General features: G+C 35.7%; 4 protein-coding genes across 5 annotated transcripts; 2 read left to right on the top strand and 2 right to left on the bottom strand.

Moving 5' to 3' along the window:
* The first annotated feature begins 8698 nt into the window (after positions 1-8698).
* On the top strand, positions 8699-10158 carry LOC137746141 (probable membrane-associated kinase regulator 4). Its single transcript, XM_068486222.1, has one exon. The coding sequence runs from the start codon at positions 8863-8865 to the stop codon at positions 9967-9969; it is 1107 nt and encodes a 368-aa protein (XP_068342323.1). The 5' UTR covers positions 8699-8862; the 3' UTR covers positions 9970-10158.
* A 12639-nt stretch (positions 10159-22797) lies between these two features.
* Positions 22798-25874, bottom strand: LOC137745675 (ankyrin repeat-containing protein At5g02620-like). 2 transcript variants are annotated; one of them, XM_068485673.1, is made up of 4 exons: positions 25674-25874; positions 24758-25306; positions 24068-24477; positions 22798-23867 (listed from the first exon to the last, which is right to left on the bottom strand). In XM_068485673.1, exons 2-4 carry the CDS (start codon positions 25089-25091, stop codon positions 22956-22958), a joined length of 1656 nt encoding a protein of 551 aa, XP_068341774.1. In that variant the 5' UTR covers positions 25092-25306; positions 25674-25874; the 3' UTR covers positions 22798-22955. The 2 variants fall into 2 exon arrangements, with proteins under 2 accessions (XP_068341774.1, XP_068341773.1); XM_068485672.1 differs by having other exon boundaries at positions 24758-25177.
* Positions 25875-33031: 7157 nt separating this feature from the next.
* Positions 33032-36024, bottom strand: LOC137744341 (ankyrin repeat-containing protein ITN1-like). The gene is made up of 4 exons (XM_068484178.1): positions 35991-36024; positions 35132-35686; positions 34386-34795; positions 33032-34285 (listed from the first exon to the last, which is right to left on the bottom strand). The coding sequence occupies exons 1-4, from the start codon at positions 36022-36024 to the stop codon at positions 33455-33457; spliced, it is 1830 nt and encodes a 609-aa protein (XP_068340279.1). The 3' UTR covers positions 33032-33454.
* Positions 36025-39057: 3033 nt separating this feature from the next.
* Positions 39058-42085, top strand: LOC137745548 (probable pectate lyase 4). Its single transcript, XM_068485505.1, has 5 exons — positions 39058-39512; positions 39956-40307; positions 40391-40601; positions 40716-40784; positions 41634-42085. Exons 1-5 carry the CDS (start codon positions 39233-39235, stop codon positions 41868-41870), a joined length of 1149 nt encoding a protein of 382 aa, XP_068341606.1. The 5' UTR covers positions 39058-39232; the 3' UTR covers positions 41871-42085.
* The last annotated feature ends 15628 nt before the right edge of the window (positions 42086-57713 follow it).

Here is a 57713-nt window from a genome sequence, read left to right as displayed (position 1 = left end):
TTGTCAAGTTTTAGAAGCTATGCTACCTTTCCCTGTGCTGTAGTATAGAATCTCTTTGGTAAACCCGGTTTATATTTCATTCTCCAAGACTTCAACCCCTGTAAAACACAAAGAGAAGTGGTTGCAAGAAGACGAACCTTGCCTGACAAGGTTGTAATCTTGCCCGAGTCTGTACTTACATAAAGTAGATGTGTTGTTTATGCGTCTTTCATTGGATCTTATGTCATTTTCAACTTCCTTCATTCAAGTATCATCTATAATTAATCTTGTCAAACTAATTAATCTTGCTTCTTTACTGTTAGCCTAAACTGGTAACCAAAGAAATAACTTGATGGATCTTGGACTCCCTTTAATTGGACATATGATGTTATGAGTAAAGTCCTTATTTACAAGGCAAGAAAAAGAACTTTATACAAACTTAACCCATCTGTGAACAATCCAATCGAACTAAGAAGTCAAAGTAACTTGTGGCACAAGTAATCAATCCATTTAATAACTAAAAAGAACAATTTGTTATACAAAGATAACAGGTGCACACTCAAACCCATATTAGTTTTGATTGTGAGCCTCAAGGCCTAACAAAAGCCCCACAAAAGGCATCATTCAAACTAATAACAAACTCATATTGCAGTACACCAAACAACAAACCTTGCCCGACAGACAAGACCCAGGGAAGTTGTGCAAGGGACAAATCTAGCCCAAACATTGCCTTCTTGCAAATTAGAAGGAACTTACACCAAGTGGTTGGTTCATTGGGTGAGATTTTTCAAATTCCTCGCTCAATGCCCTTCCCTTAGGTTTGACTTGTTGCTTGTTTAGAAAAACATAATGTGACAGTATTCTAAGCCAATAACATACACCATTTTTAACTTTACTACGTGAAATAACACTGCATGATTTGTTTGGAATACCGCCACATCAAATTCTGAATGTAGGTAAGTCTTTCTGGCTTGTGGGGGGTTAAACCTACTCTTCAGCTCCAAAAGTGCTTGATCAAACTTGAGCTTCGGCCTTGACCGGAACTTTTTCTCTCTAATTATATAAAGTTCATATTCATAATTCATAATGTGTCCGCTAACCAATTATGCTCGAAACATGAAAACTATGAGAAAAAGTCCACCATTTTGTCATTACAATGGGGCCAGAGAAGGTTAAATTGTTAGAGAATAACGTTTCACATTGAAAATATAATAAAATAATATACAATTTGTATATGAAAGGCTCACTTTTAATATCATTGAGATTTTTTATGATAAAATTCAACATTTAAGAATATGTAGCTTAGCGAAGACAACATCAGTGATATTCATGATGTACCCGACTGAAACAATGAAATCAACCAGTTACTATGGAGATCATGCAGACTCCTACAATCACATTAGCTACAAGAAATGTGATGAATCACGTGCTTAGTAGCAGTAATCAAGCATCACGTGACCTCTTGGTCAAGTATTAAGTGAGATAATGTGGGGTCTGCGACTGTCTCGTGTAGGCACGTGGTGGCTACCCTTACTGGCAGTGAGCTTTTACCTTTTCGTTCCTTTCAATGGCCACGGCATGCAGGACCTCGTAGGAAAATGTAACAGAAGCAAAAAAGGTTAGTTATAAAAAAAAAGCTCTTGGGGAAAATATAGAATCAATTCATAATTCATAAAGCAATTCAAAGACACTCACTAAAAAATAACATGAAAGTCGTGGGAGGTTAGATTCGAGTCAACTATTGCATGTGTGTCGGGCCAAAACAACAAAACTAATACATGTATGCTTTAATCAACACAAATTTTTAGTGGATAGAATGTTGAATTTTTATCTATGCGTTTCAAATTCAAAACTCTTCATTCTCTAAATTAATATAAAAATTTCGGACTTTCTTCATTCTTTTAATAATAGTAAAATTTAAAAAAGAAAATCAACACAAATTCCTCAAGATGATTGATTGTTTCTAACTTTTAATTCAAATGATTAAACTTAAAACCTAGTCGGTGCTGAGAGTACCAATTTCATATAATAGAATTAATAGATTTTGCATATGTTTATAAATAGTTGAATTACTTCTCATGTTACTCATTGATTTTATGATGAAACTTTAACTTATCATTAACAAATATTAGAATTATTAAACAATTCAAGGCTACAAACCTGAATTCAAGTTCTAGACAGTGATTATATACCATACATAATTATCCACATCAACAAATAAGATAAAAAATGTAGAAAAATAAGTTGTTCTCGATTGAATAAGCGTCATGTTCAAAAAATATTTACCAATATCTAAGTCAAAATGTGTTATAATGCTAAAAGATAGAGAGGTCAAGACCAAATAATGAAGATAAAACATATTGGTATCCATGCAAAGACTTTTCTACTGAAGTTTTTGTTTTTATATTTTTACTTAAGAGTAACTACTTGTTAGTTAATACTTACAAGATGATGAGGAGGTTAAAATCTACAACATTTTGACTAGGTCAGATAACGACATCCAAGTATGATAGCCCATCATAGTTGTGCAGACAGAGAATATTTTTTTATTTTTCCCTTTTTCAGAAAAATAATAAAGATAAAAGATAAATCTCCCACTGATTATATTGTGAGAGTGCAGAAAACCAGATTTGGAGAAACAGGTTGTCCACACAAAAATAAAATAAAATAAAAATAACGAAAAACTTGTTTTTGAAAGAAAATGTTAGATAGACTATATTTTCAAATTATTTTTTGTAGACTATTGGCGGTTGTATTTTTTTTTTTTTAATCATTTACTATGGAGTTGAACTATTGATCACCGTATCATGTGATCTTTAAAAAAAATGTCTAAAATTTTGATCTCTCATCACCTGTTTTCGAATTCAAATCTTGGTTTGTAGAGAGGTTAGTAATTATTGCAGAGCAAAGCATGTTTCTCAATTAAGAAAAAGGAAGAAAAACAGTAGTTAGTAAACTAAACCAAATTAATATTTTAAAAAAATTATTGTTTCCCTTGGATCTCATATTCCACATGGCCATTGTCATAGAACATAAACAATGCATTAAAAAAAGGGTTCAATATTCGAGGAAAATTCAAAACTGTCACAACTAATCTGAGAAAAAGGAAGGACAGACTTAAGAGATAGAGGTATTTATCAATTTCCCCCCTGAACTTGTGATCATTGGCCAATTTTCCTCCTCAACTTTAATTTTGGCCAATTTTCCCCTTCAACTCTCATAATTAGTCAATTTCCCCCCTCAACTTTAATTTGGCCAATTTCCCTCATCAACTCTCAAAATTAGTCAATTTGCACTCTACTGTTATTTATTTATTTTTTTAATTTTCCATCTATTCTTTTCTTAATTTTCAATCTTTCTAATAACTTCCAACAAAGTACTAAAATTAATATAAACTCACCTGCATAATATAGGGTAAAATGTACAAAAACATAATACAATTAGTATGTGATATGCGTTGATTATAAGAAAAAGTTATAAATCGGGTTTAAAGCATGTAGAAGAAGAAATAATAACAAAAAGAAATAATAATCCTAAACTCATGGATCAGACCTATTTCAATAAAATGGGTTATTCTTAATAAGAAGTCGAAAATTATGAATGGACTAGCCATTTTTTCATTAAAGCTCGATTCTCCGCAATTTACTTGAACTTAGCTTTCACTTTTATAAAGAAAATTGTATTCACATACAAAAATTTACACATCAATCATTGTCGTTATCAATTTTGTATAGTCAAAAATCAAATAAAATTACTCCATACTGATTTATCATGACTAATAATACTATCTATGATAAATTGTAAAATTCTAAATTTTAATCTATTTGTAATAGGATAAAGATATAGGAACATGATTAACATACATCTTATTTAGTTTCTTACACACACTTGTTTAATTATGATCAAATTAAAAAATTAACAGTAGGGTGTAAATTGACTAATTATAAGAGTTGAGGGGGGAAATTGGCTAAATTAAAGTTGAGGGGGGAAATTGGCCAAAATTAAAGTTGAGGGGGAAATTGGCTAATGGTCACAAGTTCAGGGGGGGAATTGATGAATACCTCTAAGAGATAAGCAGAAGTAACCCATCATTTAGAATCGAAAATGATTCTCACGGAATCCTTTTTCCGGAAATTCTAAGAATTTCGTAATCGTGATCGTTAATTGTATGTTATGCGGTAAAAAATTATTTAAAATTTAAAATTTAAAATTAAATATAAATAATATCTAACGAAAATTGATCGTATGATATACAATAAATGATCACGATCACGAAATTCCTAAAATTTTTCATAAAAGAATCCGGCAAGAATTCTTCGAATAAAGATTTGGCGATGATAATTTTCCATTTAGAATTTCCACATAGATATTTTCTGATTTTGGCAATCTGAGATTCTGATCTGGTTCTCAGTGTACTTTCATTTTCTTAACACTGTTCAAAAGATGGATGGGATGTTTTATACATTGAAACTCTCAATAAAAACAGGAGACTTTCTTCTCCTCTGCTCTGTCAACATCTTGTACTACTTGTGGTGGTCGGAAAGCAGTCTAAGAACGTTTGAAAATCCAAGTTCAAGGTATTTTCAAGGGTGGAGTGGATGTAGACTATGAAAACGAACATGCATGAGGGTTTTGTTTGTTCAAGAATTGTCATCCACTAATCGCGCTCGACAGTCCTTGCATTTACAGGATGGGGATGGGGATTGTTTGCCCTCCACTTACCATCTCCTTCTTATCCTCTTTTATTTAAACAATCACGGTTAAGTCACGTTAGTATTTTATATTCATATTGTTTTTTGTCTTATTATTTTTTTATAAAAAAATCAATATAAAATATTAACGTGGTTTAACCGTGACCTCTCAAATATGAGAGGATGAGAAGAAGATGGTGAGTAGAGGGCAAACAATCCACATCCGCATTTATATGTCTTGATTGGACATCTTGAACTCATTAGAAGCAAGCTCCCTAGGGAATATTTGAGACTAGGCTTGTTTGGGATTGATTTTGTTATACCACGTCTCGAACATTTATTATTTATTTATATTATAGCTTTTGGGAAAAACGATTTCATGAGTGTTTTGGTTTAAATTTCACTTTGGTGTTTGGAGGTTGGTACATAATAAATGGATAGAGCTTAATCCAACCAGCATTTAGGAGAAAACTGTTCACGAATCGAAGTTGAAACGAAGAAGTTACAAGCATAAAAAAAAAAAAAAGAAAAAAAAAGAGGGGCAATTTAGTCTTTTGCCAGTTACTATAAAGAGGAATTTGCCCTTTTTGGAAACTTAAAACCTACCAGAGTTGAAAACTTCGCAAAACAGGAAAGCCAACCCAGAATCCAGATAGCACAACCTGCGACCCCACTAACCCGTTTTACTTTGCAATTTTCCGATCCAAACTTCGACCATCCCCAACAGAATTGATCGACGCCACCACTACAAAGTCCTTTTTGTGGCAAAATTGGTTGTCTTCTGTCCACTTTTGGACTTCGTTTCATATATAAAAGTTGTTTGGTTTCTACATGCATATAAAACTTGGTAGAATTTGGAGTTAGTCAGAAATTTTGATTTTCGTCATTGGAAACCACCACACATGGCAGCAAGTGGGAAATTCTGGTGATTTGGATTTTGGACAGCTAGATATTCTTAGCCCATATTCAAGTTCCGTTGGTTAAAACTCGATTCCAAGGTTCGATTATTCAATTTTTGAAATAATTGTACCGTCGTTCAATTTTCGTAATTAACGACAGTCCGACCGTTGGATCGTCGTTCAATATTGTCAGCATGTTATTTATTGATTGTCGGAATTTTGAGAACTTATGGAACAAAAATATGATGTTCGGATCTTCCGGAGTTTAGAATTTAGGATTGTTGACCCTAACAGGGCCTACTTTGGCAATGGTTGAATTTTTAGTCAACGAGCTCCGAATTAATTTGGTGTATTTTATTCTGCGTTGATCGTGTCTAAGTGTTTCTATCTTCGTGCTAGTTGGTAGTAGTCTGGACTTCAGGTGAGTGACTTTAATATTATTTGATAAGCAGTTCACCAATGAAAATCCCCATGTTGATATCCTTTGTGGATTTGACATGAAATTGTAAATGTGTTATTACCCAGACATTGATCTGTTTTGTAAAATGATATATATATATATATATATATATATATATATAGATATGTATGTATGTTTTGAATGATTGCAAACTCAGAAGGCTAACAGAGAACTGGTATTGTTGTATACTTTCTTTCTGGTTCTATAAATATGTTTGAAACCCTAGGCTTCATACTTTCTTTCTGGTTTCATGAGTTGATCTGAAACCCATGTGAATACCTTCATTCTAGGTATGCCAGGAGTATGTGTATAATCCAGCTTCCCATCTTGTGTTTTAGTTCAATCCAATTTAATGAGTGCGTTTGGAATGCAGAACATTGTGATTTGCGCTAGCCTACTAGCCCTGTTATTTATTTTATATGTGTGTGTGTGTGTGTGTGTGAAGATTCCAGAGTGCGTCTAGAATGTGGAACATTGTTATTTTATTTATAAGTTTGGAATCCAGCTTCCCATCTTGTGTATCAATTGTACCTGATTTCATAAGTGGAATGCAGAATGTTGTGATTTACGCTAGCCTACTAACCTTGTTATTTTGTTATAAATATGCGAAAAGATTTCATGAGTGCATCTGGAATAGTGAACGTTGTTATTTTATTATATAAGTTTGGAATCCAACTTCCCATCTTGTGTATCAATTCTATCTGATTCCATGAGTGCGTCTAGAATGCAGAGCGTTGTGATTTGTGCTAGCCTGCAAACCTTGTTGCTTTATTATATATGCCTATGTGGATCAATCATGAAAAGAAGATTGAATGCCTGTGTGGAATCAACCGAGATTTGTAAGTAAGATAAAGATTACTCTTATATATGCAAAGAATTGTGAAATGTTTTATAATTGAGATTGATTGACCTTATATTCAAATATGTTGTACTATTGTCACTCACACGAGCTTCACAACTTATCTGGATTTTTGTTTTGCCCGATGCACAATTTTCATGGTGTAGGATTGTTTCTTGCAGAGTCCATGTATTAGTTACAAAAGAGGATTTCAAGGAGCGTAGATAGTGTGTGCAATGCACTCAAGAGTAGGGGTTTTTACTCTTTATTGTAATTTTGTTTCCGCTAAATATCTTATGTATATTATGTATCAGTTCCAGTTGACTCAATGTATTATTGTTTTGCTATTTTCAGTTGTCATGTGTCGATCCTTGGCATATCTCTAGATCAAAGTGTGACAGTTTGTGCTTCTCTAATCTAGAATCATTTTTAATTTTCAATCATAAGTTTTTATTATTGTCGAAAATTGTTTTTAGCTATTTAAAAATAAATCTTAAACAAGACTTGAAAGTGCTTCTGTAAACCCAAAATGCACCTACATGAAAAAAGAAGACAACCAAATACGCTTTTCACACTATTCGACAAAAACAGCTTTCTTAAAAAATCTGTTCCATAGGGCTCCAAAGCATGTTTGAGATTGTTTTTGAAATGATTACTGTATTTGGTAGAAAAATTGAGAAGTTTCAAACAACTGGAGAAGTACATGTTAGTTACATCTTAATGAAACATTTCCAAGTGATTTTTCATTAAACACTTCGATTTTTAATATAAATTTCAGCATTTTTATTATAACAATCTCAAATGTGAATCACCTCAATAAAACTCTATAATTTCATCAAATTGTCACCCAAAAACTAATCGCATTATACTAAAATACCACTACTTGGTATAGCTTTCATGTATTTTTATCTATTAAAATTGCACCGTAAAATATAAACCCGGTTACCATCTATATTATAATACAAATTAATTATATCAGACAAATGTGTCAAGTACCGATGATCATTTTACATAACTCTGTTAGAACTTTTTTCCTTTTAAACTCTGAAGTTTTGACAACTTCGAACTGAAGTTCTAACAGAACTACAAAAAGAGAAAAGAAAAAAATAATAGAGTTTTAACGAAAAGCTCACAGTATTATTTATTTTAACGAAAAACTATATTTTTACACTAAAAAGTCAAACCTGATACTATTCACTTTACCCTTTATTTTGTCCTTATCATTAAAACTCAAAGTTTTCAAACTCTTTTTATAAGTTTTCCTTAAAAAAAGAAGAAGAGAGAATACTCCACAATGTGACAAGTCTAGAAATCAGCCCTCGTACATTTTTACTTCAAGAATTAAAATTCTAATTTAACTAAAGTTCAAGAACCAATACTTCAATTTTCTATCGATACTATATATACGTTCTAACGAGACACTCATAAAACTACGATTAGAATCTATTGAAGTTCAAAATCTAGGCCATATAAGCTACAAGTTGGATGTCCTGTAGCCCTAGATATACGAACAATAATATATATTGGTCAGTTTGTGTGGCTACTCAGCTTGGAATAATGGTTAATAATTTTTTCCCTTCTGCTGGAAGCATTCAGGAATCAAGATAGACATGCAAAGAAAAAAGAAATAGAATTTTTTATTTATTCCAAGAGACGTTAGTGAAATTTTTCATAAACTCTCTACCACTTCATCTTTTTAATACAATATTTTATAATGTTAGAGAATTGATGTTAGACTGTAAGATAATTGAGCTCTATGGAAATTCTCACTTTAATAGAGGATTGTCATTTATCTTATTTCAATTATACATGCATTATTCAAACTTTTCAACATCTTTACTTTAAAGGGTGCTCTGCCTCTTCCCTCAACAAGCTCTCCTCCCCATAAGCTAAGCATCTTCACACACACACACACACATACACAGAGAGAGAATCCAGAGAGAGAAACTAGAGAGAGAGAGAGAGAGAGAGAGAGAGAGAGAAGGGTCGCATGAGATGGCCAGAAGCCAAGCTTCAGGTGATCAAAGTGCGGATGAAGACTACATAGACATAGAAGTGAGCTCTTCCTCCAACTTCTTGTGCTATTCCATCAGCTCTCCACCACAAACCAGAGAGTTTGAGTTCCAAATGTCCACACTTTCTCAAGACAAAGAAACCACAACATCCCCAGCTGATGAACTCTTCTACAAAGGTAAGCTCCTCCCTCTCCACCTCCCACCTCGCCTGCAAATGGTCCAAAAGATCCTCCAAACCTCCAACAACAAAACCCAGGAAGCCATTGGTGAAAGCTTCACCAAAAGGGAAAGCTCCAACACCCCCTTGGATCAATCCTGCAATATCTCCTCCTCAGAGTCCTGCAGGGTCAGCAGTGAGCTCAACTCAGATGAGTACATCTCCGAATGGACGGCTGACATGTGTGTGAATTTCATTGGTGGTCACAATGATCATCCAAAGAAATCTTGGTCCACAAAGCTGAAGCAGATCAAGCAGTCCTCATTGGGTCAAAAACTCAAGGCTTCAAGGGCCTATGTGAAGTCCCTGTTCACAAAACCCACCTGTGCAGACGACTACAACTCATGTGCCAAACCAGCGAGCAATGCAGAAGCAGAAGCAGAAAATGGCTCAAAAGTCACAGACGTTTGCTCCAACAAGTACATGAAAGTGGCCAAGAAAACCCCATTTGGAAGAATCGACAATGGCAGGTTCCAAATATCATCCACCACTCTGATGAAAAGCATTGAGAAAGAAATGGCTGAGGAAAACGCAAACACCCACAGAAAATCTTTCTCTGGGGCAATCCAACATACACCTGCTCTGCAATCTCTGTGTTCCCCCACATCTTCCTCCGTTTCTTCGTCTTCCTCGTCTTCTTTCTCCTTCAGCTCAAGTGGGTTCTCAGATTTGCAGCTGCTGAAGCGAAGTACGAGTGCAAATTCAGAACTTGAGAGCTCGATAGAAGGAGCAATTGCTCACTGCAAACAGTCCCAGCAGCTGTTCAGTTCAAGAATGCAGTTTGTTGGGGTCAAGAGATCTCACCAGGCCTCATCCAATAACGCCGTGAGAGAAACACACATGAATAATTTGATTGCGTTGTATGATTGAGATTTTGAGAAATTGAAAGGGGTTTTTTTCTGTCAATCTCTCTTTTGAATTTTTGGGGTTCAATTACTGATTTATGCAGTGTGATTGATGTATAGGCATTTGTATTTGCACGTTTTTCCAGCACTGTTAGAGCAGAGACTTTCTTGTTCTTGGCGTTGTTAACTGTTCAAATCAAAAAGTTTAGCGCAACTTTCTGTGGTTCCCCAACTTTTTTTACTACTTGAGAAGTTTTGTAGTTGTAACTGAGTTGATTTCCGCGATCCTTTGTTTGATTCTTTTTGTTACTTTTTGGATGACACATTATTGTGGTTGGAAAAGAACTTTAACGAAAAACTCTCGGCACTGTTCATGTTAACGAAAAATCATATTTTTACATTAAAAAGTAATTCTGATATTATTTACTTTACCTTTTAATTTGTTATTATCGTTAAAACTCAAAGTTTTTAAACCTTTTTTATTAGTTTTCCTTAGTGGAAAAGGATCCGGATCCTTTTCCTAAAGATCCCGTAATCATGACCATTCATCATACATCGGTTAATTTTCGTTAAGTACTATTCATATTTAATTTTAAATTTTGAAATGATTTGTGACTGCATGATGTACGATGAACGATCACGATTATGAGATCCCTAGGATCCCCATAAAAAGGACCTGACCAGGATTCTTTTCCATTGTTATTATTAAGTGTGAGTGTGACTATTCACTTGCTACTTTTTTTTTGAAGGCAAGGTTTTAAGTTACTCTAATTTATGAGCAGAGGAATCGAATTTGAGCGTAAGAGGAGAGTATAGATTTGCATCAATGTTGATAGATTTTGTACCAATAAATGTATCCATAACACGTCAAAATGTTTTACTGCTCAAAAGTATGGACCAATGTTATTGACCTTTGTCAATAAGAGCAACTTACTTGATACAAGTATATCGTCACGTACTATCTTGTGCACATATACATGTGAAAAAAAAATTTCAAATGCATTGTTAGCTCAAGAGTCAAGACGCCACAATAGCAATGTACTTATGATATGTAAATTTGTTTACAACAATCCGTCATTTAATAAAAGTGGACATTATATTCAAAGAAGAAAATTTGAAATAATTTTGGCAGGAGTAGAAATGATGAGAAGAAAATGAAAATGTATTTAACACAATCAGTAAAAAAGGAGAGAACCCAAATTATTATGGAAAACTTTTTTTCTGTTAAAGTGAGTCAAACTTTTCTAGTGGTTTTAGAGTAAAACTAACCCAGTGTCTTTGTTGACAGGAATATTTTTGCTAATCACTTTCTTCATTGATAATAATGTTCATCCTCTTTGAAATTCTGCATGTTAAATAAACATAAATCTCAAAATCAGCTTTTAGGCTTTATGTCCTTCATCATCCTACCTTTGAATGAGGATCCTCTTTAGATCCTCTTTGTAAGGATCTTGGGATCCTCAAATCGTATCTGTTCATTGTATATCGTGCGGCCAATTTTCATTAGATACTATTTATGTTTAATTTTAAATAAAAATATTTAAAATAATTTATGACCGCATAATGTACGATGAATAGATACGATTTGAAGATTTTCAGAATCCTCATAAAAATAATCCAAAAAAAATCATCACAAAAAATATTCGGAAAGGATCCTCACAAAGAGGATTTCTTTATTTTCACCCAAAAGCACTGTGGGAGTGTGGGGTGATATCGTTCTACTGTAGTCTGTACTGCATCAAAGTTAGGAGCAGATAATCCATTTAGCTTTCATCTGTCAATCATTATTAGTAAGGTGAAATTCATAAACAATAAATGGTCTCATAAGCCTATATTTTTAAGTATTTTAACCGTAAAATCTTAACTTCTTTATGTCAAACAAAAAATCTAATAATTAAGAATTTAGAGTATCTTACATTTCGAAGCACATAAAAAACCTAATTTATATGATTTGAAAAATATAATCTTCCTAGAATTTTCCTTAAAAGATTTTTTTGTTGGTTTTTGGTTGTCAAAAGGTCTTGCATTATGGTTTTACACACCCTTTGTTAATTTCTGTTTTTTTATCTTCTTCAATTCATCCGATCCGATAGTTGAAAATTAGAAGCGTGTGTGAGAAGTAAAAAGGGATGTGTGGATATCACATCCCTTGCTAAAAATAGGTTGTATCAAGTCGAGTTTGATAAAAAAATAAAATACATCATATTGTTTTTACTATACATCAATGTGTACAATACATTACTCAAATGGATGTTTCAGTTTCAATATTTTAGATAAAACTATGTTCAGTTTAAATATTTTAGATAAAACTATCATATTTGACGGCTTAAATATTAAGGACCAACCCAAAAATGAGTTTTAAAGAACCACCATATTAATTTGATTACTTTCATGTTAACATGATAACACCACAAATAATTGTAGGCACAAAGATGTTCCCTGTCTTCCTCTCCACAGATGCATGTTACATGCATCAGGAATGTATTAAATTAAACCAAAAAAATCTATAAAAAATGTGAAGGGAATGTCACTCCAAAATTATTTTCAAAATTCCAAAGAACTAAAGAAGAATTGAAAATGGCATTTTCTGGCCAAGAACATTTTAGTATTTCCATCTCCCTTTCTTTTGATTTTGACTAAACATTCATTTGAAAAACTGTCTCCTAGATTTTTGACATGACCATAGGTAGAAAACTCATTTGTAGAGCACTAGGAAATACATGCATACATACAATGCAAGCACATATAAACTCAGTTCCCCACCATAACACTTACATGTTTGTTTGTGGTAAGGGGAGATTCTTACCTATCTCGGTTGTATATTTTTATATGTATCTTTTATTACGTGATCTTCTCTCTTATCACGTAATGAGAGAGATATAAATAAGAGAATACAACTAATTATATCTTATCATATAATGACAAATGACTTGCTCCCTCTTTTTTTCTTTTTTTGATACTGTGATGTTTTATGTTACTCTAATTCACAAGCAAAGGAATCAAATCGAATTTGAGTATAAGAGGAATCGAATTTTAGTATAAATTTTTTTGCACCAAAAATGTATCAACGTTGATGATTTTGTCCCAATAAATGTATCCATAACATGTCAAAGTGTTTTACTACTCAAAAGTTATGGACTAATGTTATTGACCCCTGTCAACAAGAGCAACTTACTTGGCATAAGTATACCGTCACGTACTATCCTATGCACATATACATATGAAAAAATTTCAAATGCATTATTGGCTCAGGATTTGGGACGGCACAATAGTGATGTACATATGATATGTAAGTTTGTTTACAACAATCCGTTATTTAATAAAAGTAGACATTATATTCGAAGAAGAAAATATGAAGTAATTTTCGGAGGAGTAGAAATAATGAGAGAAAATGAAAATGTATTTAACACAATCAGTAAAAAAGGAGGGAACCCAAATTATTATGGAAACCTATTTTGTGTGAAAGTGAGTCAAACTTTTCAAGTGGTTTAGGGTACGGTAAAACTAGCCTAGGCTTTTGGTTGAGAGCAATATTTTTGCTCAAAACTCTCATTAATGATTAATGTTCACTATTTTATTTATTAACGTTAAATGAATTTGAATTTTGTATGTATTGAAAATTTACAAATATCAAAATTTAAACTTATTAACGATGATAAATATAATAATGAGCATTATCATCATTTTAAAGTGATGAGCAAAAGTGCAAGATTTATTTCAATGACTACTTCAAATTTCAGGCTTTATGTCCTTCATCATCTTCACCCAAAAGCACTGTGGGTGTGGAGCGAAATTGTTCTACTGTAGTCTGCAGTGCATCAAAGTTAGGAGCAGAAAGTGCAACCTCTGTCACACTAGATTTCAATGACTATTTCAAATTTCAGGCTTTATGTCCTTCTTCATCTTATACTTTCACCCAAAAGCGCTGTGGGTGTGGAGCGATATTGTTCTACTGTAGTCTGTAGTGCATCAAAGTTAGGAGCAGATAATCCAATCTTTCATCCGTCGATCATTATTAGTAAGGTGAATTTCATAAACAATGGATGGCCTCATAATCCCAAATTTCAGATATTTTAACTGTCAAATTTTAACTACTGTATTTTAAACGAAATATCTAGTAATTAAAATTTTAGAATATCTTATATTTCGAAGCACATAAAAAAATCTTAATTTATATGATTTATAAAATATAATCTAAAAATATTGTCTCTTTAAAGTTTTTCTTAAAAGATTTTTTGAGGGCTTTTTGTTGCTGGAAGGTTTTACGTGATGGTTTTTGAATTGCTGAAAATAGGTTGCGTCAAGTTGGGTTCGACCAAAAAAAAAAAAAAAAAAGATACATAATATCGTTTTTACTAAGCATCAATGTATACTTACTTAAATGGATGGTTTAGTTTAAATATTTTAGATAAAACTATCATATTTGACGGCTTAAATGTTAAGGACCAAACAAAATTTTCACAGAAAGGGTTAGGGTTTAGGATTACCAACCAAAAATGAGTTTTAAAGAACCACCATATTAATTTGATTACTTTCATGTTAACATGATAACATCACAAATAATTGTAGCTACAAAGATGTTCCCTGTCTTCCTCTGCAGAATAGCCACAGAGGCATGTTACATGTATCAGAAATGTATTAAATTAAACCAAAAAACATCTATAAAAAAAATGTGAAAGGAATGTCACACCAAAATTATTTTCAAAATTCCAAAGAACTAAAGAAGGATTGAAAATGGCATTTTCTGGCCAAGAACATTTTAGTATTTCCATTTCTCTTTCTTTTGATTTTGACTAAACATTCATTTGAGAAACTGTCTGCAAGATTTTTGACATGACCAGATGTAGAAAACTCATTTGTAGAGCACTACGAAACACATACATACAATGCAAGCACATATAACAAGAAACTCAAACCATCTCTAGCCAAATGAGGGCCAGATGGCTCGTTTTAGCCCTCTCTGGCCCTCCAAGAAATTAATATTTTAATGAACAGTGCATGACCATATTTCTTACCATCTCCAACCGAGGGCCAAAGGGCCATAGGGATCGTTTTAGCCCTGTCACAAAAAAGGGTCTCCAACCAAGGACCAAAGGGCCATAGGGCCAAACATAATTTATTATTTAAATTTAAAAACTACAACAACTTAAATTTAAAAACTACAAAAACTTCAATTTAAAAACTACAACTTATATTTAAAAACTACAAATTAAATTTAAAAATTACAACAACTTAAATTTATAGGAAAACAATGAGAATTTTTTAATATTTTTTTACAAATTTTGGCCTAAAAAAATTCAAATTCAACGGCTAGCTGACGTCAGCTAGCCGTTGGATTTGAATTTTTTTTGCTATAAATAGGATGGATATTGAGCTATAATTCACACACCTTTGAATTCAATCTCTTTCAATTCAAGTTTACAATGAATTCCAACTTTTGATCCTCTTCGAATTCCAACTGGGGGTCCTCATACAAATCCAAATTGGAAGAAAAATGGGTGCATATGAGATGAGAAGATGAGGAGTCTGATGAAGAAGATGAAGCATGGCGCAACACACAATATGTGGCAACCATGGCTGCGGCTATGGTGTGTCAGCCAACTAAGGAACAACCTCAATGGGGTGGCTCGGTTGCTGGTCGCTCTTACAAACCACGAAACAGAGCGATGATGCATGCCAATCTGATGAACAACTACTTCAACCTCAACTCGGTGTACACAGAAGATGATTTCAGATGTCGCTGCCGGATGAGGCGTCACATCTTCAAGCGTTTACTTCATGATGTCCAGCAAGTCACTTTCAACAGAAGCTGGACATAGCAAGTTGTCCTGGTTTCTCACCTTATCAAAAGGTTACTGTTGCACTATGAATGATGGCCTATGACACCCTAGCTGATTCGATGGATGAAGTCCATGGTATATCTGAATCTACATGCCTTGATACTCTTGCTGAATTCAGTAACACAATTGTTTAGCTTTACAAAGAGGAGTACCTCAACGAGCCAAATCAAGAAGATCTTGCTGATTCGGGCCGTTTTTGGCCCTCTGGCCCTCTGGACCCTTCAGTTGGAGATGGTCTTCGTTCCCCACCATAACATTTATATGTTTGGCAAAGAGATTCTTAACTTTCTTTGTTGTATATATTTTTTAGGAGAAATTAGGTTCTCATCCGTCTTTCTTCTATTTTATTGATTAAAACTTTATTTCTTTGCAATTTTTGATCAAGGTCTTTAGGTTTTAATGAATGTCATTATTTCAATATACAACATAATTACATTAAATTTCTAAAATATTCATTTAGTGTTGGAAAAATTACATATGGTATATTTATATTTGGGAGACTTTGGATGCGATCCTTAGCTATGAATATTATTGGATTGAAACCTTGTCGGTTTTTAATTTTTGATTGAGGTCCCTGAAATCAATGTGATAATTTATTTATATGTACGTTACTATATTTTTAAGGGAAAATTAGGTTCACATCCTTCTTTTTGTTACTCCATTGATTAAAATCCTATTCATTTTGAATTTTTGATCAAGGTCCTTGGGTATTAATAACATCATTAATTATTTGAATAATAAAATATTTTTATTTTTAAATATATTCCTTTAGTGTTAAAAATGTTACAATTAGTATATTTATATTTATGGCTAAATTTTTTATCATATATTTTTATTTTTAGTTTGTACCTATTTTTAATTTGCAAATATTTTTTAATTTGTACCAATTTTCTTTTCATTTTTAATTTGTACCCATATATTAGTTTCTTTTTGTGCCCATATTTTTTAAAGTTTTATTTGTGTTTGTACCCATGTATATAACGTCACGTGACATTGTATATTTAATCAATGATAGAAAAATTACATATGGTATATTTATGTTTTATGCCTAAACTTTGTATCATATATTTATATTTTTAGTTTGTACCCACTTTTAATTTGCAACATTTTTTTTTTTAATTTGTAGTATTTTCTTTTTAGTTTTATTTTGTACCCATGTATTAATTTCTTTTGGAGCCTATATTTTAAAAAATTCATTTGTACTCATAATTTTTAATCTTTTATCTGTACCCTAATTTATTTATAATGCACCCATTCTTCTTTATTAATGTACCACTTTGTTATATGTGAAATGTACCAATTTTTTTAAACACTATGGATACATTCTTTTGCCATTTATTATTTCTTATTTTTACATAGTTTTATCCATTTTATTCAATCAAAATGTTTGAATTTTTTTTATTGTAACCATTTCTAATAGTATTATAATGAGGGATTTTAAATTTATAGGATTATAAATCTCATAAAATGTCAAACAATTAATGTCAAAACTATAAAAATAAAAATATTAATAGTAGTATAATGAGGTGTACAAAGTCAAGGGACCTTGATCGAACTTTGAATACTATTAAGGTTTTAATCAAAGAATATTAAGGATTAAGGACTGCATCCAAAGTATCCATTTTAAATTAAAAAAAATAGAAATTTTAGTTGTTTATATAAATGAGATTTTAAATAAAAAACCATAATTTGTGGGATTAAAAATATTAAAATATAAATACACTATTGTGTGTGTTTATGTCACATCCCGGCCCAGGGCGGATCACTTCCTGGGCCCGCTCCATCACTGTAGCACGATATTATCCGCTTTACGCTTACCATTCCCTCACGATTTTGTTTTTGGGAACTCACGAACAACTTCCCAGTGGGTCACCCATCATGGGATTGCTCTAGTCCCCTTCTCGCTTAACTTCGGAGTTCCAATGGAACCCAAAGCCAGTGAGGTCCCAAAAAGCCTTGCGCAAGGTAGGGATGAGAATATACATTTAAGGATCACTCCCCTGGGCGATGTGGGATGTCACAATCCACCCCCCTTAGGGGCCCGACGTCCTCGTCGACACACCACGCCCAGGGTTAGGCTCTGATACCAAATGACACATCCCGGCCCGAGGCGAATCACTTTCTGGGCCCGTTCCACCACCATAGCATGATATTGTCCGCTTTGGGCTTACCATTCCCTCACAGTTTTATTTTTGGGAACTCACGAGCAACTTCCTAGTGGGTCACCCATCATGGGATTGCTCTAGCCTCCTTCTCGCTTAACTTCGGAATTCCAATGGAACCCAAAGCCAGTGAGCTCCCAAAAGGCCTTGCACAAGGTAGGGATGGGAATATACATTTAAGGATCACTCCCCTGGGCGATGTGGGATGTCCACATTGCCTAGGGGAGTGATCCTTAAATGTATATTCCCATCCCTACTTAGCACGAGGCATTTTGGGAGCTCACTGGCTTCAGGTTCCGTAGGAACTCCGAAGTTAAGCGAGAAGGGGGCTAGAGCAATCCCATGATGGGTGATCCATTGAGAAGTTGCTTGTGAGTTCCCAAAAACAAAACCGTGAGGGAATGGTAAGCCCAAAGTAGACAATATCGTGCTACGGTGGAGTCGAGCCCGGGAAGTGGTCTCGCCCGGGCCGGGACATGACAATTTGGTATCAGAGCCTAACCCTAGCTGTGTGTGTGCCGACGAGGATGTCGGGCCCCTAAGGGGGGTGGATTGTGACATCCCACATCGCCCATGGGAGTGATTCTTATATGTATATTCCCATCTCTACCTAACAAGAGGCCTTTTGGGAGCTCACTGGCTTCGGGTTCTGTAGGAACTCCGAAGTTAAGCGAGAAGGGGGTTAAAGCAATCCCATGATGGGTGACCCACTGGGAAATTGCTCGTGAGTTCCCAAAAACAAAACTGTGAGGGAATGGTAAGCCCAAAGCGGACAATATCGTGCTACGGTGGTGGAGCGGGGCCGGGAAATGATCGGCCCCGGCCTGGGATGTGACAGTTTATATATATATTCTTCATGGGTACATTCTTCAAAATCACAAAAAAAAAAAAAAAAAAAAAAAAGATATTAGGCTTAAGAACATTAGTAAATTTCTTCGATTAAACTTGACATGGATACATTTTAAAATCAAAGAACAAAAGAATGTACCCATATAAGTTTAAAAATGGATTAAAAAAATTGAATAGATTTTATATAAAAAAAATGGTACATTCTACATATAACAAAATAAAAAGTTTTACATGAATAAGTACATATAATTAGCATGGGTACATTTAGCAAAAATAAAAAGTACAAATAAAAAAAATATGGGTACAAATACAAATAAACTTAAAAAAATATGGGCACAAAAAGAAATTAATATATGGGTACAAATTAAAACTAAAAAGAAAATTGGTATAAATTAAAAAAGAATTACAAATTAAAAATGGGCACAAACTAAAACTAAAACTAAAAATATATGATAAAAAATTTAGTCATAAATATTATGGCTAAACTAAAAATCCTATTCCTTGATCAAAAATTGAAAAGGAATAGGATTTTAATCAATGAAATAGAAAAAGAAAGATGAGAACCTAATTTCTCCTTTATATTTTATGGCTAAACTTTGTATCATATATTTATATTTTTAGTTTGTACCCACTTTTTGTCACATCCCGACCCGGGCGGATCACATCCCAGGCCCGACTCTACCGTAGCACGATATTGTCCGCTTTGGGCTTACCATTCCCTCACAGCTTTATTTTTGGGAACTCACGAGCAATTTCCTAGTGGGTCACCCATCATGGGATTGCTCTAGCCCCCTTCTTACTTAACTTCGCAGTTCCTACGGAACCAGAAGCCGGTAAGCTCCCAAAAGGCCTCGTGCTAGGTAGGGATGAGAATATACATTTAAAGATCACTCCCCTGGGCGATGTGGGATGTCACAATCCACCCCCGTTAGGGGCCCGACGTCCTCGTCGGCACACACGTGGCCAGGGTTAGGCTCTGATACCAATTTGTCACATCTCAGCCTGGGACAGATCACTTCCCAGGCCCGCTCCACCACCATAGCATTATATTGTCCGCTTTGGGCTTTCCATTCCCTCACAGCTTTATTTTTGGGAACTCACGAGCAACTTCCCAGTGGGTCACCCATCATGGGATTGCTCTAGCCCCCTTCTCGCTTAACTTCGCAGTTCCCACGGAACCCGAAGCCAGTGAGCTCCCAAAAGGCCTCGTGCTAGGTAGGGATGAGAATATACATTTAAATATCACTCCCCTGGGCGATGTGGGATGTCACACTTTTAATTTGCAATTTTTTTTTTAATTTGTACTATTTTCTTTTTAGTTTTAATTTGTACCCATATATTAATTTCTTTTTGTGCCCATATTTTTTAAAATTTCGTTTGTACTAAAAAATTTTTAATCTTTTTTTGTACCCTAATTTATTTATAATGTACCCATTCTTTTTTATTAATGTGCCACTTTACTATATGTGAAATGTACCAATTTTTGTGTGTAAAATATACCAATTTTTTTAACACTATGGATACATTATGTTTTCAACACTATGGATACATTCTTTTGCCATTTATTATTTAATATTGTTACATATTTTTTTTTCCATTTATTCAATCAAAATGTTTGAATTTTTATTGTAGCCATTTCTAATAGTATTATAATAAGGATTTTTAAATTTATAGCATTATAAATCTCATAAAATATCAAACAATTAATGTCAAAAGGATAAAAATATAAATACTAATAGTAATATAATGAGGTGTACAAAGTCAAGAAACTTTGAATACCATTAGTCAAAGAGTGTTAGGGACTAGAGACCGCATCCAAAGTATCCCATTTTTTTATGTATTTTTTGTTACATAATATGTCTCTTTTAATACCTGACGAGATCACTGAATGAGAAATATACACAAGAGAATACAACCGGTTCCAAGATGGAATTTCTCTCCAAGACAATGTCAGAAGGATAGGTCGTGTGTTCCTTATACATAACACAAATTTGAAATTTGAAGAGATCAGAGCTCTAAGAATCACACAAAGGAATTTAGTCAAGTACTAATTTTTCTTTCAATCTTTCTCCTCATAAATAATTTATTTCTGGAACATCCCAATGGAATTTGATAGTAACGGATCCGAAAATTCTACGGTGTTAGATAATATCTTATAACGTGATACTTTTAACCGCTGAATCTAAGTCGTCATATCTTTAACTAGAGATCTAACTGTCAAATACTCTATACATGTTATGTATGTGGCAATAATGGGAGCTGTGAGCAAGTGGAGCATGTCTGCATGTGGTGTCTGTCAGCTTGGAGAGCGGTTCAACCGTTCAAGGCATCAAAAACACACTATTATTCCACTTCCAAATTGAGAGATATTTAAACGTTTTCTGCAAGTTTCTCATCTGCTTCTGCTTTTATTCTGGTCTTCTGCATGATTCCTCTTTTAACATGACCACCTACAAAATGAGGACAGCATAAAGGCTTCTTTTTATCCTCTTGTGTTTACCCTTTTTAAGAGAAAAAAAGGACCAAAGATAAGGAGGCCCTCCTCATTTCCCTAAAGGGTTTTCTTTAATTATTTGTTTATTTGTTTTCATACAATGATTTCTGCAATCGTATTTTTCTCCATGCACTCTATTATTCTCGTACGATCTTTAGATTGAACAAATAAAAAAAAAATCAACAGAATAGAGAGAGATACTAAGGTCTCGTTTGGCAGTTCGGATTGTACTGATTATTTCAATCGAATAGAATAAATAATCATTGTATAATACTGACTAAATTAATCGGACGTTTGGTGCAGTATCGGATAATGACCATATTATTTATACTTTGTTTGGTACAATACTAGATATGAATTCAATGTAATTATCTAGAAATCCAAATACTTTTCAAATCCTATCTTCAAAATAAAAACCCCCCAAATTAGAACAAAACCTAATTTCCAAAAAAATAAAAAATAAAAAATAAAATAAAAAAATTGCACAGATGAAATCTTTGGGTTCCCAGCAAATCCTATTATCGATTCCCAGCAAAACCTATCATCTTTCCCAGTTTGAAATATTTCCCAGCACAACCTAATTTTTAAATCCTATCATCGATCCGTCACCACCTTCAATTTCCTTCAAAAGCCCAGATGAAAACAAAGACGATTGCTCGAGCAGTGCAACTGTGGCCATACACAATCCAACCAGTTGATGTAGTGGATCGTGTTCGAATGCAAAGACGTGGCAGAGAGACATTCTGCGGAACAACATCCATCTTGGCCGTTTATTCTTCATCTAATGGCTGTTATGAAAGCACGACAGATGAAGCATAAAAGACCAACACAGCCCATACGTGACAAGATTAAACAGAAAATAAAATTTCATTTCTCTCTTACTCGATCATTACTCGACTCTTTTGTATCATTCATTTACTCGATGTATATCTCCTCTATCTCTAACACAAAAATAAAAATAAAGTTGGTACAAAGTTTCACAACCGCAGTCGTATGATGAATGACGCCAGTGTACATCAAACCCATGTATCAGTGGTACATTAGTCATATACATAGTTGACACAGTGTGAGAGAGTCTGTTCACTCCACATTCTACCAACAGGATCCTCTCCAGATCTTTTGGTGAGGATCTGGAGATTTGTAAATCGTGTACGTTTATCGTACATCGTGCGATCAATTTTTGTCAAGTACTGTTTGTATTTAATTTTAAATAAAAATATTTAAAATGATTTCTAACTGCACGATATACGATGAACGAATATAATTCACGGATCTTCAGAATCCTCACAAAGAGGATCCAGCAAGGATCCGGATTCCACATTCTAGTCATTTTGGCACTAAGTTGTGCTCTAAAATATTTGAGAGAAATTCGAGTTTCTCAACGAAATCATGAGGCAATCTTGTCAATGAAAACCTAGCTAGTGACTGAGCCACTACATTACATGTTCTTGCTACATCCAACTCAAAAACTACATGACAGACCTCAAAAAAGCTAGTGGTCATGGGCATTTGATACAAAATTATAAGCACATCTCATTGGGAAAACGACTCTAGTGAGTTCGGCCACTGTTTGAGAATACTTCAGAGTACATTACATCATATATATACATAAGGGCCCAAAAATGGAATTTGGAGCCAGGCAATTTATAAGTAAGATCAATTCATGTCAAATTGCATAAACTTTCTTACTCTTATACTCAGTGTTCAAAAGCTCTGAATCCGAAATCACCGAGAAAGAGGGTGAGTGAGAGTGCGAGCACGAGAGTGAGTGTGAGTGTGTGCTCATCGATGATCTCCGAAGGCTGCGACGACGTTTAGAAGCTTCAACGTGCTGCACAACCATCCAATAACACATTGTTCCAAATGTCATTCCCATGATCACTGTCCCTATAGCTGTCACTCCAATAGCCAGCCATTTCTCTTCTTTTCCAACAATTATATATGACAGTGCAAGAAATGAAACCGAAATCATCACACAAGCCATCCACATGAGCTTGTTTATGACTGACATCATCTTCTCTTTTGCCTCCCTCTCTACGACAACAATAGAAGTTTGAACCACCACAACAGCCAACGATATGAAGAGAGCAAAAGAGTCAAAGATGAAGAAGACTACGAACTCAGGTTTGGGGCCAATGTTTGCTTCTCCAGGAGAGAATCCACCAGGAAGAGGTTTCTTGGGGTCAGGGTATTGGCCCGGGACAGTGAAGATTGCAGCAAAGGCGACAGTGGCAATGAGTACAGCCACAACTGTGGTGGAGTTTATTGCATTGTTAAGCCCATCCAAATGCATTTTACTGAGCTGCTTTACCATTCCATGCACTTGCTTTCGTGTTTGTCTCGTTTGCTTAAGCTGATCATGCACCTCATGTTTTATTTCGCTTACAGTTTGTTTGAGTTCTCGATTTGGGTTCATAGTTGGCGGCTTCATGGATTTGGCACTTTGAATCCCATGCTCTGCCAGAATGGTAGCAATCTTTGTGTGCCCAGATTTCTCAGCAGTGTCAAAAACAGATTCTCCAGATCTGTTAATGATGGTTTTCGCCACTCCCTTATGACTTAACAGCGTTCGAACAATCTGCAAAAGTCCAATCTCAGGGGCTTAGATATATGATTCATTCAATTAACATTCCATAGCCTAACTGAACAACACATTCATGATCATTCAACTTTAAGCGATGACCGAAAACTCAGTAACACGCATAAATCCATTTGAGATCTTAAAAAAGGTTTGATTTTCATTTGCATATTATAAATCAAATTAAAAAATTTCATTACCTGAGCGTGACCCTTCCCTGTTGCCACGTGCAAGGCAGTGTTTCCCTTGTTATCTACCACGTTTATCAACGAAGGATCTGCCTTCGCTAGCTCACCCACCAATTCGACATTCTGTCCCTTAACTGCCATATGGAGAGCTGTCTGGCCCTTATTATCTCTTCTTAATGCAATTCCGGTATCTTTGCTCAAGAGGGCCTGGATCACCTCCAAATGCCCTTTCCTTGCTGCAGAATGCAAGGCAGTTTTCCCATTGCTTCTTGCAATGGCCACCAAACTGCAACCAGTCTCCAAAAGAAAACTTACTACTTCTGTGTGTCCCTGTGCTGCAGCGATGTGCAATGCTGTGGTGTTTGTGCGATCAACGGTCATTGAAAGTTCTGGAATCGCCTCCATGAGGACCTTCAGTACCTCTGAACCACAGTAAAAGAAGAAAAATTTAAGATTATCCGCTCGATAAATGACATCTTATCAAGTTCAATCATTGTTCACAAAACCTTCCTAGTCTCCTAAAGAACTCACAAATCAAATGAGGTAACGCACTTTACGCAAGAAACCGGATTCTTCCACTGTGATTACAGTATGCAGTCCAAGTTTATAGATAACAATAAGGATTTAACATCATGTCAATTAAGGGAACAATCACAGATTAAGGTTAACGAAAGTTTGAAACATCGATAGAGACTCACTCACCCAAGTGCCCTTGCTTGGAAGCAATGTGAAATGCATCACAGCCATTTCGAGCTTTGATACCAGCTGAACCAACATCATAGTACTTCATCATTTCCTTAACCAAATCAACATATCCACAATCAGCCGCCAGATACAAGGCGGTTTCCCCCATGTGATTCTGTTTCGACAAAAGTTCATTCAGCTCTGCCTCCCCACAGTTAGACAAGATTTCTACAACCAATCCCAAATCTCCTTCTCTTGCTGCCAAATGCAAGGGCCCGTCTTCGCGCTTTCCCGTCAACTGCTTAGTCATCTTCTTCCCAACAAAGCTTTGCTGCCTCACTGGAGCTGCCATTGTGTTCAGTACCAATCCTGTATGTTTAGACTTTGAAGGTTTTCTTCCCTTTTCACCATGGAAGACCAAAAGTCAAGCTAGGCAACCTAGAAGATCAAATTTTATGAATGATTAGAGGAGGATAAGATAATTCAGATGATTCCATGAGTTTGCACGTGGGAAATCTGTAAATTTGATTCCTTGATACCCATAACACACACCCTGACATCTTCCTCCTGCACCCAAAAAATAATTCAAATAAATTAAACCCCAATTGTTTAACACTCTCTCTCACCCCCCCCCCCCCTCTCTCTCTCTCTCTCTCTCTCTCTCTCTCTCTCCCCTCTTAGTTTATATACACATTTCTTTGCAAAATCCAAACATCATTACAAGACGGCAAAAAGAACAGAACAAAAGTTAAAATTAAGCAAAGTTGAAACTGTCTTTGCACATGCAGTGTGAAATCAAATATATATAATGCCTAGTTGCATATCTAGCCATCCAGCAAAAGTTATAAACTATGTATATACCAAAAAGGTCACTAATTAAAGTTTTTGTTTTTTAAAAAAAATTGAACTTTACGAAACAAAATAATGAACTTACTGGTTTTGTGCAGTTGGGGTTTGTTAGAACTCAGAGCAGAATTTCTTTCCTGCAAATTTAGAAAGTATGAAAGTTTGAAGTGTGAAAAGAAGAGCCCAAAAATTGGACGGTTGAGTGAGTGGAGTTCCGGTTAAATTCAACTATTTGCAAAAAGGTGGTGTTGACAGATTCCCTAGAGGATGGACGGAGAACAAGAACGGGTGGACGTTAGACATCTCCAGGATTAAAAGTTTAAAAATTAAAAAATATTTGATTTATTTAAAAAATCATTTTCAACAGATGATTGGACTATAATTTATTAACTTTTTTTTTTTTTTTGGAAAATGAGACTATAGTGTTTTTCATTACATCAAAGGTGCAAAATTTTAGAGTGATGTTATTCCCATCCCAATGTCTTATTTTTCCACCAATCTTTTAATGAAAATTTTTAATTACAAATTTGTCCATTTGCAAAAAGATTGATAAGGACATTATTTATCTTGTTTTGCTTAATTTAAATTAAAAAAAAAAAAAAGTTGGGCGTGGGAGATGATTTGTCAACCTTAAACCCTAACTTATATTTTCATCTCCTTTCATTTAGAGAAAGTTAAAAAAATATCAATAGACTTAGAAGATGACTTTTTCATTGAATAGGTGGAAGATGACACTTCTACGGAAGAGGTAGAAGATTATGTTTCCATTGAAAAGATAGAAGAATCATTTGTGTGTAGGTCATTTGAATTTCTCCATCGTATTTTTAAATTTGTCGTTGTTGAAATCTTTTGAATTTGGATACCTCTGTTGTTTCCATTTGAATTGGTAGACCTTAATGATTTTCATTTACATATTATTTGTATGTATATATTAAGGGTTATTTTGGGAATAATAGTGGGTGGAGAAACAACGTTTTAATTTTTTTAATTTTTTAAGGTGGTGGGATTATAATGTGGGTGGAAAAATAAGACAATGTGGTGAGTCTAGTAACTCTCTAATTTTATGGAGCCCACATACCATTATTTGGTCAAAGAAACATCAGGTTGGTCAAATGTAGCCCCTCTTAGCTCTTTGTTGGGGGTCCATCTCCTCAATTGTAATATTTATTTAAATTCAACGACTAAATTTGAAAACATCCAAAAGTAATTTAATTAAATTAACCAATAAATGTAAAATATAAACTTAAAACTGATAAATTCTTGAGAAAATATGTTTAGCTCATTTAATTAAAAATAGTATATAATAATTTATTTAAATTCAACGATTAGATTTGAAAACATCCAAAAGTAATTTAATTAAATTAACCAATAAATGTAAAATATAAACTTAAAACTGATAAATTCTTGAGAAACTATGTTTAACTCATTTAATTAAAAATAGTATATAAGTATAGTATAACATTGTTTATTTAAAACTAATTTTTTGCAAAGTTATAATTATGAATACTATTATTTTTGGAAAGGGATCCTCTCCAGATCCCTTCCACATAATTCTTCTCATCAAACAATTTGGGCCCTTGAAATTTGATCCAACGGCTAAAGTTATTATAACTTTTAAAATAAATCTGTATTTTTAATTGTTGGATCAAATTTCAAGAATCTGAATTATTTAATAAGAAAGATTAGATAGAAGGGATCCGGAGAGGATCATTTCCATTATATTTAGCCACTTTACTGTGCAGCCAAAGGAGAAGCTGGCTTCATTGCAAGACAGCTCATTTTTGACCACTCCTTTCCACTTAGACTCTTACTTGGTTTTGGACATTGACCAATCGTTCTTCACCACGTTGTCATCAAAATATGATCATTGACCATCCATGACCTCTATACGTGGAGTATCTCTGATGCAGCATGTTTCATACTTTTCATTTTTTAATTACTGTGATTAGATTCCGTATCATCGATGTTCTTCATAAGAATTTCAGAGAGATTCGTGAATCATATCTGTTCATCTTACATCATGTAGTCAGAAATTATTTTAAATTTTTTATTGAAAATTAAACACAAACTGTACCTGACAGAAACTGGCTGCACGATATACGATAAACGAACACAATTCACGATCTCCAGATCCTCATGAAGGGGATCTGAAAAGGATCCTATTGGACGTGATTAGTCATGTGATGAAAAAAAAGAAGGTTTGAAGCATAGAACAAGTAAGTTTTTCTATGACTTGCTAATCAGGGCTTGACAAGCAAAACATATAACAAATTTTGCGTAATTGATCCACTTCTTCAACATTTCAAACACAAATTGTATCATTAAAAGGGGCTTACAGCTTAGATAGCCAGAACATTTATCACTGCACTCGAAGACGAAGTGTTAACCTCCATCCCTTCTACAATACTATTCTTTGTATAAGAAAATATCGCTAGATCAAAAATTAGTCGGTACTCATAACTGGCAAAGCATTACAATATGAGGTGACGAAATGACGAACATTGGATGGGTATTGTTGGTATAATGACAAATTGAGAGTGGGTTGATTAGGATGAAAAGCAAAGAAAGAAGACATTGACTTAAGTAAGAGACAAGCGAAGGCCGGCATAGAGCACAAGGATTCAGGAGCCCACTTCTGGGATCTTGACTTTCTGGAAGATCAGGGTTCCCAACTTCCGGTGTTTCACGCTTCTTTCTATTTTCATCATTTTCTATGGTCGGTTGAACTTCCCTACCAAAACAAAATTGATCCATCTGTCTGCTTAATGGTGTTTCTGATAGCTGTTCCATTTGCTTCTACATAACAAAAACCATATTTTTCTCGACGTTTCATGGAAATGGAATAAGGGTTTTTCAACGCATATGTTCTGTTAGTTTCTCGTGAAAACGATGCTAATTTCTTGATAAAATTTGTGAAGAAGAGTATTGTAGTATGTACTTTTGCTTATAAGCATTTTTGGATTGGATCGGTTTTGTTTACAAGTGCAACAAAAATTTGTTGAAAACTAAAGTGTCTTGTGGAGCCACTTAGTACTATGGTGTAGTAGTATTCCTCTTCACTTGTAAGTGAGAGTTCTAGGTTCGATTCTCGGCAACTGCAAATTTGAACACATTATTACTAGCACATTGTGAGGCTTAGCCTACTCTTCCACTCCTTTAGTATAAATAATATCATTGATAAAAAAAAATGTTTTGTGGAAAAGCAGACCAAAATTCTACTTTCTGCTTCATAAGTTCTTCTAGTTGAATCATTATGAAGCACTACATGCCGTTAAAATATTTATCCTCATAAACGTTTTTGTTCATGACAAATAAGTTTTAACAAAAAATTAAGCTTCATGATATGCATTTGGAAGTGCTTTCCATAACCCAGTGTTTTTTAACTTTTTATGTGAAACGCGTTAAAAGGACTTTTGATCTACCAAAGAGGAGCAATTGCTGCGAACAGGGTGTGGAACCGAGTAGATCACTTGCTTATAGTGCCCACGGTCGCGCGGATTCAAGACCTTCTCCACCATGTGCTGCACCTGGTTCTTCTAATAGCTGACAAAATACCCATAATTGACTTCTGAGAAAAGCAAAAGCACCAAAAAAAGCACTGCAGGTAGACCCCCAACATCAACATCAATATCAACACCTTGTTATCCCAACCAATCACAATCTTAATTAGCGGACAATTAAAGTATATAAAATATGTTTAACATAATGGATTATCTGTTCCAAGAAGTGAAGGATGTAAAAGTCTTCCACAATGTATGAAAAGTGGTCGCTCTCAAATGTGACGGATGGGATCACTATCTGCCACATTTGTTACGTTGAAGCAAACATTGTTTTTGTTGGAAATTATATATTATAATATGAAATATTGTAATATATAATTTTAATAATTGAATGAAAAATATTGTTAACCAATTTTTTAGAAAGGTTATATTGTTTAGGTGTATTTCATTGATAAGTGATGTATACTTATAGATGAAAAGTTACATCTCTTTAATAAGTAGACATTGGATTCTATATAAACCCATGAAACCATTGGTATTAAATATAGAAAATTAGAGTTAATTTTTACTCTTGAGAAATAAGGTTTCCCCACTTTGTTTCTCTCATGTTTCATGTGTCAAATTCCGAGTCGTGTCTTGAGAGTACGGAACATATAAAGTTCGCCAGAATCCGAAGATTGAAGTGCTTTGACTTCGGATTATAGATTGTTGAATCTTGAGAAATGGACACCTACCGAACTACAAGCACAAGAGTAGGGACGAAATTCTATCTTTAGGACATTGCATTTATGCAAACCTCAATCTCCAAGTTTGTCAGTTATTCTAACTTTCTCTCTAGTTGTTTATATTAATCTTATATATAATTGATGTTGTGAATTTCCTTATGATTATTATCATTGGAATTATATTATTATTTTTCATATTTTCTAATATTATGTATGACTGTTCATTCATAAGTAATTAATTGAGATAGTGAAGCATGAAGATATATTGCAAAACTGTCGCTAATCGCATATTTAGGAATGATGAAAATTCCATGATATATATTCTTTGTATGCTTTTATGCTTAAAGACCTTCATGTAATATCTGAGTTATCTTTGTGTCAATCGCTTATGTTTGCACATAGATGGAGGAAACGATATGACTGTTCGTTGACACCACATAGGCACTTGCATATCCCTACCAATAAGATTTTACTTATGTTAGGCATATCATGGAGATCCATCTAAAATCCATGTTTGACGTTGACTCTTTCTAGAAGAGAATTGTTTGTTACCAAGTGAAATTTTATAGTTTAAAAATTTGTATCATCTACAATAAGTGCAGAACGGTCATTGTGGTGTACTGTGTTTAGATTGGATGTTAGATGTGGTTTTGCCAACTCGTAGCAATTCTTGGAAAAGTTCCTTTTGCAGAAAGGAATTGCATCTGTATAATTGATTGATACAGTTAATCCCTATTAGGCAGATGCATGAAGGATTCAAGGCCATAGTGAATTATCTCAGAGTTTTAAGTGAATTAATATGATCTTTGAGTTGTACGGGATAGTTCCGTATAAATGGAAACTATGTCTAATAGAAACCACAAAACTGGGTTTGCCGTAAATCGGGAATGGTCCAGACTAAAAGCCAAGTCCTTTGAGAACAATAAGACACCAAAAGTGTGGGGGTCTTTTCTAAATTTGCAGAAAGACGTTATGTTGCTTATTTAGTAAGCAATGGCAACCAATGAGTGTGTTTTATCAATGGTTACTCATGGTAATAAACTTTTGTGATAACAAAAGAAGATGCTGTATTCAAATTAAATCTTTGAACTCATGTTAGATGAGTTATTATCGTCTTGAAAAGACAAAGACTGGATTAAAAGTGTGAGGGTCTTTTTGAAGTAAATTACAAGACACTAAAAGTGTGGGAGTATTTTGCAAAATGCATTAGACCCAATATGGCTTTATAATAAGCAAGCGTGGACTTGGATATTTTCATGTTAGTCATGTATGAAACCAAAGCCAATTCCCTTGAGAAGAATTAGACTCTGGAAGTTTGGGAATACCTTGCAATGATAAGAGTTTTGCTTTCTCTTGTTACTAGTCATAGCGAGGAAGAGTCAAATGAAAATTAAGATTAACATTCTTTGGCGGGGATTCTAGTCCCATGATAATTTAAAAGCTCAGATGATAAAGTGTGGAAGCCTTTAAAAGCTTTTCCTGTAACACCTTAGTGAGGCGTGAATGCCTAAGAAGAAAGATAAAAGGCCATCTTAGTTGCTTCTTACATCTTAAATTACAAAACATGATCAATTTAACGATAACGTTAAAGATTAATCACAACTATCGAAGAATTGTTGGGTAACTTCTCTATTTTGAGATATGAGATTTACTTAAGAAGAATGGAAATGTAATTTGCTAATTGAATGAGACAATCAAAATGTCATCTCTTATAATGAGTAATTGTTTAAGGTATGGCAAGGTTATAGACCTTCTATAGATACCTTAAATGTGAGGGAAGTCTATTTCCTAGTGTTAGCAAATTATTGTGTAAGTCCTAACATATGTTTTGAGGACTCAACATTGGAAAAACAACTAATATGGAAGTGCACACCATAAGAGTAGTCAACCTTAGTGGTACCAATTATTAAAGGTTTGACTAGAGAGTAAGTTGATCATCGAGGGGAATGAGGTTAAAGCCAACATAATTAATGAATCAACCGAGCGGAAACCTAACTTAGTTGATTAGAGATCCCACTGTCTAAGTTCAATAGGCAAACTGGTTAGGCATGATTCAAAGAAGTTAACACACTATATACCTCATTCCTATGGTGGAAGAAGTGTGTTGTCTGCAGAAGTTTTAGGATGTATATTTATACTTAATGACAATGATATCTTATAAATAAGAGGAATAGAGTAGACTATTCTTAATCAGTGGTCACCTATGTGAGAGTAGAAGTGAGTTGCTTCTATGAGTATGAAATGGGTAAATTCTCTAAAGCTCTCTTCATAAATTCGGGATTTGTTCAGGACCAAAATGAACACAACCGTATGAACTGGAATATATTAGGATTAGTGGTGTGTGTTGCTTATTGTCTCGGTTTACTACTGCGGTGAACAGTTCAAGATTCTATATTCACTTCGTCACCAAGTAAATTCGATAAGTATTCACTAGGATAGGTTCAAGTCCAAAAGACACATCTCCCGATGCATCTCTTGTCCGTCTGTACTCTCAAATTCTTTCTAATTTTTCATTCATGTGGAGAATTGTTGGAAATTATATATTATAATATGAAATATTGTAATATATAATTTTAATAATTGAATGAAAAATATTGTTAACCATTTTCTTAGAAAGGTTATGTTGTTTAGGTGTATTCCCTTGATAAGTGATGTATACTTATAGATGAATAGTTACATCTCTTTAATAAATAGACATTGGATTCTATATAAACCCATGAAACCATTGGTATTAAATATAGAAAATTAGAGTTAATTTTTACTCTTGAGAAATAAGGTTTCCCCACTTTGTTTCTCTCATGTTTCATGTGTCAAATTCCGAGTCGTGTCTTAAGAGTACAGAATGTATAAAGTTCGCCAGAATCCGAAGATTGAAGTGCTTTGACTTCGGATTATAGATTGTTGAATCCTGGGAGATGGACGCCTACCGAACTACAAGCACAAGAGTAGGGACGAAATTCTATCTTTAGGACATTGCATTTATGCAAGCCTCAATCTCCAAGTTTATCAGTTATTCTAACTTTCTCTCTAGTTGTTTATATTAATCTCATATATAATTGATGTTGTGAATTTGCTTATGATTATTATCATTGAAATTATATTGTTATTTTTCATATTTTCTAATATTGCGCCAACAGTTTTATCCCCGTAAATCAGAAAGATGAAAGTGAACAAGAAGTCTTCGAAAATGTACACAAGCTTTTCAATAGGGTCAAGCTCAGGAGAAAGTAAAAATGCAAAGTGAACAAGGCTATGCAAAGAACATGTCTCAAAGCCATTCGCTCTTTCGCCTGTTCAACCAAACAACTCACAGGTTTCCAAATGTGGAAAATTGGTTATTTGTGACTAATCCAACTATACAAGTTCCAAATCAGACCGGTACCACGTATACGACATATCATTTTTCTCCCTCCCTGCCTTTGACGATTTAAGGGCGTCAACAGTTCTGCTGAAAAATTTTGCAATCCTTGAGACGCCTGGAAAATCATTTTCAAACGAGTCCACACAATGATGCTGTTACAAGGTCCCTGAATTTTGTATCTATAGCGTAGAACCTCTTGCAAACCAACTATCCCGTATGATTTTCTCCTTCCCATGTTAAAGGCAGACATAGAACCAGAGGCTGGTTTCGAACCACACTATGATCACAGGGCATAAATACGGTTCACTTCTGAATCAGACTCCGAGTGACGCATGGAATAGTTAGTTCCATTCCTCCTCGACATCTTCTCTCTCTTCCTCAGTCTGCGAAGCCTTTTGGTCTTCACCACATAATATGTCATGGTACCAATAACTCCCCCAATTGTAAGTCCCCCTATAAATGTGACAAGGATTGCAGCCCACACATTATGCCGCCCAACCACTATATACGATGAAGAAATAAATGCTACTGTAGTGCAGACGGAGGCTAGCCACATCAACTTATTGATCACTTCCACAACCCTCCTCTCCGTCTTTGTCTCCCCCCTGACGAGGGTGATTTGTACCAAAACAACAGCCAATGATGAGAAGAGTGAAACGGCATTGGAAAGGATAAAAATTTTAAATGATACTCGGATTGACACAACAGCTGCCCCGGTGTCAAAGTCACCGCCAGGAAGTGTAAATATAGCTGCAAAAGCTACTGTTGCAAAGAGTGAAGCAACCACTGTGACCGAGTTAGTGGCATTATTGATTCCTTCCCTCTGTAGCTTGCGGAGCTCCTTGGCAATTCCAGTGACACTCTGGTTTGTTTTGCGGGCTTGTTCAAGCTGATTATGGACATTTTTTTGTATCTCTGTCACGGTGTTTCTAAGCTCATCCCGTGGCTGGTTAAGTTCATTTGCTCGGAAAGCACCATATTGAGTCAAGGTTTCCTTAATTGTTGTGATCTCTTCAGAGTATGGAAGTCCTTCGGCTATATCAAGAGGTGTTTTCTGGTCTCTTGTTAGTGCATTCACATTTGTATCACGAACGAGCAACAGCACATTGACTATCTGCAAGCGTAATGAGAAATTAAATTGAATAAAGTCAATACTAAGTATCCGATCATATTAACATGTCAAAACATGAAGATCCAACAATGGAAATACATACATCTACTCGCTTTTTCCTGGTGGCCACATGCAATGCTGAATTGCCGAACTTGTCTGGAAGCATGACAATAGCTGGATCCGCATCGACAATCAACCTCACAACTTCACTGCTATGACCTTTTACGGCCATATGCAGAGCAGTTTGTCCTTTCTTATCAATTCTTCTTGCTAGTTGTGGATCCTTGCCAAGCAAAGTTTTCACAATTTCTACATGCCCCTGTCGCGCAGCAAGATGTAATGCATTTTTCCCATTGGATTTCGCTACTTCCAGCAAACTAGAATCTTTGGATAGTAATTCTTTAACGACGGCTGTATGCCCTCTTGTAGCAGCAGACACAAGAGGGGTAGCATTTGCCTGGCCAACTGTTTTGCTAAGCCCCGGGTCATGGTCTAAGAGCACCTGGACAATGGCTGCATAAAGCTAGTTATTGAGCTAAGGTGACATCGTATTGAAACTCGATTAATCACCAAGGACAAAGCAGAATCAACTCCAAGTGCATGAGCTAAAACAAAATCAAAACGAAATATAACACAACACTGTTGCAACTCATAGTGAATAAAAAACCTCTGATCTTTCGATCACCAATACTATAAAATGTGCTGTAGTAACATCACTCGATGGTAATGACCGTCACACTAAAAATTTCTCCATTTCAAGTTTCAACATTTCCTAAACACATAGATACATATTACTGAACTGAAATAATAATTCAAATTCCGGCACGGATTATCTAACTTTATGGTTACCTTGGTGCCCTTTATTTGCAGCAATATGCAATGCATCAAACCCAATTTGATTCTTCAACAAAATACCCTCCTCCGTCATGTAAGGCAGAAGCTCCTCCACTATAGCAAGATGGCCCTGCTCCGCTGCTATGAAAAGTGCCGTCTCTCCCAACTCATTCACCTCATTCACAATAGCAGACCTCATCTCCTCCACCTCTTCATCAAACTCGGATCCCACCATCTGGGCATCAATCTCCCCCAGAAACTGCTGCACCGCTGCCAAGTCCCCTCGGCGTGCAGCCAGGTGGAGCTCTGTGTCATTGTGGCGGCCGGTCACCTGCTTCACATACTTCTTCCTCCCCAACTGATCAATGCGCTTCCCGGAATTCGACACAACCAGAGACTTGCTGGAATTCGAAACCAGCAATGCCTTGCCGGAATTAGAAGCCAGCAGGGCCTTGCTGGAATTCGAGAAAACCAGGGCCGGCCTCGACGGGTGTGGTGAAGACGGCGGCTCCGACAGAGCTCCTGGGGTTGAGGGCTGCACCAGCCCCTTCTCCAAGTCCCTTTCACCTCCTTACAAATCAAATAAACTCCACAATTTAAATCTTTATTCATAAATAATTAAAAAAAAACAACGGATTGGATGATATAGTCAGTGAATATATAATCATAATTGAGAAATTAATACAAAAAAATTAGCAAAATTAATGAATTTTATTTTCTGTTTTTCGCGCGAAATTGATCAAGAAACGAAAATGGGCAATGAGGGAACATTCAATTCCTAATTCCATTTTCTTCCATTTTCCCGCAGTTTCTCGGCAGCCAAACACACAATAACACGCAGAGAGAGAGAGGGAGAGAGACGGAGAGGAAGTACCTGAATCATGCCCCGGTCCCAAACGGATTCTCATTGTGAAAATAGAGACTTTACGTGCCCATTTTTCTATTATATAAAATTATATAATAAAAAAAATGCGACGAATTGATTGGGAGGAATGAAGAATGTGTGTGATCTGGGTTTTCAAGGCGAGGAAGGAGGTGGAGCTGATGGGGACGGGGCGGCAGGAGGAGGCGGCAGGTGGCGAGTGGCCAAGAACGGCGGAGTTTTCGGTTTTTTATTTTTTTTCAAATTAAAAAAAATTGAGGTTGACATATTAAGAAAAAGAAAAATAAAATAAAAAGAACGAGGTCGTTAATTTGGCGCCAGCCGGGCTTTTCCATTTTTGACACCACGGCGCACGGGGATCGGACTACACCCATATATGCCAAACAAGGTTGCTTGTGTAACAAGAAAAAGCATGAAAAGAGATTTTGTATTCTTGAAGTTGCTTGGGAAAAAAACACATAATTTGAATCTTTTGCTATTACCTTATGTAATGTCGATGAAAAGCAATTGAAAACCTTAATGGAATTGAAAGCCCCGATAGTTTAGGATTGAGAAATTTGTTTGCAGCATAAGCGAAGTTGCAAATGAAGAAATTATAAAATTCATTGCTCTGTAGTGATATGTAAAGCGTGACTATTAAAAATAATAAGAAAATATATCGTTATCATCCTTCAAATTTGTCGGATTGTTTTAAGGAGAAATTTAACAAAATTTAGTAATAGATTGTATTGTCTTACAAAAATATTTCTTGTTTTCATTAGAAAAACAAGATAAATATGAATACAACTCTAAATAATTACTCACCAATTAGTTTGTCTTGATGTTTGTTTTTCCCTCAAAGAGAAAAAAAGGAAAGAATTCATTTCAACTAAGTAAGTATAAATAAACATTAAACAAACCCCTTATTCGCTATCAAAAGAGAAATTTTATTTAAACACATATAATCTCAATGTACACCTAAATGTGAATTTTCTTTTTTACCCTATTTATTATCATCAAGTGCAAGATGAAATTAATAATTAAACTAAAATTTATTAATAAATCCACACCCAATAATTAAACCATACCATCACGCAATCTTTATCATACATTCAATTTGACTAAAAACCCCAAGATGCTCTCATGGAGAAAGAAAAAAAAAAAGCTGTTTTGGATCGATGGATAGTGATTTTGAAGTTTTGAATCCTACAACTAATGTATGAATCAATTTGTGCAAGTTTTTTTTCATTTGATTTCAATTTTTCAGGGTTTAAGAGTGTATTGCCTGCAAAGAATTTCTTTGTTAGCCCAAGTATGTGTGCAAAATAAAAGAAAGTAAAAAGAGATTTATGCCAGAAAAGTTTTTTCAGGGTTTATGAGTGTAAGATTGCAGCCATATGCGATTTTTCATAGATTGTGAAGGTTGTGCATTTTTGTAAGGTAGCCATGGGATTTTACATGGTTGCAGACATGCGATTTTCCATGGTTGCACCATGCACTTTTATGTAGCAGAATTCGATCCAAAGTACACCACATTTTGGCAGGATTTCATTGAATACTGATGTTTGTTTCAGTCGTTCGCCCCCGAATATAATTATGTCTTTCGTTTTATTTTATTTTGAGAATCATGGAGAATCCCATTTTTAATAGTCTTCTTAACATTTCTCTATTATATTCTGCGCTATTAATTTCTAACCAAAAGCACTAAAGTTCTTGTTTTTTGTGTAAAAAAAAAAATAAAAACATGTCATTTGAAGAAGCCTCATTTATCAAAGCATTTTCAAAAATGACTGATTTGACAATTTGACATATTATTAATATTTTTCTTCCACTTGATATGCCAAAATTTATTACTTCATTTATGTTTTTTAAACAAAAATGATAAAAGTTAAATTGTTGTTGGTTTAAAAAATAATAAAATAATACATAATATGCTAGCATTTAAGATGAGGCAAGTGAAATGCCTTTGAAATTAGCAAAAAACCATATTTGAAAGCAGCTTCATCTTTCACATCAGCTTTGACATATTGATTAAAGTAAATACTACATCATTTGTTACTGGTATATATCTATATAACATTTTTGACATCTCTTCGGAATGGTGTCCCGTACCTAGGGCTGGAAAAAAATCCCAAAAATCCCAAACCAAACCGAAAAAATCCCGATCCCAAACCAAAAAAATCCCAAACCAAAATTCCCAAAATTTTCGGTATGTCATCCCGAACCAAACCGAAATTTTCGGTATGGGATTCGGTATTGCATCTCCATTTTTTCGGTATTCCCATACCGAATAGAATTAAATATTATATATATATATATTATTTTTTAATATATCAAGGAAACAAGGAAACAAAGGAGCAAAGACCATTATGCATGCATGAACATATCAGTATACATATATTATATATATACACGGACAAGGTGGGTACAGGGCATGCAATTAGTTGAGCTCAAATTTTTTTTTTTGTTTTCGAGTACACAATATGGTTGTTCTTTCAGACATGGGCGCCGCCAAAATTTTCATTTAATTACAACTATGTGGAGGAGGAATCAAAGTTGGAATGTGGGGTGTGATGGCATTAGATTTTTTGATATGATATGCTCGTTCTGTCAAATTATTGGCATTAATCAGTATATATTATCATAATTATTGGATATGATTTGTTTGTTCAACTGGCATGGCTTTTGGCATTTTTCCAGTCATTCATCTCTTAGTAAAACTGTATACGTGTTTCGTTTTCTGCATAATATGTCAAATTTTAGCCCAAAAACATAATATGTCAAATTTTAGTCCAAAAGCCCAAAAGTATTTCGGGATTCCCGATTTGTCCCGAAATCCCGAAATTATTTCGGGATTCCCGAAAATTGGGATTCCCGAAAATTTGGTTTGGGATTGGTATTGAATTTGGGATTCCCAAAATTTTCGGTTTGGGAATCGGGACAAGGGTTTCGGTATGGAATCCCATACCGAACCACCCCTACCCGTACCAAACGTAACAATTAAACACACTTATGGGCATAAATGTGTCGGCGGTTTTAATAACAGTAAACCCTGCAAGAGTCCAACGGAACACATGGACATAACCGACGCAAGGAATCGTTAATAATATCAACATCGAACGCATCCAATCTTCATCTTCTAGAATAAATGCGAGTCTGTTTTCACTTCACTGGCACAACCTCACAAGACGAGTTTTTTTCCGTTCCAATTTCCGCCGTGATCACAAATCAAAACAGCAACGTTTTCGCCATAAATGGGCAACTCCCACGGCCACCACCGTAAACGCCGTAACGGCCCCGGGCCCAGTGAAACGGCCAATTCGGGCTTTAAATATGGTTCGCTGGATCAAGCAGCTCAAATCCCTAGCTCTAGCTCAACGTCAGCTAAGAAGACCAGCAGCAGCATGGTGGTTGCCTTGCCGTACGCTCACGTCGACTCGAGCTTGCGCGCCCTCTCCGCCCAGGCCGAGGGCTTCGGCCGGCTGGCAATCGGCGGCCTCCACGGCGCCGTTTACCACGTCACCACTCTAGCAGGTCAGTTTTGTTAATTCAATTTGTTAACTAAATGTGTGTTCTTGTTAATTTTAGCTTCGAATCACTTTGTAAATGTGTTTGTTTTGTGGTATGAAAATTTGGGTTTTGCTTGTTTTGAAAGTTTAATTTGTGGGTTAGTGTTTAATTTGCAATTAGTTGGAGTAAAACTTGCTTATGGGGATTGGGATAGTGGAAATGCTTATGGGAATTTGATTCGAATCCGTTTTTGAGGGGTTTTGTCAGTTTAATTGGATGATTTTGTAGTTGATTGAGCATGCCAACTCCAAAATATGAATCTTGCTGTTAAATTAGTAAATTTGATTATATCTCTTACTGCTGTTTTATCTATTGAGAACTTGAGATTGGCATTTGATGTCGTGAACTGTGTATCGTTGCGTGTGGAAGCTTAAATTTTAATTGTTTGTGTTTATATTTGTTTGTAGATGATGGTCCGGGTTCACTTAGGGAAGGATGTCGTCAGAAAGAACCGCTTTGGATTGTCTTCGAAATTTCAGGCACTATCCATCTCCAATCTTACTTGAACGTGTCATCGTATAAGACCATAGATGGGCGCGGTCAGAGGATTAAACTTACAGGGAAAGGGTTGAGGTTGAAGGAATGTGAACATGTCATTGTATGCAATTTAGAGTTTGAAGGTGGTAGAGGGCCAGATGTTGATGGCATTCAAATAAAACCCAATTCTAAACACATATGGATAGATCGCTGCAGCCTTCGTGATTATGAAGACGGACTTATCGATATAACCAGAGGAAGCACTGATATTACAATTTCCAGGTGAGGTGAATCCTCCCTCCATGTTGAAAGTCATTTGTCTAATCCTTGCAAAATTTAAGTTTCTGTGTTTAACCATTGTGCAGGTGTCATTTTTCACAGCATGATAAGACAATGCTGATTGGCGCAGATCCCTCTCATATTGATGACAGATGCATCCGGGTTACCATTCACCACTGTTTCTTTGATGGAACCAGACAGAGGCATCCTCGTGTTAGATTTGCGAAAGTACATCTATATAACAACTACACCCGAAACTGGGGCATATATGCTGTTTGTGCTAGTGTAGAATCGCAGGTAGTAACAATGGATATTATATATTGCTTGAATACCCTTTTCCAAGTATTTGATCCCATACAGATATTTATCCCATACAAGGTGAATATGATATTTATTATTTTTCCACTCCAGATATTCTCGGAATGCAATATATATGAAGCAGGACAGAAAAAAGTGGCATTTAAGTACCTTACGGAGAAGGTATGTCCATTTTCATTTTTATCTACATGCCTTTAAGATTTCTTACTCACATAATTGCACTGTTTTATTCAGCATTTGACAATTCAGAAGCTGATCTAAAGATATTGTATGTTAGTATTCTGCAATATAACTTGTATGAGTGCTAGCACTTTTGCTCATCCCATCCTATGATCTAGAAATTCGTAACTCTGATCACTATGTAAGGTCAGACTCTTTCATCATCATATAACTTGATGCCATATATTAAGTTTGTAACTTTATCCATGCATTTTAATCCTGTTCTAGCTGTTAACCTTTGGAATTTCCAAGGGGTTAAGAGATACTTCCAAATTTCCAACTTCTTATTACCACCCTCTTAGCAACCTATAAAGCTGATCTCAAACTGGAAGCATTGGATGTGTTGATCAAGATTCGACCATACTTAACCAAATAAAAATGAAGATAGTGTAGGCCTAGTGGTGGTCATTGATGATAATCATGATATCCATAAGTAATTTTTCAATGCGGGTGAAAGTTGGTCAGAATAGTGCATAAACTTGAGTAAGCGCATTCGTTTTTAGTAAGGGTTGGTCAGAATGGTGCATAAGCTCGGGTAAGCGCATTCGTTTTTAGTTAGGTACTGAATGCTGAGTTGAGTTATTTCAAGAAAGTTTTAACATGAATGGATATACTGCGATATTTTATTTCTATTAATCCAATTGAAGGCTTGATGAATGAGAATACGTTCCTCGCAGACTTTAATTGTAGACTTGTTTGTTCAATTAAAGCTACTGTCAATTCATCCAGTACATGGCCATTGACTTGTATTTTGCTAATGAGACTAACTTGTCTACTCTGGCTTTCCTATAGGCAGCGGACAAGGAGACGGCAATGACTGGCCACATTAAGTCCGAAGGCGACTTATTTGTAACGGGAACTCAAGCAGGATTATCCCCCGATGGTGGTGAACATTGCGTGTTTCATCCTACCCAGCACTATCAGACATGGACAAAAGGACCGCCCATGGACGATCTTAAGCATGTTCTCCAACATTGCACAGGATGGCAGTGTGTTCCGCGGCCAGCTGATCAAGGATTAGCGAAGTAGCCTCGAGGAAACTAATATTCCCTTGAATTCCCAAGTTTTATATGGTATTCAATTTTCGGGTTCCGTCTTAAATTTAGTCGACCTTATGTATTTCATCTGTGTAAAATAACCAGTTTGTTATTCTATCGGTAACAAAGATTAATCTGCGCATTATTTACGCAGTCCTATTATTCACCGCATAATAAATGGAACCCATGTGCTGGAGAAGTTTATCATTTTGCCCGGAACACGGGTGGGTGGGTATACCACATATCATTATACAAGTGGAGGAAAGTTTAGTTTTTCAGTTAATTTTGGGTATGTTTTGGGTAAAGGCCGATATGTGTATCCCAAATTTGCAAATAAACCTGCATTAACCAAAGAAGAAGACGACGAACTTGTAATAAACCTGCAAATTTGCAAATAAATCTGCAATTACCATGGAAGAAGACGACGAACCTGCAAATATACAAAGGTTTTTCACTCCTCGTAACGATATATTTAGAATTAAAAAAAATATGATTTAACCATGATTATGTTAGTAGATAGTGTCAAGCTTTAAAAGTGATGGTTAGCATACAACATAGTTTATGAAGGTGAGTAAAAAATGCACTTATTAAGTTTTCTAATACAAGTATCTCATTCCACTTGTATAGAGACAGGCGACGTACCACATCGTGTTCCGAACATACTAAAAAAATTTGTTCATGTGCTAAAAATATTATAAACCCCGTGTTCAACGTGGGATGAACGGATAATTTATATTCCAAAATATACATTCAATAAATGTAACACGTGTCGTAGAGTAGTGTGATGAGAAATGCTAAGAAGGTTCTTTCAAAGTGAAATTCTCCACCACCTCATATTTTTTACACGATATTTTATAATATTAGCACGAGAATTGTGAAAAAAAATATAACATGATGAAGAGTATGTGAAAAATCTAATTTTTAAGAAAGTTTCCTTAGCGTCTCTTGTGACGATCACATCATTGATGTTTATTCTATCTAATGTTGGGTCATAGGCTCTTGGAAATTGGTAATTAACTTTAAGGAAGTACTGATACGGGACCATACCATTAATGTCAATTGATGAATGCCAAGGTACTTCCCTATTGGGTCAATATAAAAAGGTATTTTCATATTGAGAAACTTATGCCGTGTATAAAATGTTAAGAAATGCTAAGGAGATTATCTCAAAATAAGATTCTTTATGAACTCTCTGCCACCTTATTTGGTGTGAATATCGTGTTTAAGAATATAAAAAATAGAACAAACTCAGGAAACCAAAAACAAATAACCAAGAGAAATCAACACCAATAATTAACATGGTTTGGCTATATGTGCCTATGTCCATGTAGCAATAACAATCTTTCACTATATCAATAATGAGTGTAGCGGGTAATGTTGCCAAGTCTCTAGAATTAAGACTTGACGAAAAACACGAAAGAACAAGAAAAAAAATACACTCTTATTTCTTTTCTTTTTTCCTGCACACACTTGACCCTTCCTCACTCTAACTCCTTAAGTGGTATACAAATTATTGGTTTGCTCCACTGCAAAACTAGTGCAATAGCCCATTTATATAAACCTAATAAAGGTCTTCTTAGATAAGGATTACTAATCCTAATTAGAATCTATTTATGGATCCTTCTCCAATTGGGAAAACAACTTCAATTGGGTAAACAATTTAATCCCCTAAAGAGTATAATTCTAATAGATTTAGGACAACTCATCATGGGCTAGAAACCCAACAAATTTAATGTTAATTCTCATGCCAAAATTATAAAATATTGTGTTGAAAACATAAAATGACAGACAATCTCTGAAAAATCTCATTTTTGAGAGTCTTCTTTGTTGTAGGCATAATTTACTGAACAATTATGGAGGACATAGAGAGAGAGAGAAAGGTGCGGCAATAGTAGAGAAAGAGAGAAATGTGTAATTGACGTGTGTTCTATTCTATCATGTTGTTCCTTTATTTATAGTAGTAGGGAAGGTTAATTCCTTACCCTTTTAGGATTATACTCTTAATAGGTAATCAACCCCTAATAGGAATATAAGAGATATTCCAAGATATACTAGAATTTACACAATCACATTCCTAATCTAATAGGACTGCAACACACACCCCTTAAATGTGTAAATACCAAGTAAATGGCGCATCAGATCTTCAGTGATGAAGTAAGAACAATGGATGAAGTCGTCGGCACAATGAGCGAATGAGAGTCTCAATAAATGCATAAAAAAAAAAAAGTAAAACTCACAAAACCTCACTATGGATGGAAGTAGAAAAGCTCACAAGGGTATGATCAGCCCAAGATGGGTGCCTTGTTAAAACCTAGTTAGGTAGCAAAAACCCAATGTGAAAAATGCTCCTAATCATAGGGAAAAAGAGTACATTATGATTAAGTGAGTATACTTCTGGATACTCCCCCTAAGTTTGACATAAGTTCCAAATGAGAACTACAAGCATTGCATATGAATAGCTAGGCATACCAATTCCTCGAACAAGCTTCTGGAAGGTTGACTTCGATAGTGACGTCATGTAGAAGTTGGCAAGGTTGTCTGGGATCGGCTTACATGACTTCAATCTCCTGATGCTTTGAGATGTAGATGTAGACGTAATATGTCTTGGAGTTGACTTCATTGATGTATCATGTCTTGGTCGGTGGATACATGCAGCATAGTCTTCATGGATCGTCATTGGGACTCAACGATGGATGAAAATTAGCAAGTACTTCGAATATGCTCAACAAGAACTCCTAACCATGTCTCACTTGTGGTGTAGTGAAGTGAGGTGAGTCTTGGAACAATTCGAAGATTTCACAACTAAGGTCATATCGTGGACCTCCAAGATATTGCGATATCTCCAACAGTAAAGACATAACCATTTGGAGATTTTGCCTTGTGCGGGTTTGATAAGTAAACGGGTTCAGCATAACAAGAAGGCAAGCATCATTCCAAGGATCAAGGGGGTTGGATTCGTTCGAGATGCATTGGGATTTGCCCTCGTAGTACCTTCAGGGTACGTTTTTAATACCAATTCAGTGGATGCATGTAGGCGCGGTGCTGCATCTTTACCAAGATCAAGAACGAATGTGATGTCCTGTCTAAATACAATGAGCTAAGTACAATGAAGTGCAAAGTTGAACTTAGATATGGAATTTTAGATTCCATAACCTTTTCAAGGGTCTCATTTGTATATAACGTATGGACGATCATAGGTATACTCAAAGGTAACACATTCGGGGTGTAGTTCGACTGGTAGACCAAAATACCGTCAGAACAAAAAACAATTAAAATCTTAACTACAATAATAGCCATAAGATTTAATCTTACATATGTGAGATTAAATCCTTACCGTTGAATTGAATCTAGCAATTAAATCATAAAAGTGTTTTTGGCGGGCTGCCAAAATTTTGGCATAGCGCCTAAAAACTAAACTGTATTTCCAAAGAGAACATCATTTAGCGCTCTCTCCTCCTTCTTGTAAACTTTTCATTCCAAGCTCTAAGAGCCTGTTTTAACCCATATAATGATTTGTGCAACTTGCAGACATAATTTGAAAGATATGCAGTACTAATAAAGCTAGGAGGTTAAGCCATGTACACTTCTTCATTAAGAACACCATGGAGAAAGGCATTCTTGACATCTAATTGTCTTAAAGACCATTGAAATTGTGCAACAAGTGCTAAGATCAACTTGATAGTAGTGGGTTTTACTATTGGACTGAATGTCTTACTATAATCAATGCCCTCATCTTGGCTATACGTTTTTGCAACTAACCTAGCCTTATGTCGGGCTATAAAACCATTAGGATTCTTTTTAAGTCTATAAACCCACTTGAAGCCAACCAAATTCTTCTCTGGAGGAAGGGGAACTAGAGTCCAGGTTTGTTGAGCATAAAGAGAATTGATCTCTTCTTGCATAGCAGCCTACCACTCTACTACTTTACATGCATATTTGAATGAACTTGGTTCAATAAGAGAAGAATCCCCAGAAGTAACAGAAGCTAAAAAAGCTTTTCTTTTGGATATCCCACTTTTAGAGCGAGTTTGCATAGGGTGTAAGTTAACTGAAGGAACTGGATGAACAACATGTAGACTTTCAGGTAGGAAATTAGGATCTACAGGGATAGGTGACTGTGTAGTAACAACATGTGACATTGGTATGAGATTAGAGGTTTTCAAGAATTCTGAGGCACTAGGAAGTATTTGCAAAGAATCTGAGGCACTAGGGGTTGAAGTCAAAGATTTTGAGGCACGAGGGGTTGATGAGTATGATGATGGTTATGGTGATGGTGATGGATAAGGAATGAAGGTGTTATGAATGGTAACATGTGCAAGTGTAACAGATGGTGGAGAAGATGTAAGACTCTGCGAAACAGGTGTAACTAATGTCAAGGTAGGATATGGAAAACTAGACTCATCAAATAAGACATGCCTAGACACATAAAGGTTTCCCAAAAGAGGATTATAACATATATAACCCTTGTTTTGACCAGCATAGCCTAGGAAAACACACTAAGCAGTTTTAGACTATAATTTGTGAGAATTATGTTAATTAAATAAACAGAAGTAGCACAAGCATGAAACCAAAATTAAGAGGACAGTTTGGCAGTTTGAAGTAGGGTAATGGCAGTCTTAACAATGTGCCTCTGCTTTCTCACAGCAAGGACATTCTGCTCAGGTGTATAAGGACATGATTTTTGTTGAGAAATTCCTTTTTCAAGCAAAAATTGTTTAAATTGGTTGCTAGAATATTCACCTCCACCATCACATTGAAATTTTTTTTTAGTAGAGATAGAAAACTGAGTAAGTATATAGGCATGAAATTGCACAAACACTTTGAACACCTTACTTTTATTCATTAAAGGAAATATCCAGGTGAACATAGTACATTCATCTACAAAGCTGACATAAAACCTAAACCCTTCAATAGACATGACAGTTGAAGGTCCCCATGCATCACTATGTATAATTTCTAAGGGTTGAACAATTTTATTTGCTAGAAATGGAAATGGAAGTTTAGTAAACTTCCCTTCTAAACAAGATATACAGACACGTTTTGAGTGGTCCAAAAAAAAAAGGAACATGTGACTGATGTAACATTGCAGAAACTACAACATTGGAAGGGTGTCCTAATCGTTGGTGCCACAAATTGGACTTGACTTGGTGACCAAGAAAACAATGTTGCTGCTTAGACAAGTGAGGTGCATGAACTTTGACAACTTGATTGAGAATGTGTTGTGGTATGTAAAAGGGTATGGGATATAAGCCACTTCTACACAATCCCTGAAGAAGTACATTCCCTGTGATCTTTTCCTGAATCTAGAAACAAAATTCATCACAGATAAAATGACATTTGTTATCCTTACACAACCTATAAATGGATAGGAGAGGTTGAGATAATTTTGGAACATGTGGTATTTTCTTTAATTGAAAAGCATATTTGGGAGCATGTAGAGTGGAAGAACCAACATGAGAGATCGTCAAACCTGAACCACTGGCAGTAGTGATTGTATTAGTGCCAGTAAAAGGAGCAACAATGTGCAAAAATGCAAGATCAGAAGTCATGTAATAAGTTGCTCTTGTATCAGCAACCCAAAATTTTTCATGGGGAGCAGAAGGCTGATAATTGGCATGCATTGCAGTAAGATTTGAAGATGGAGATCTCCCTTGATAAGAGTAATTGGCTCTGTGATAACATTGCATTGCAGAATGCCCAAACTTGCCACATATTTGACACTGAATAGGAGAAGAAGTCATTGTTGTAGATGAGTGCCTTTGAAAGTAATCAGTAGCAATGTGCCCTCTTTTGTTGTAGATTTGACAAACTAGAACTTCATAACCATGATAAGGACAAGTGAAAACATGTGGTTGACCCCTTGTTGGACCAATAATACCAGCACCACCATTGGGAGAGCCATTGTTAGAGAATCAAGGATGATTGCCATATCGATTTCGCCCCATTGCTCTACCTCTGTAATTGTAACTCATATAGCCTCCTGGATTAAAAGAGTTGTTATTACCATTATAACCACCAGCATTATAACCTTCATTGGTACCATTCTGAGAAGAAGAGCTGCCATGAACCTCAGACGGAAACTAAGAACTATCAGATTTAAAAGAACTATTTTGATTTGATGACTCTTTATCAAGCATCAGAAGTTTGCCCTTATCCTTTGCCATGATCACAGACATGAACGAATCAGTAGTATGAGTGACTTTAACAATAGCTTCTTCTGCAATTAGTTATGCTCGAAAATCTTTGAGTGTAATAACATCTTCCCTACCTCTAATTAATGTCCTGAAAGTATTGTATTCTGCAGGTAATCCTTTAAAAGCAAGAATGACAATATCATCATCTTCAAAAACAACACCAGCTGCAGAAAGATGATCTCTAGCATCTTTGATCCTTTGCAAGTACTGAGAGACTGACTCGGACTCTTTCTTAATATTCTGTAATTCAGTTTTCAACTGAAAGATACAAGCCTTTGTGATAGTAGAAAACCTATCCTTCACGTTTTGCCACATTTCATGAGAATTAGTGCAGCCAATGATACAAGACTTGGTGATGGTAGACAAAATGCTAATGATTAATCGCATTAAAGCACGATCATGCATTTTCCAGATTTGAAATACCTCAGTTTCAACACCTTCCTTATCAGAACTTTCATCAAATCGAGATGGACAACATTGTGTGCCATCAACAAAGCCAGGGATGCTATAACTTTCAACAAGAAAAACCATTTGATAACTCCAAACAAGATAGTTTGTATCATCAAGCTTAACAGTCACAGAATTCGACACAGTAGAAATTAACTAGTAATAGGAGATTGCACAATCTGTAATTGAGTAGCAGTCACCATGCTTTCACAATTCTTGATGAGAAAAGAGGATATCGTAGAAGAAAATCTTGAGAAAAACCAGAAATTAGGGTTTCAAATTATACTGAATCTTGAAGAAATGAAGGAAGAAGAACAGATTGTAGAGAGATTTGTAGAAGAATTACGAAGACTTTCAATGGCACAATTCGTCGAACACTTGGTGCGCACACTTCGAAGATGCACCAATTTTTCACAAATGCATAGAGATGAAGATCACAATCAATCAAGAACACCAAAAATTCATACCAGATTGGAAGTAACTAGAACACGAAAGCAGCAGATGAACAGGATCGAAGAGAGAATTCCATAACCGGCTCTGATATCATATCAAATGAGCAGAGATGAAGATCACAGATCAAAACTGTAAAGAATCTAGAGAGAGAAAAAGATACAGATTGAAGAACAAGAGAAAGAGAAGTATTTCTGTGTATTTTTTTCATTAACCTCCAATGTAACAATACAAGACTATTTATACTACTGACTTTGCTCATAGACTAAGTTAACTGAATTACATAATCTTCTGACAAGTGTCATCATCTGAGACTTAAGCGGAGTCCTTTATATCTTTATAGTCCACGCAAATTCGCACTTTTCTCCAGGAACATTGATGTTCTTATCTCCCCCTAACAGCGGGAAGATTGTCTCATTATAGTGACAACCCACAAATGAGCGGTAAAGAGATAGCATGCAAGGGCTTGAAGAGAGCTAGTATGAAGGAGAATCATGATCAACAAAAGATACACATCCTTCTTTGAGAACCCATGTTGGTACGTTGTGATAGGAGCATATTTATGCTACTTAGTTATTTTGTTTCCTTGCTTTTAATGAGTTAATTACTATCTATTTTAGTCTTTTAAGCTATTTTCGTATGTTTTTAGGTCCTAATGGCAAAAGGAGCAAGAAAGTGCATTTTGAGGCTATTTGGAGCAGTTTTGGGCATGGATTGGATAGCTTAACTATGGAGCAATGTGGATGGACGAAATTGAAGTCAAGAAGGGCTAGGAAAGGCTAAAAATCTGGAGAAAGAAGTCCAAATGCAAAGAAGATAAGGAAATAGCAAGAAATAAGGAACCTTATCCAAATTTCCTTATCTTATCCAAACCTTATCCAACCTTATCTTATCTTATCCTATCCTAATCTTTTCCTACCTTAATTCCAACTTCAAAGAGGACTCCTTTTCACATTAAATCACCCAAATATCAAGTTCTAGAAGCCCTATTTTCGTGCATTAAGTTTATGCCACATGTAACCCTTCTAGAAGTTCTAGAATCTGCCACAAGGACCATTCCTTGTCCTCCTTGGAATCTAATTGATAGTGTCCTTGTTCTTTGGTGATTTGGAGTCCTAATTCCTCTCATTTTCAGCCCAAATTCGTGCCTCCCCTTCACCCTATAAATAATTGATGCCACAACACTCAAAAACCACCACCCTCTACCACAAATTCACACCACACCTCAAGAGCCTAAATTCACACAAATTCCCATTGTTGGCAGCAAGGAAGGAAGGAGGAGCCACCTGGAGTGTTTCTAGGTGTATTCTATCTTTGTTTTCAATGTTTAATTTATATTCTCTTTGTTTTATTGTAAACATGAGGAGCTAAACTTGTTTTAGCTAGGGGAGACTTTGAAACCATGATTATATTTGCAATATGAATTGATTAATTCCAGTTGTTATTTCATAAATTGTGAATGCAATTTGCTTAACTGTTTGATGGATAACTTATTCTTGTTTGTTAATTAAGGGTGCACACTTAGTTTGCATGCATGAATTTGGGGCTAGAATATAAAGGAGTTTCACATAATCGTTACAAACTTATATTCACAAGTAGTTAAGGTTGTTTTCACAATCATGTTAAGTAAATTCCTAGCATGAGTATCATGATGACATAGTTACAAGTGCTTTGTCAATACTTATGATTTTCATAGAACGTAATGATCTTTGATTGTATCTCTATTATAGGGGACTTTTGAAGAATGCTTTGGGTTGTCGTATGATGTCATCCAATCCAATAACTTAAGGAAAATTTGAGGGTTAATTAGTGATGTCACGGTTAATCTGGGGTGTTGAGGTTCATGGTTTATCGAAAATCAACTGGAAATCAATTTGTATGCAAGTGTGTCATGTGTGGAGAAGAACCCTCTAGCTAGCTAATCACCCATCCATATTCCCCAAATTTGTTCATAACTTTGTCTAGTTTAGTTTCTGTTTTGTTTTAATTCAAATTCGTCAAAACTAAAACCCCCCTTTGTTTTAAGTGTCAATTAGGTTAGAATCTGAGCTATTGTGTGTTTTTAAGTGTTTTGAGTCAAAACTAATTCAATTTTCGTCCAAAGTAAGTCTTAGAGTCTAGTTTGAGTCTTTTTTATTGTTTTGTGTTGTTTAGAGTCTTTTAAGTTTGTTTTGAGTCATATAAGTTTAGTTAAGAGTCTTTTGAGTTTGTTTAAGTGTTTTGAAGCATATTTTTGTATCTTTGAGTCAGTTTTCATTAGATTAACATCCCTTCTAATCCCCGGCCTAAAACGATCCCTACTTTCATATACTACAATCATAGGGTTTTAATTTGAGTGTTAGAATATTTCACATCACGTTGTAGTGGCGCAACTTGGCATATGGAATGCACACCTAAATGCATAAATACGAAAAATCGTCAGGTTCGTACCTAGTAACTAACTGTAACGTCAAGTAGGTTGGGTGGCACTGGGCCTCAAGGTAGACCAACATAACTATGTACAATATTGCATAACCCTAAGCAGAAACTGAAAACTTGGTACGTTCACCAAAATACGGGTGCTCATTTAAATTGTGCTTTATGATCGCTAGGCGAGGCTATTTGGGGTGAACATGGGAATTCAATGTTCAATTATAAACCTAAAATACATGCAATACTTTATCGAATACTGTCGATGTAAACTCTCCGGCATTATCCAGTCTCCCGAACCTTAAGGGATAAGTATGGTGGTGTGTCCTTAATCGGCCATGAGGTTTAGCAGTAATGTGTGTGGACAAACATGTGACCAGTTTGTCGATTCATCAACCAAAACCATAAGTATTTATATGGTCCACATTTTGGTTGGATTAGTCCACAGATATTCCTTTGAATCCACTGTGAAAAGGGAATTGTTTCGTATCTTTGCTATGATATAGAAATCAATTTCCCTAATGAGCAGGCTTGGCAAAATGTGCTTGTAAGCATAAGATCCTTACTTCGGGTAAGGAGATGCGTCGTAGCATCATTGGTCGACCTAAGTGTCACAAATGGTCATGCCAAAGCAAGTAAACTGCTCAATCACCAGGCTCCATGCGGGCCACATATGGTGTGTTCCCAGTTGGGGGACAACTCATTGGCCCCAAATCAAAGCTTTAGGCTCATTTTTGGTGGTGGTGCAAAGATATTTGACTTTTTTTCTTCTATGGTTTCATTGATGATCATTGTCATCTCGAATATCCTTAAAAACTCAACGACAAAGAGAATTTAAGGTCCCTTAAATGGTGATGCAGTACCATTCATACAACGAGGAGCGTGTCAATGCTCTTAATCAGGTTTGATAGACCTGAAGTCATTATTAGAGCTGTGATTTAGGTGTAAAGTTAGTGTGCGTAGTATAGCATTCATCTAGACAACTAACTTCCCCATATTTCTACCTAATCATGTGGTTAATTGAATTGATCACATGTATACAACAAACATGATTCAATTAACTCATATTCGAGGACAATATCAATAAAATTATCCATAAGTAAAACATACACCAAACTTGAATCCAAGAACATGGAAATATGTTCACAAAGTAAATCAAAGTTACTAGGGTGGATTCAGCCAACAAGGCCATTCATGTCAAAATTCTACTCTTCCAACAGTGTTCGATGGAGCAAAATTAGTCTCACATATTGACTACTAGAATGGTACTCCTTAACAACATTGGTAGGGGCACGAACAGGTGCATAACCAATGATCTATTCCATCAAGATGGAAGTAGATTTTGCAAGGTTAATGTTTGGGAAACTATCCCTTATTCTTGAAGCTTTAGGTCTTAGGTGCCAAAGATCATGATTGGGCATGATGCCACACCTTGGCAGGCCCTGATTCTACCATATGTTGTGGTAGTAATCAGATCCGAGAATTTGGTAAACTTCTGCTTTCTACACTACTACTTCAAAGGTGAGTTAGAAACATGGAAGGACGAGAAAAGTATTCTCCAGTCAAATTCAATTACATTTATAAACTTCATAATTGTACTCATTCATGGACGTAATCATGGTGTGCTTTAGGCAATGTCTTTCATGATTAACCGGTCCATAGGAGCGAGCCAAAGAGCCATGGAATCCTCGTTCAGGAAGTATTTCCGTTTGTAATGCTTCGGGTACAAGTCTTTAAATGAAGATTATGGCAGAGGCTTGTTCAGCTCTTCTATGCCATTTTTGGCTACAATGGTTTCTCAGCTTCTTGATGGTCAAGTAGAGATTCATGTATTGTACCCCACATAGAGTGGTTTACGTTAGAAATGTCCAAATAAGGGAAATCGAACTTGTGACAATTCGACAATCCATTGAATTTGGAGGGAACAAGATTGTGATTGGTGGAATGAATCATCCATAAGCATCAAAGTTAGAACATTCGGGTTCTAAGACATGGTTTTCATGAAAAATTCGGGTTTTCATGGATGTATTGTTTTATGAAAACTTCGGGTTTCAAAGACACTAAATTTGAAACTACAGGTTCAATTTAGTTTATGAACGTTTAGTTCAAAAAAGAGAGGTTCCTGCAAGAACACAGAATGCAATATTCAACTAAGTGTAGTGGATTTGAGTTGTTTCAAGAACTCAAGTGTGAGCGCTTCGGGACTATGAAAGTGAGTCAACGGTTCAAAGAAAAGAAATAAATTATTGAATCAATAATGTCCAAAAGTGGGCTTCAAGCTGATAATTTTGGATTAATTATCAAATTAATAGACTGCAGGTCACTTTTAATTAATTCAAAAGATTGGGACCAAACAGGGCCGGTCGTAGAAGCAAAATAAAATTTGTCAAGGGCCATTAATCATTTAATGTTGGTTGCAGGCCACACAAAAAATCAGGCCCAAATTTGGGCTCGGGTTGGCTGCTTTGGGCAGCCCAATGACCTGCAAAGCAAGCTGCATGCTTGCCGTGATATCATGGGCCGCGAGAAAGAAAAAATAAAATAAAATGTACAAGCATCAGGCTTGCTGCTGCAACGCAGGCCAGGGAACAGAAGCCCAGAAACTATTGGGCCGAGTCAGGGATGTAGCCGCAGGCTGCATATATATATAAAGGAAGCAGGCCGAGTGAACAGCAAGCCCGGAAAACAGGCTGAGTTGTCCTGAAGGAAGGGCTGAAGGCTTGAAGCCCATGCACAGGGACCCAAGCAGCAGGGTTGGTCCAATTTGGGCAGTAGGCCTAAAGGATTGTCCCAAGCTTCAGGCTTGGTGCGATTTCAGCCGGAAAAAAAAAAAAAAAAAAAAAAAGGTGATTTATAGGGTTGAAAATCAGAATTGCTTTTAATTTCTTTCGATTCTTTGATTCACAAATTTCACATAGCATAATTGCGTAATGCATGAAATAAATAAATATATATATATATTGATAAATATATGAACATATTATATATATATATATATATATATTGGAAGGAAAATATAAACATAGGGGGTTCATACATCATGAGGTATGGTTTCATGTTTCAAGGTCGTTTCAAATATCTTAGTTATTTTTAGTGTACCTAATTGGTCGAAAACAACAAAAGCTTTTGAATTTGTAGAAGATCCTTCTCGAAAAGCCGGAATTGCACCTCTAATGCGTTGTATTACATTCAACACAGAAAAATTAAATTGAATCAATAAAAGAATGATTAAAATGTAATACTCCATTAATTGAAGAATAAATTCTCTTGTTAGCGCAGTGTCAAGAACGTGGTGATAACGTGTTGTAGGCATAATTTACTGTACAATTATAGAGGTCATAGAGAGAGAGAGAGAGAGAGAGAGAGAGAGAGAGAGAAAGGTGCGGCCATAGTAGAGAAAAAGAGAGATGTGTAATTAAGATGTGTTATATTTCATCTCATTGTGCCTTTATTTATCGTAATAGGGAAAGTTAATTCCTTACTCTTTTAGGGGATTACAACTCTTAATAGGTAATCAACTCCTAATAGGAATATAAAAGATATTTCAAGATATATTAGGATTTACACAATCACATTTCTCATCTAATAAAACTGTAACATTCTTAACATTTCTCTAAAATATTTGTCTTACTAATTCTTTAACACAAATATCAGTAGAAACTTCGGTTTTACTTTATCAACAGCAGTTGTAAGTTGACTTTGTATGTTTATTTGGATAACACATAAATGTCTTGCCTTCATTTCAAATTTTGAGATTTTTCAAATCCCGACGTGTCGATTTTGTCAAACACATGGACCGCTAAGCAAAAGTGTAATTTTAAATGTAAATGCAACACGATTTTACAACGTTATTATCTAAATTATAAAATTTAGATTTGTCTTTTCATTAATGCATTTTAAGAGTGAAACAGACTAATCATGTCATTCATTCTTATTGGAAAGTTTTAACAAAATACTTTTGCTACTGTTCACTTTTAACGAAAATGATATTTTTACTCTAAAAATTCACTTCTGGTACTATTCACTTACAACACTTTTTTGTCATTTTGATTGAAACTCAAAATTTTCAAGTATTTTTCGTTAATTTTCCTTTCTTATTATAACATACCCCACATGACTTGTGTTTTCAGTACTCATACAAGATTTTTTTTCTTAAAAAGAAGACAACTGGTAGTAAACAACAGTTACCCACACCCTCCAGAACTGAAGGAAGCTAATTGAGATTGCATCTTACCCTTTGCCACGATCAAGCAGTCTCAGGACTTCCCCTTTTTTCATTGGAGAGTTGATGTTTTCACTTTTCTACTGAACGACGGAGAATTCAATTTCACCGGGTCCATGTCGGAGACAGCGGGGCAGTCATTACACCATTCGTGCAGGTCGCTACTTATGCGACAAGGAATTTTGCTACCTTAGGACAGTTAGAGTTACTGCCGCCGTTTACCAAATTCTTAAGCTTGATCAGTGTCATAGCCTGTTACCTTGCAAACACACACCCATCTCCCGTCGGGCGTGGTCGTCGCGTGAAGGGCGGAGGGACGGCTATTCAAGGATTCGAAGCTTTATCCGGTTCTACCCGCAGGCTGATTCCGTTGAGTCAACATCCTCGGTACCCTTGAGTGAATGACCTAACCAACGGGTACCGCGCTCCACGATAAGCGCCTATCATCTCTATGCGAATTCTGACCTTAGCTTTTCGTCTTTGATTAGTATTAGCGAAAGCTCGCTCGACTTAATAATAGCTGTATTACTCGACTTGCTTACTAGCTGCAGTTCTTACTAATATATAAATTTAGTTAATTTAGAGTTCTAAACTGAGTACACTAGGAGAACAGTAGTTCCGTGGGTACAAGATCGAAAAGAATTAAATTTCCAAGTGAGATGCCCAAGATAAAAGGAACGAGGGGAAGAATCGACGAGGACATAAAATCGTGAATGAAAAAGCGTGACGAGAATTCTCAACTCGAGATGTTAGAAGGTGCAAAATCAATAGGTGCACGACCCAACAGGAACGATTTTAGCGCCTCTCTCTAGATAAGAAGCGGAACGCGCCATCACCTACAGCCCTTTCCTCTGCCCTGGGCTTCCACGAAATGAAAACGGGCGGCATCGTCGTATGCTCGACATTTGTTGCCCTGGTTTATCTCCCGGAGTACTCCTATGGCCGATCTGTCACCCTTTCTCACAACTTCCAGCGCAAGGCAATGAAATTGTTCCATTACATACTCCTTTAGGTAATCTGAAACATTCACATATGCAGTCAACGCAAGAGCAGCAGCCTTCAATAAAACCTCTTTGCCTGCCGTAGCCTCAGCAATAAAATTCCACTAAGTGAGAGCATCGACATGTGATTAAAGTTCCTCCCCAGCTATGCAGCACGAACCTGTATTTGACCAAGAGGTGGAATTAGAGTTGTTATTCAATAGTGCAACTTGCATTTTTGACATAAGTAAAGGACCGGTCTCTACCAGTTCTCGTTGAGACAGGTTAGAATGCAAGGTGTTGTTCCAATAACTGAGAAAAAGCATCGGCTTTTGATTCCATAATGCTGGAGTAGGAAGGCGATTCGTGCCGGTCCTTACAAAGGCTTTCAAAAATCTCGGAAAGCGCTTTCTGGTCGAACTCCACGCTCTCAAGAGCTACGTGAAGTAGCAAATCCAGATCCTCCGCTGGAATAAACAAAAGGGGGTCCTCCCGCTCGAGTATGGAATTAGAGCTCGGGCGGGGCATCAACCACAGCACAGGTTGCAGACCTATCGAGATGCTTCCTTGCAGAACCCAACAAGGGCTGTAACTCAATAGAGTGAGTGGGAAACCTTGTAAACGAGAGCAGGAGAGTAGACTTCTCTTTAGGCTCAGAGTTGTTTTGGGGTAGGATGGTAGAATTTTTCTTCGCCACTAGTGGCAACGAAGTTCTTGGTAATTAACCAGGGGGAAGGAGTATCTCCACTCATTTCATTCAGTGCCTGCGGTGAGGCGCGACCCACAACAAACAAAGGGGGAAAGCTTGCTGTAGCCCTATTTTAGTAGACTAGGCTTGGTAAGCGTAAGCTATTTAAGTAGGCTCGAGAAGGGCGCAGCTTCGCTCAGCGGAAGGGCTCGAGGAAATGTATTCTGATTCCCCTTTCTTTTTATTAATTTTAGGGTTGGGTCTGGTAGAGAGGAAGTACAATCAGCTACACCCGCCCTTGTGCCTCGTCAACTGGTTAACCCTTTGCCACGATCAAGCAGTCTCAGGACTTCCCCTTTTTTCATTGGAGAGTTGATGTTTTCACTTTTCTACTGAACGACTTGCCGTGGATTCATGCAGTTTTGTTTTAAGTGAGAGCGAGGAC

Source organism: Pyrus communis, chromosome 9, assembly GCF_963583255.1.
Source record: "Pyrus communis chromosome 9, drPyrComm1.1, whole genome shotgun sequence".
NCBI classification, from domain to species: Eukaryota; Viridiplantae; Streptophyta; class Magnoliopsida; order Rosales; family Rosaceae; genus Pyrus; species Pyrus communis.
Note: the sequence above shows the minus strand (reverse complement) of the source record. Positions and strands in the feature narration are given on the sequence as shown.

What these genes read in the sequence shown, in the direction of transcription:
- LOC137745548 (XM_068485505.1), top strand. Translation starts at nt 39,233, where the DNA reads ATGGGCAACTCCCACGGCCACCACCGTAAACGCCGTAACGGCCCCGGG. An exon ending in CCACGTCACCACTCTAGCAG is followed by an intron (nt 39,513 to 39,955) that starts GTCAGTTTTGTT and finishes ATTTGTTTGTAG; the next exon opens with ATGATGGTCCGGGTTCACTT. An exon ending in TTAAGTACCTTACGGAGAAG is followed by an intron (nt 40,785 to 41,633) that starts GTATGTCCATTT and finishes GCTTTCCTATAG; the next exon opens with GCAGCGGACAAGGAGACGGC.
- LOC137746141 (XM_068486222.1), top strand. Translation starts at nt 8,863, where the DNA reads ATGGCCAGAAGCCAAGCTTCAGGTGATCAAAGTGCGGATGAAGACTAC.
- LOC137745675 (XM_068485673.1), bottom strand. Translation starts at nt 25,091, where the DNA reads ATGGCAGCTCCAGTGAGGCAGCAAAGCTTTGTTGGGAAGAAGATGACT. An exon ending in TTCCAAGCAAGGGCACTTGG is followed by an intron (nt 24,478 to 24,757) that starts GTGAGTGAGTCT and finishes ACTGTGGTTCAG; the next exon opens with AGGTACTGAAGGTCCTCATG. An exon ending in CAGGGAAGGGTCACGCTCAG is followed by an intron (nt 23,868 to 24,067) that starts GTAATGAAATTT and finishes GGACTTTTGCAG; the next exon opens with ATTGTTCGAACGCTGTTAAG.
- LOC137744341 (XM_068484178.1), bottom strand. Translation starts at nt 36,024, where the DNA reads ATGAGAATCCGTTTGGGACCGGGGCATGATTCAG. An exon ending in GGGACCGGGGCATGATTCAG is followed by an intron (nt 35,687 to 35,990) that starts GTACTTCCTCTC and finishes TTGATTTGTAAG; the next exon opens with GAGGTGAAAGGGACTTGGAG. An exon ending in TGCAAATAAAGGGCACCAAG is followed by an intron (nt 34,796 to 35,131) that starts GTAACCATAAAG and finishes AGCTTTATGCAG; the next exon opens with CCATTGTCCAGGTGCTCTTA.